General features: G+C 40.8%; 3 protein-coding genes across 5 annotated transcripts in view; 1 reads left to right on the top strand and 2 right to left on the bottom strand.

Moving 5' to 3' along the window:
- Positions 1 to 10,659, top strand: part of LOC140205882 (AP-1 complex subunit mu-1-like) — a 28,852-nt gene extending 18,193 nt beyond the window's left edge. For both annotated transcript variants that reach the window (XM_072273722.1, XM_072273721.1), the window contains exons 6-12: positions 868 to 994; positions 3,825 to 3,964; positions 4,461 to 4,532; positions 6,227 to 6,385; positions 8,625 to 8,750; positions 9,728 to 9,803; positions 10,337 to 10,659. In XM_072273722.1, the coding sequence (XP_072129823.1) occupies positions 868 to 994; positions 3,825 to 3,964; positions 4,461 to 4,532; positions 6,227 to 6,385; positions 8,625 to 8,750; positions 9,728 to 9,803; positions 10,337 to 10,356 (720 nt within the window). In that variant the 3' untranslated portion in view covers positions 10,357 to 10,659. The remainder of the gene's footprint in view (positions 1 to 867; positions 995 to 3,824; positions 3,965 to 4,460; positions 4,533 to 6,226; positions 6,386 to 8,624; positions 8,751 to 9,727; positions 9,804 to 10,336) is intronic.
- Positions 10,660 to 14,304: 3,645 nt separating this feature from the next.
- Positions 14,305 to 62,062, bottom strand: LOC140205881 (fizzy-related protein homolog). Of its 2 annotated transcripts, XM_072273720.1 has the most exons (15): positions 61,901 to 62,062; positions 58,221 to 58,277; positions 49,887 to 50,094; positions 41,953 to 42,075; positions 40,907 to 40,970; positions 34,746 to 34,873; positions 33,523 to 33,605; positions 32,286 to 32,469; positions 30,275 to 30,340; positions 29,089 to 29,191; positions 26,646 to 26,830; positions 26,114 to 26,347; positions 24,131 to 24,235; positions 19,663 to 19,755; positions 14,305 to 14,944 (listed from the first exon to the last, which is right to left on the bottom strand). In XM_072273720.1, the coding sequence occupies exons 3-15, from the start codon at positions 49,959 to 49,961 to the stop codon at positions 14,903 to 14,905; spliced, it is 1,485 nt and encodes a 494-aa protein (XP_072129821.1). In that variant the 5' UTR covers positions 49,962 to 50,094; positions 58,221 to 58,277; positions 61,901 to 62,062; the 3' UTR covers positions 14,305 to 14,902. The 2 variants fall into 2 exon arrangements, with proteins under 2 accessions (XP_072129821.1, XP_072129820.1); XM_072273719.1 differs by lacking the exon at positions 58,221 to 58,277.
- A 9,534-nt stretch (positions 62,063 to 71,596) lies between these two features.
- The window catches only part of ebna1bp2 (EBNA1 binding protein 2), an 18,640-nt gene continuing 18,147 nt past the window's right edge, over positions 71,597 to 72,089 (bottom strand). Inside the window, exon 9 of the mRNA XM_072273718.1 lies at positions 71,597 to 71,813. Coding sequence (XP_072129819.1) covers positions 71,760 to 71,813 — 54 coding nt within the window. The 3' untranslated portion in view covers positions 71,597 to 71,759. The remainder of the gene's footprint in view (positions 71,814 to 72,089) is intronic.

Genomic DNA, 72,089 nt, shown 5'->3' with positions numbered 1-72,089 from the left:
GTCCTTAATAATGGATGCTGCCTGAGACACTGCTCCTTGAAGATGCCTTGGGTACTTTATAGGCTAGTACCCAAGATGGAGCAAACTAAATGTGTGACCCTCTACAGCTTCTTTCGGTCCTCTGCAGCTTCTTTCGGTCCTCTGCAGTAGCCCCTCCATACAAGACAGTGATGGGTGTATTTGTTGACATACCAAATCTCTTCAAACTCCTAATGAAGTATAGTTGCTGTCTTGCCTTCTTTATAGCTACAGGTTAGATCCTCAGAGATCTTAACACCCAGGAACTTGAAACTGCTCACTTCTGATCTCTCTATGAAGATTAAAAGGAGGAAGAGTGATAGTATTATTGAAGTGTGTGACAGAATACCTATTGACCATTTAATATAGTGTCTGGTGTCATGCATGGGAATATTTAATAAGGTTAAAGGCTGAGAATTATGAAGATAATATCAAATTGGAAACAAAATGGGTCAGAGTGAGAAACTGAGTTCAGGACAGTTTCTTGTACGGGTTTCCACAAACAGCTGCTTTGGGACTGGCTCTGCTCATTTTATGTATCTCAGTTGAGATGGTTCTCTGTGCGATGATGGTTCTCAAAAGAGCTGTTCATGGAAACCTGTACACGAAACTATTCCACAAACTGTTTGTGGAAACCTATAGAAGAAACTGAGTTCTTGTAATGCTACATCATGTACTAGGAAAGGTGGTTGCCCTCTTTACATTTCCTAAAGTCATATGCTTGGAGAAGTGGAATCTGTCGGATGCTGCATTATTAGGAAATGCAGTACCAATGAAACCAAAGCTGTGGATTAAATGGTAGAACTTTTGTGAAGAACTTGACAATTCTGAAATTGTGAATTCTTGCAGGTGAATACACGTGGCTGTATCGTCCACAGTGAGATTCTGGGACAAATTCTGATTAATTGCTGCCTGAGTGGGATGCCTGAAGTCAGCTTAGGCTTCAATGACAATGCTCTTTTCAATCAGAATTCAAGTAAGTACATGAGCTGCGAATGGAGGAAAATGACCGGAGTTCTGATGATCACTGAATGATCAGGCCAGGTTCACTTTGAACCTATCTATCTGACCTTGGCAATTCTATTAACAAATAGCAAAGGCCATTTTACCACTTTTGGCAGAGTAACTGCAAACACTTATGTTAGTTTTCCAAACAAAGAAAAGAGCACCGATAGAAGCTTTTCATACCAATGTGTTTCTGAACGACCTGGTGTTGTTTCGCTGTCCTAATTATTGCTATAGCACTGCATCTATTTTTTTGTCTTATTCTGTTACATAGCTCGGTCCTTTTTAAAAGTTACCATTGACTCTGCTTCTACCTCCATTTCAGCTACTACAGTGAAGATTCAAACAAGTCTCTGTTATCAAGCAATAAATAATGCTCTTGGGCATCATTTCAGAGATTACCTAATTACCTTTTTAAAATGTGTCATTTTGGAAAGATCATTAATGTGTTTGTGATTTTACACTGTGGTTTATATGGCAGCATTCTTGAACCTGTAGACCTCTTTAGTATCTTGGTTTGCTGTTGTCAAAGTATTGAATTTGCACGTTGATGGTATGGAGTGTTAGGCACTTTTCTTCAAGAGTGATAGTGCTGAGAAATGTTTTCTCTAACCTAAATTGCATCTGTATTCAATGACTAGTATTTGCAATCAATCTGTTCTCTGCAACTAAGAATGAATTCAGAATCAGAATTACATAAGAACATGAGAAATAGGAGCAGGAGCAGGCCATCCGGCCCATCGAGCCTGCCCCGCCATTCAATAAGATCATGGCTGATCTGTCCGTAAACTCAGCTCCATCTACCTGCCTTTTCCCCATAACCCTTAATTCCCTTACTATGTAAAAACCTATCTAACTGTATCTTAAATATATTTAGTGAAGAAGTCACAACTGCTTCCCTGGGCAGAGAATTCCACAGATTCACCACTGTCTGGGAAAAACAGTTTCTCTTCATCTCCATCCTAAATCTTCTCCCCTGAATCTTGAGGCAATGTCCCCTAGTTCTTGTCTCACCCACCAATGGAAATAACTTTCCTACTTCTATCTTATCTATCCCTTTCAAAATTTTGTATATTTCTATAAGATCCCCTCTCATTCTTCTGAACTCCAGAGAGTATAGTCCCAGGTGACTCAATCTCTCCTCATGGGTTAACCTCTTCATCCCTGGAATCAACCTGGTGAACCTCGTCTACACTGCCTCCAAAGCCAGTATATCCTTCCTCAAGTATGGAGACCAGAACCGCACACAGTACTCCAGGTGTGGCCTCACCAGTACCCTGTATAGTTGCAGCATGACCTCCCTGCTTCTGAATTCAATCCCTCTAGCAATGAAGGCCAACACTCCATTTGCCTTCTTAATAACCTGTTGCACATGCAAACCAACTTTTTGCAACTCATGAACAAGCACTCCCAAGTCCCTCTGCACAACAGCATGCTGCAATCTTTCACCATTTAAATAATAATCTGTTCTTCTAATATTCCTTCCAAAGTGCATGATCTTGCATTTACCAACGTTGTATTCCATCTGCTAGACTTTGGCCCACTCACTTAACCTATCCATATCCCTCTGCAGACTCTCCATATCCTCTGTACAATTTGCTTTTCCACTCAGTTTAGTGTCATCAGCAAATTTTGCTATGCTACACCCAGTCCCCTCTTCCAAGTCATCAATGTAAATGGTAAACAGCTACGGGCCCAGCATCAACCCCTGTGGCACCCCACTCACCACAGATTGCCAACTGGAGAAACACCCATTTATATCAACTCTCTGCCTTCTATCAGTTAACCAATCCACTATCCATGCCAATACGTTTCCTCCGACTCCATGCATCCATATCTTATTTATAAGTCTCTTGTGTGGCATCTTACAATCAGATTTAATATCCCTATCATGAAATTTGTTGTTTCCTAGCAGCAGTACATAATAATCAGAAAAAAACTGTAAATAACAATAATATATATATCTGCTGTTGGAGGGGAAGAAGCTGTTCCTGAAACATTGATTGTGTGTCTTGCACCATCTCCTTGCTGGTAGCATAAGAGGACACGTCTTGGGTGATGGAGGTCCTTAATGATGGATGCCACATTCTTGAGGTATCTCCTTTTGAAGGGATCCTTGATATTGGGGAGGCTACTGTCCATGATGGAACTGGCTGACTTTACATCTTCCTGCAGCTTTTTCTGATCCTGTGCAGTGACCCCTCCACACCAGATGGTGATGCAACCAGTTAGAATGCTCTCCACGGTACATCTGTAGAAATATGCCAGAGTCTCTGCTCACTTGCCAGGTCTCCTCAAGCTCCTAAAGATATATAGCTGCAGTCGTGTCTTCTTTGTAATTGTATCAATATGTTGGGCCCGGGATAGATCTTCCGTGATGTTAACACCCAGGAAACAGCAGAGAGCAGAGCCTGCTATAATAATGTATCAAACCTTATACCACATAGTACATTTTGTACACATGCCTAAATACAGTAACACAATCAGATACAAATACTGTATCAGTGCTTCAAGTTATAACATCAAACCTGAATTTTATATTATTCAGAAAATAAATAAATCTTCCCTTTCTCATGCATTCATGGTGAAATCAACATACAAGGGTATGTTTCCAAACTTGAATTGAAGATAAATGTGCATTCTCAGGATCAAAGTCAAGAATGTATTCCTGCCAGAGTAGTTTAACATCTCATTAAATTCATTTTTATTAAAACAAATTAAGCTGACTTGCATTTCATTTAAAGGTAAAATAGATGAGTGTCTGAAACCTAGTTAATATTAACTTTCTTGTTCCAATGCAGCAAATGCTAACATGGTGGACTTTGAAGATATAAAATTCCATTCGTCTGTTCGGCTATCTCGCTTTGAGAATGAACGTGTCATCTCCTTCATCCCACCAGACAAGGAGTTTGAACTGATGTCCTATCGAGTTACCAACCGAGTAGGATATGACTACTTGTACTAACGTATTATTGTATTGGGACATTTCATAAAAACTTCTCAAGGAATATGAGTTGTAAATTGGCCACTTGAGTGAACTTATGGTATTATCCTTGAATCATTTAACAAGCTAAGTACATAATTCAATCAGATCTATAAACTATATAAATGTATTATTCTAATTTCAATCTATTTCAGATGATTGATCACTCTTTGAATCCATTATTTCAATAACATGTTGCTGGGCCACTCTCGCATGATAGTTAAAGATAAGACTAAAAAGGACTGATTTCTAATTATGGATTACTGTTTGAAGAGCCTTAGTTTTTCAGTAATTTCCAGTTAGAACAATATTCATTTTTTTGTTGCAAATTTAAATTGGAAGGAATGTCAACTATGAAAATAATGTTCTAGATTTTATTACTCATAACAAGTAGTGCAAAAAATCTTATAAATTGAATTATGAAATAAATGACTATGGGTGCATGTCTATTCAGGTCAGACCATATATAGTGGTTGAAGCAACTCTACAGAAATACTCGCATAGCAGAATGGAGATCACAACAAAGGTAAGAAAATGAGTAGGAAGATGAGGGTGCAATGTTCCCTCTGAGGTGAGTGCATGCACACATCTTGCGCTACTAGCACACAAAGGGATTTAAACTGCACACAAAAGGTTGTCACCCTCTACCCCGTTGGCATGATAAGTGTATTTTATGATCGTACACAATCACATTTCCTTTTCCGGTCCTGATGCGGGTGGTGTTGGCAGTGTTGAATTTGTGATGATCTGTCTGCAGATTTTAGGACTGGTTTATTTTTACTGTTTTTATTTAAGAAATTATCGATTCACTATGTCGAATTCTAAAGAAGCAAAGTGCAAAAGAACCACTAGTTCATTTAAAGCAGAATGGCTTATTATCCTTAGAATAGCTTCAGCGTTACTTCCACTTAAAAATTCAGTGTTTACACGTTGTCGTCACTGAGCAAAACATTGCACAGCACAAGTCTTTTGTGCAAAGTAGTCATTACAAGTTAGAGGAAAATAGCAAGGGTGGTTATCTGTATGAAAATAGATTGAATGATTTAGCGTTTCTTATGAATAGGTAATCACAGTGTCAACGACCCTGTTTGGATAACAACTATCAAGCATCTCTTCTGATAAATTATTTTAATTTCCCCTTACTCTTAATCCACTACCATTGTGCCATTTTGTATTAATCCCTGGGTATTTGAGTATCTCAACCAATCTCCTTCATGGAAAGAGGCAAGACAGGAGGCTAAGGGAATTATCCTCCAGTCTTTGGCTTCAAACCTTCTGATGCTGTGAAAAGAAGTTCACTTAAATGCCATTTATTTCTCCTCCTTAGTGAATTTGATGGTTAAATAGAAATATGTCTCAAAGATGCTTCCAATAAATTATTTTGGAGATCTTTTATTTCCTCCAAACATAGAAAAGTGTAGGCATCAAGGCATTGCATTTTGCTATTTTATAACTTATTTCTTCATTGGGTAGTTAGAGGACAAACAGAAGTGGCTAGAATTTTTTTTAGTCTTCCCTAGCTTGGTAGATTGACTGGTCCAATTGTGCACTAGGCTAGGATAGACAATCATAGAACACTTGTGTCACAGGAGGCCATTCTTTCCATTTCACCCATGATAGATGACAAAGAGTTATCAAACCTAATTTATATTTCTAATAATCGGCCTGTACCCCTACAAACTCAGCTTTTCAAAAGCATGTCAGTGTACTGTTTTGCTTTGAAGGCTCTTACCCCTGTGTTTCTTTCCAGCAGTGACCTTCAGTCTCCACTGTCCTCTATGTGATTCATTGTTCTTCTTGTCTCCCCACTAATCCCTTACCATTTACTTTAAAATTATGCCTCAAGGTTTTTGACCCCTCTGCTAAGGCAAATGGGCTTTTTCTTACTTACTCTGTGGTAACACACAATTTTATACAGTTCAGCTCAACCTTCCCTTGATGCTGTCTATTGCCAAGAAAACATTGCCAGCTTGTTCTATCTTTCCTCATCACTAATGATTTCCTAGCCCTGCACCATCCCCCTAAACCTCTTTTGTACCCAGCACAGAACAAGCACAACTAAGAAAAATTGGTTCAAAGCAAGTACCTTACTGCTGTATGGGTTAGTATCATTCCAGACAGTGAATTGTACTGTATGTGAAGCCATAACATTATGTCTATATACATTGGTAAAAAATAACTATAGAAATAGATATTCTCTGCAACTCTGTGATGTCGCAGGTTAAAGGACAATTCAAGAAGCAGATTATGGCTACAGACATTGAGATTATTATCCCTGTTCCCAGTGATGCTTCCTCCCCAAGATTCAGCACTATTAAAGGTTCTGTAGAATGGGCACCTGAGGACAATGCTATCATCTGGACCATGAATTCAATTAAAGTAAGTTAATGTAAAATATGAAAATCTGGGATGTCCACAAATGATCTATTACAGCAGAAAATTTTACTCTGTTAGGTTTGTACTTGTATTTTTTGATATTTGCAGAATTAAAGTGGTTCATTTGGGCTTAAACTGCCGCAGAAATGGTGCTTCAGGTCTTCATGTGGATAATTTCAACGCATCAATTAATGACAGATGAGAGACCAATCAAATATGCCTTTGATACTTTTACAATAAGACCATAAGGCATAGGAACAGCCACCAGGCCAGAGTTTTGCATTCAGAAATCCTTTATTTGTCACTAAGTCACTATTTGTCCCTACTGAACTGTAACATGTTCATTAGCTAGAAGAAATCAACTATGGTAACGATTCAATATTGAATTCCCTGATAAGCTATTGGTTTCATGATTCTTTACCAATTCTAAAGGAAAACGTGTATATAGAACATAGAAACTTACAGCACAGTACAGGCCCTTTGGCCCACAATGTTGTGCCGACCCTTTAACTTACTCCAACATCAATCTAACCCTTCCATCCCAAATAACCCTCCATTTTTCTACAACCCACGTGCCTATCTAAGAGTCTCTTAAATGACCTCGGCATTAAATTGCATTAAACTACAGTGCATCACCCACAGTCCAATGGTCTGCGCGAGTGGTTTCACCGTTCATTAAAGGCTGCTCTGAGGGCCTCTTGATGGACAATGTTGGCACGGTTATCTTCCATGGGTCCTGTTGGGGCTTAGAATGGCTCCAAAAGAGGAACCTGCAGTCCTCTGCCGATGAGTTGGTGTACAGGCAGCTGCTACAGGTGCCAGGTGATTGTATTCCTGGTGCCATGTCTGCCTTGTCAGTGTCTCAGTAAACTCAATTCTTTCACACCTATTCCTACTGCACATCAGGTGGTACAGCACTCCTGGGTTCCACTTAACCTGCATTCTACCTCCTCCTCCCTTCTCCGCCATCGTGCATATCAATGTCCCTTTTAAGCCCCATTACGATGGTCCATTCCGTGTTCTGGAACAGGATGCAATGACTCTTATTGTAGATAGGAAGGGTAAAGCTGAATGTATTTCTGCAGATCGCATTAAACTGGCTCACCATACCTGAATGGCACCACGACCATACCCCCTGCATCGTGACATGACCATGTCCGTGTCAGCACACAACTGGACAAGCCAGTGGCACCTGCTGTTACTCCAACCAAGGTTCACAGGACCTGAGCCGGGGGGCTCTTACAAGCTCCTTCAGACTCACACTGCCGGTTTTGGTGAATTCTGGGGGGGGGTGGGGGGTGGTATCTGTTTAAGATAATGTAAATGGGTGACAGATGACGCATATTGTCTATAATAGAAACTCATTCATCATTCACAAACACCGTCATTGAATTATTGTGTTCACTTTAAGAGATGGTGTCTGATGTGATGACATCAGTGTCATTAAGCTTAATTTAAAAGCCTTATCATTGTTTCAAATCCAGTTGTGGTTGTAACTTTCTACTTCATCCTTCTTCAGTACTCTATCCATTGAGACTTAGTCACATTGTGCACTATTGACCTTAGTCACTGAACCACTGACAGCCATGCTTTAGCTGGCTCTGTTCTATATTCTGTAAATCTCTTCACTATACCCCACCCCCTCTTGTTTATTTCTCCTTTAGAATACTCCTTAAAATTTCTCCATCAGCCAAACTATTTACATCTTGGTAACGTAGCTTCTTTAAAATACCCTTTAGCTCCTTTTGATATGTTAAATTTCCCTAAAAATTACCATATTGTTCTTCAGCTAACAAAAGCTATAATTAGCAGTCATTCATCTTGTGAAAAGGACAGCTTATTTGAAACATTGAGAATCACAATTTTCTCACTACTGAATTCCATTACATTAGCTTTGGTCTGATGAGTAAATGGAACAATCAATAATTATCGATGAAGTAAAATGGCCTAAAAATTGTCTGTGATTCCCAAGTACTGTCTATTCGTCATACTAATGTGCAGGAACATAGTCAGACTGAGAATTATTAAGTCATAAATGGTTGGAAGAATCTTCCAACATAGCGATCACTCCACAAGATACCAACAGCTTCCCTCAATAACTTGAACACAATCTCTTTTGCCTGTAGTTATACATCAGTGCAGAGAATAGCTATCCAAAAGTTTATGGTTTTATTTTAAAGATAAAAACCTTTCTAGTATATTTGATTGCTGATGATGTTATATCATTGCTCAATTGTTTAAGGGAGGGAAAGAATTTGTAATGAAGGCACATCTGGGACTACCGAGTGTAGAGGCCGAGGAACCTGAATCTAAACCTCCAGTCAGAGTGAAGTTCAAAATCCAGTACCTAGCCGCATCAGGTCTACAGGTACAGTTCATTCATCCTTAACAAAACACCTTTAGATGGCATGTATTTAATTAATATTTGTATCTTTACAAAGGTGAATAGCACTGCTAGACCTAGAACAGAAAGCTCAATTATTGCAGTTTAATGATTTACCCTTGCTTGTAAAGGCAATTATTATACAAACGTATTTCATATTGGGTTAAGTGTAATGTCTCTTTCTGTGTTTGATAACCATTTATTTCAAGTATCTTATAGACAAATCTTTGACTTTGAAACTGTGATCTTATAATGACCTAACAATGAGGAACCCTTGAGTCCAATCTGTGCACATTTAAGGTATAAAACAGTTAAGAGATAAATCCAAATTTTAATCAAATCTATTGTTGTTTCGCTTTGAGTTTGTGACTGGAATCCCTGTGAGATTGATGTAATGAAAATATTTCTCCTTATTTTCTCTATTGCTGTTAAATGTGTCTCTCTGCGCCCCCCACCCCAGTGCCATTCTCCCATTCTTGTGTTTTCTCCCCCTGCACTTCAACCTATCCATAACATTCTTAGTGAACTGAGCTTGGTTAGCCTTGCTCCATTATAAATATGGTTCCCTCAAATTAGCAGTTTTCTTTAATAAATCCTGATCGATGAAAGAAGTCTTGCTGGTTAAGTAGGTGTACCATTAATTAAGTTATAATGTTTTATATTGAATGAATGTTACAACAAGCTCCAGGCAACCACTATTTTTCTTACACTGCTGCCCAGTACCAATCGCAAACAAGAGAAAATCTGCAGGTGCTGGAAATCTGAGCAACACGCACTTCACTATGCTGGAGGAACTCAGCAGGCCAGGCAGCATCAAAAGAAGATTCTTTCCTAGATGCTGCCTGGCCTGCTGAGTTCCTCCAACATTTTGTGTGTGTTGGCCAGTACCAATAGAATTTTCTTTGATAAAATATTAGATATTATGTCAAACAAGCACCTGAATAACAGTTTCATTTTTATAGATCAAATATGTGCGAATAATAGAGAAGGGACGCTATGAGGCAACTTCCTGGGTTCGATGCCTAACAAAAAGTGGAGGTAATGCTTCATTGAAAAATTGCAGACATTATTTTATGAAATAAATTTGTGGAGTTTAGTGGTGTACAAGATGAAATTTTGTTGCACGTGGAGAACTCCTGTTTTAATTGTGTTACAGTGAGGGGGTACCAAATAAAAATCACCAAATCCAACAGGAATCCAATTGACCAGGTAGTTATACAGACCGAGACTGTATAGTTTGTGCATGGTGATGAAGTTGAAAATAAATCCACAACGAGTTCTCACCCTGAGGAGAAACAGGATTCAAATCATTAGCCACTTATTAGATTGTCAAGTGTGGACACTGGACAGTTTCAGAAGAATAAATCTGTCAGTGCACGTGACTGTCTTGATTCCACATGGGGCAACAGTAACATTGCTGTACTTTGGGATGACCACGGGTGATGTAATAACAAATCTATTGCTTTTCTTTGTTTTTTGGTGGCTGCCTGCAAGAAAATGAACCTCAAAGTTGTATATGGCACATATACTTTAATAATAAATCTAATTTGAAATCTCTCATTTGCCCCTAGATTTTCAGATTCGCATTTAAAATACACAATTGACAAGTTTCTGAAGAAGATTGGGAGGATTCCAAGTTTGGACATCATTCATAAGAAGTTCATTGTTGTCTGAAACTCAGAAACAAAGGTCCTTGGTACATGGTTCATTTCAGATAAAATACAAAACAGTACAGATTAAAAAAACTTCAATAATTTTATTACAGAGAAAGGACAGTTACTTCAACCAGTTCTGAAATTACATGTCTATAGGCCACCAGGATCTGAATACGGCCTCAGGTTTGTGTTACTTTGACAGTATGAAAATACTTGTTCATTAAACAAGTACGCATGCACATGGCTATCGCTATCTGATGGTGTTTTTTATGTTAGTTGTCCTGGTACAATGTTGCTTTACCACTTCCAATTTGTGCTTGTTCTTCCATTAATAATTATGGTGCTCTGAAAACGTGTGTTATGCCTTCTGGGTATGTACAAAAGGCAACAGTGGGAGCGGCACTTGTTTTGAAGAGGAACCTGTTTAGATCTTGCTGCAGCAGTGCAAGGTAGTAGCTCGTTTTCAAAGTGAAATCAGGGATGGGGCTTAGTAGTGACACCAACATGCTATTGTATAGTGCAGCATTGTAAAATAGTACAATTCCCTGCCATAACTACACCACCTTTGAAACATACGGGTGAAACTGTTAACAGATATGGTCAATTGTGATTATAATGCACTGAAACTACATGCAGGAAATTGTGGAACAACACAGCTGGTGGGAAAAATTGGATCATCTACAGGACTGATGAATGGGATTGCAATTCCCAGATCGACATCTGGTGAGTGGCAATTTGAAGCAGCTTATTATGTTGCAGATATTATCAGTGGCCCTATTGTCTTCATTGTGCAGGGGTAAAGTTTTAGCATTTGTTACAGGAGAGAATGGGACCCACCTCGAATGCAATTGCATTTCTGTTAGGGAGTGCAAAACTTTCCACCTTCCTCATGAATCAGCGATGGTTTAGATTTCCTGCTATTGCTTTGGACTTCTCTCTTACTTTGGCTGCTACCCAGTAGATTCCTTGGTCTCTTTCAACATTGGTGCACAGTGTGTGGACTAACTGCAATATTCAATAATTGCATGTACACAGGGCATGAGAACTAGATCACAAAGACCTACATGCATCTGCTGCTTGTCATTGAGGTTAACAACCCCTTAGCACAGGAAGAAGCAATACACACAAACTATTGAAGGAACTCACAGGTCAGGCAGCACCGATGGAAAAGAGTAAACAGTCAACATTTCGGGCGAGACCCTTCATCATGACTGGGGAGAAAATACGGTCAGATAAAGAAGGTGGGGTTAGGGGAGGAAGAAGTGTAAGGTAGTAGGTGATAGGTGAAACCAGGAGAGGGGGAGGGGTGAAGTAGAGAGCTGGGAAGTCGATTGGTGAAAGAGATAAAGGGCTGGAGAAGGGGTATCTGATAGGAGAGGACCGAAGGCCAGGGAAGAAAGGGAAGGGGGAGGAGCACCAGAGGGAGGTGATGCGTGGTGAGGACAAAAGGTGAGGGGGAAATGGGAAATGGGAGGGCGGCAATTACTGGAAGTTTGAGAAATCGATGTTCATGCCATCAGGCTGGAGACTACCCAGATGGAATACAAATCCACCTTCTTTTTGCTTCATCTTAGCATACCTTTTCTACTCCTTTCACTGTGGCCTCATCGTGATAGTAGAGGAGGCGACGGTGAAAGGAATAGAAAAGGTATGCTAAGATGAAGCGGTAAGGGGGTGGATTTGTGCGGAGGGCAGGGGAGAACAGATAATCTTACTGTGCTGTAAACTGGGGTCTTGGCCGAGAGTACCTCCTATGTCAATCTTTAAATTTTCCCTGAATCGTTCAGCTTTTCTAACAGAAGAATCAGATCTTGCAGGATTAGCACCAACAGACACATAGAAAGTCTGTCAGGTTTAATAACAATTGACGAGGTGTTACACTCAAACTTGTACACTCCAAATATTTCAGCTCAGTTTCAATTCTACCAGGGCTAACCGAAAGAAATACTCACTGTAACTCATAATACTGTACCCCCTGTTGTCATTCAACCACGTAGAGTGCAGCTTCTGTTCGAAGCGGGTGCAATTCCCCCTGCTGTTTTCTGCATCGTCATCTTCTTTGGCTGTTACCCAGAAGTGAAACTGGCTTGTTTCAACTCTAGTTTTATGGCTGAGGGGAAGCACATGCTCTTTCATTGAGGAAGCACGGAGGGTAGTTTGAGGGGTGATGAGGTGTGGTACCTCTTTCACTGTTTACATGGACCTGAGATTCTTGATACTATCCAAATTCTGCTTCTCCACTGGGCCAGGGTAAAAGTTGGGTACTTGTTTTTAAAAGGAGGCTTTAAAAAGGAGTGTTATTGAACCTTTTCCTCTGTCCACCTGGTAATTTCTCCCCTTGCCTGAACTTGGAATAGAGCAGTTTCAGGTGCTTGATTATGCAAACAAATCGGTCTCCCAAAAGGCAGCGGCTGAGTGTAACAACAGACTCGATGGTGGTGGGATGCTGGCCTGGCATCAATTTTTTTCTCACCAGTAAATTTGGAGGATTTTACAGCGCCAGAATTGGTGGCATCCTGAGGGTCTGCTGTGTGTAGATAGTCCCGGTGTCATGCGTATAGAGGAAGGTGAGGATCACTCCTGCTCTGTAGCCACACAAGTTTGTGCCAGGTCTGAAGTCTTTATCTACAAGTACTATTCTCTCAATTGACCAAAGTCTGGGCTGGTGTTTTGAATTTTGCCAATGACATATGCCTTTGCTGAGAGATGACTCCCACACAATAAGTGGTCCACATTTTTCATGATCTTAAACATTTAATGCCAGAAAGCAGTGTTTTACAGCACGAGCAAGTTTGCAGAGGAACTCAGCCCGGCAGACGTTGTGGAAGGTCCAACTTCATTTTGCTAACTGTACTGCAGCTGCAGCTCAAACATATTTCAATAATCGTATTTTTTAAATTTATTGAGATACAGTGCAGAATAGGCCCTTCAAGCCGCACCCTAGCTTAATCATGGGAGAATTTACAGTGACCAAATAACCCACCAACTGGTACATCTTTGAACTGTGAGAGGAAACCAGAGAACCCCGAGGAAACCCACACGGTCACAGAGAGAGAACGTACAAACTCCTTACAGGCAGCGGTGGGGATTGAACCTGGGTCGCCTGTACTGTAAGGTGCTGTGCTAACCACTACACTACCATGCCACCCAATAACAGACATCCCACCCTGCAAAAACTCATTTCAGGGAGGTAGCATCATCAATTTGCGGGAGACTTCCGGGAGAGGTGGGATATCTGCAATAGAGTAGCTCGTTAGCAGCTAGCCAGCTAGTTTAAATAATGTTGGCTATGCTAATGAACGAATGACACCTGTTAAACTCACCTCAACACGTCTTTTACAGTCTTAACCCACCATGGGCAATAGAAAAGTCACCGTTGCAAACAGTGCAGTGAGCAAAACTGTCATTATTTTTGACCCCTATTAGGCAGGGGTACACTTTAGTGTAGTCTGGGGTGATGAATGTTTTATATTTTCTTTTTTTGGAACACTCTGCCATGGAGCTCTCTCTCTCTCTCAAAAAAAATTGACTTCCGGGATATTGTATATAATTTGCGGACATCAGGGAGTCACTATCAATATGTGGGAGACTCCTGGAACTTCCAGGAGAGGTGGGAATGTCTGCAATAATGACTGGTAGTTAGCCAACTTGCTCCAATAGGGTAAGAGGTAGGTAGACTGTAATGGCACATTTTAAACAAGCTAGCTCAAATCACCAAACACTGCAATTAAATCTGGAACACAAAAGTAAAAAATCACCCATGACGAGGTTGAGTTGAAGCTTTCTAGAGTAATGATGCTAGGATGGCATATATAGAGTGTTAACTCAGAGCAGGTCTCAAACTGTTGGCTCTCTTCAATAAAGACACATTATAAAATAAACAATTTAAACTTACATGTTAAATATTTTAATTATGGATCCCATTCATAGCAACTTTACTCCAACAGAACAAGATTCATAAGTGCAATGTAAATTACAGAAAATGAAATTCCTCAGCTCTAGAAGCAGATACTGTTAAATAATCACATAGAATGGAGTGATTAATTTAAAGCAATAAAAAAAATATACCTTCCTTTCAATTTTTTGAAGATACACCTCAGGTATGTGTTTTTTCATGCTTTCTCTATACAAAAGAACTGAACAAATCTGGATCCATCTCTACACTCCCATTTTCATGCAAACATTAATACAGCATCAAAATGTCATCCTTAGTCCAATAAATAGTTTCTGTACACATTGTACAAAGATACATATAAAGTGAACCTTTTCCCTTAACATCAAACTCCTTCTCAATTCTTTCACCATCCATGTTGAGATACGTCCCAACATTCTCCTGTCCAATCAGCTTCAAATCTCTGCAAGTTAAAGTGCATTGACCACTCGAACAAAAACAGTGAAGAGGGGGTGATGTTTGCTCTGATAAACTTTACTGCTGCTTACGTCTGGGGATAACGGAGTCTGTTTTATCAGTGTTCTTCAGTTTTACCGTATCCTTGTAAAAAGGTTAAGGACAGATTTGGATTCCTGAAAAAAAAAAGAGAAGTCAAACAATTAACTGTTTCAAGAAACATCTAATGCATGCACAAACTTCACATTCATATACTAAGGTTGGATACAAGGCAGCAATTCAATAAAGCTACAGATAAAATCTAACATAATTAAAAATTAAATTCAAGTGTATCAACTTTATTGATTTGCTGTGTATCGCTCCAACAACTTCTATTAAGCCAGCATGAAAAAGATTCAATTTACAGAACTGGCAAAATAAAAGACAGGTGGAGGAGAGGAATTTTAACAATTGGTCAAAAAAAAAGGGATGAATGGAAGAAACTGAGGGGGAAAATTAGAAAGGGAATCTATTTAGTGTAAAGATGATGGTAAGCATGATCACCAGTTCTGGGATTAGCAGGTGTTCAGGAATCTGGAGTTAGGCGTATAAATACCAACACCTGAACAAATCCCATTAATTTTTTAAAGATCAGAGAACCAAGAGAGTCATGAAAGTACGTCTGAAATGGCCAGGAAACATTTACACTGTCAGCTTATAGCGGGGCAAGAACGTAGTTCAGTATTCAATAGTTTAGTGGGTGCAGAGTGGGAGGGGAATAAATCTCAGGCGAAGAACAAAGGGTCAGGGGGTAGGGCTGAAGCTGTTGGGTAGATCGAGTCCATGTGTTGCCCATGTTCTGCTCTGAGAATGGGACGTTCAAGGAGAAAGGCAATTGCTGATGTATAAAGCAGCTAATTCCTTTAACTAATTTCAAAGGAAGTATATTATGTCCAACTAATCTTTCTTTTAGCCTACTAGGAAAATTTAACACTAATACTGTATCTGTAAAGGCCTAGCACGTATTCTTGAAACATTTCTACGGTTCTGTGAAGTTGTTGTAGTTTTATGCATTTGGCTTCATCTAAAACTATCCTTAGCTTTCACAGAGTGTTAACAAAACAGCAGTACTTGGCTGCACAAGGGCAGTTTACATGTGGAATGTGTACTGCAGTACACATGGCCTCACTGACAATCAGTATATGCAATAGGTTACTAGGGAATATATAACAAAAGCACTGCTTCAGAAAATTCTGGATTTTGAGAAATGGCTGATGTCAGACCTTAGTACAAGCAGTTTTGCAAAAAGGCTTCCTCTATTAGATAACCAGACTTCTAAAAATTGCTCCATTTAGTGTGAAGCCATGTGGCAAATGGAGGTTGAGAAAGGTGCAATATAAGTGTTAGTGTCTCTCAAAAAATAGCTCAGCCGGAGAAGCAATCAGTCATTGGGCATCTAATAACGACCTTCAACTACCATGTGACTCTAAAGATAAAGACACATTCTTTTCAGCTAGATGGCAACAAAATTACACACCAAACTTGTTTTGTAACAACAAACAGTCAACTTGAACATGTACCAGCTACTCAAGAAATCCTTGGTGATTTTCCTCAAAGCACAGACCTGTGCTAATAATGGACGGATCCCAAATACCCACTCAACTTTCTTGCCCAAAACCCAGATGGAACTTCAGGAAAGCAAACTGGGAAAAATTCACCTCGCGAGTCGACAATTTGTGCAGCAGAATATCGCCCACCACCAAACCTTTCCACCCATTTCATAGACTCACGCTGAACTGCGCGAAAGAGGCAATAGTGAGAGGCCATCAACAAGAATACATTCCTTGTTGGTCTAAAAAAAATGAAGAACTATTTCAAGGGTTTAAAACAACAGACAATATGACTACAGCTAATGATCTCCTCAAATCACTCCGTAACGACAGACAAAATAGATGGATGGAAACTGTTGAAAACATGGAGCCCACTCACTCCTACATGAACCCTCCTCAAAAAAACACAGCACCAAAGCAACAAACTAATTATCCAGTCGGTGCAGACACAGTAGCAAAATACATCAGACCAAGAAGAACACACACTCCTAATCACAAGTTCAAAACATAAGTCAGATCCGAATACCAAAAACTTTGCATTAGCTCACTAGATGACGCACCTACACTTCCAATAACACCAGCTGATGTAAAATCTGCCCTGCAAAACACTAAATCAGCAAAAGCTGCCGGCATCAACGATATCTATCCAGAAATGCTGAAACATCACCGAGAAGGGAGTAACAAGTGGCTAACTAGTGCTTTCACTGATGTCATAACAAAAGGAAAATACCCTGACACCTGGAAGTGTGCAAAGTCATTGCAATACCTAAACCAGGAAAGCCTGCGGATGATCCAGCAAGTTACCGGCCAAGTTCTCTCCTCTGTTGTACTTACAAACTTCTTTGGTGTGTTATTTTATCCAGAATATTATCTCTGATAGATCCTGACATAGATATTGAACAAGCTGGCTTCAGACATCACCACAATATAAGTGAACAAGGTCTCGCACTCACATCGTACATCAAATCAGGCTTTGAACTCAAAAATAAAACTGGAGCAATTTTCAATCACTTTAACTGCTGCATATTACACCGTTTGGAACCAAGGGTTAATGTTAAAGCTAGTTTTAATGTAAAAACATCCTACATCTCCTCCACCGAATGACAGGCACCCAGTCTTTCATCACTGGGCACCCAGCCTAGGAAGTGACACCAGTCGTATTACGTAATTCCACAATGGCATTGCCCAAGGGTCAGTTCTTGCTCCAACCTTGTTCAAACTGTACCTCAGTGATCTCCCTGAAACCAAATCTGCTAATGTTAGATACATTGATGACTGGGCTATAGCCTTCCTATTGAATGATGTCAAATCCATTGAGAAAATTCTTAGCCAAGATAACAACTCCCTATCCAACTACTTCACAAAGTACTACCTGATATGAATGACAACAAAATAGCAACTTCTATATTTCAACTGGACAACCAACTTACCAAACTTAAACTTAATATCAAACTAAATGACAGTTACTCAACAATCCACACCCAAAGTACTTAGGAGTCACACTAGACTGAACTCTCTCATACAAGATCCACCTTCAAAATGTTGCAAGAAACTAAAATCCAGAATGGTCACAATCAGGAAGATAGCAGGCACTAAATGGGGTGCTAAAGTCAGTCCTACGAACATCTAGCCTAGCACCATGTCTCTCAGCCGCCGAATATTGCACACCCACCTGGGAGAGAAGTGCCCATGCAAACATCATCCATACACAGCTGATTAGTTCTATGAAAATAATCCCAGGAGCCCTAAAATCCACACTGGTCTAACAGCTCCCAACAATGAGCGGAATAGCACCCCTGGAGATCCGCAGGAGAGCAGCTTCAGCAAAATTCTACAAACGTATCCAACATTCCAGTTTGTAAACCCATCGAAAGTGCTCCTCCAACTTTCCGATTCGAATCCTGAAAACCTTTCTACAACTTGAAAAACCTCAACTCCTATGGTGATCACAATGAATGGCACCAATCCTGGCACACCAATGTGCACCCCCCCCCCCCCCCCCCAAGATCTGATCGGTAACCCCACCTCACTCCTCCCGGCATTTACTACTGCTACCAGGAAAAACTGGACAGCTGCAAACAGATTCAGAAGTTGACATGCCAAAACAGTACAAGCACTACACTGATGGAGTGCTCGACAAATCCCAGCTTGCCCCTGTGGTGCTCCAACCCAGGACATCCTCCACCTGGACTAAACATGCCCTCACCAAGATCCAAGACAGCTTTGCCGTGGTCCATGGCTGGGGCCATGAGCTGGAGGAGCGGCTTGACAAAAAACAATTAGAAGTATGAAGAGAAAAGCACCTGCCATATGAAACAACAAATGTCTCCTTACGGCAGAAATCACAAGTACACAGAGATAGTTTGAAATGGGGAGGAGTTAATTCATTTCAAAATATTGGGAACGGAGTAATGACTTCCCAGGATTATTTTTTTTCCCCTTTAATAACTTATCCCAAATTAGACTGAAGTGCTATTATAGAAACAAGTTATAATCATATTGATGCAAAAATAAATGACAAGTTGAAGAATTCGTTAGTCTTGCGAGACCATGGATCTGTGCCTGGAAAGTCTTCACTCTCCAGGGTGCAGGCCTGGGCAAGGTTGTATGGAAGACCAGCAGTTGCCCATGCTGCAAGTCTCCCCTCTCCACGACACCAATGTTGTCCAAGGGAAGGGCATTAGGACCCATACAGCTTGGCACCAGTGTCGTCGCAGAGCAATGTGTGATTAAGTGCCTTGTTCAAGGACACAACACATTGCCTCGGCTGGGGCTCAAACTCACGACCTTCAGGTCGCTAGTCCAATGCCTTAACCACTTGGCCACATGCCCACAAGTTGAAGAATATGCAATGGGAAATTAAAAACATCTTTTCAATAACTAGTTACCAAAGTGTATGCTTTTCCCTAAAAACACGTTTATTTATAAATCAATCAAGTTGGGTGCCACGGTAACATAGTGGTTAGCACGATGCTATTACAGCTCGGGGCAATACGGAGTTCAGAGTTCAATTCCGGCACCATTCTGTAAGGAGTCTCTGTACGTCCTCCTGTGGAATGGGTGGGTTTTCGCCAGGTGCTCCGGTTTCCTTTCACAGCTCAAAGATGTACCGGGAAGGTTAATTCATCATTGTAAGTTGTCCTGTGATTAGGTTAGGTTAATCGGGTTTGTTGGGGGTTGCTGGGGCACCTTGGTTCAAAGGGTCATAAAGCACTGCTCCGCACTGTACAGCTAAATTAAAATAAAATTTAAAAAAATGTTTACAACACAACTCTGCTAGCAAATAACACTAAAGTGCTTGATACCTTTGTAGAACGGGTTTTACTGAAAACGTTCCAAAACCGCAAAGTTTCATCTCCAGCACCTGTCACGATTGCCTCGCCATCTGGTGATATGGCCTAAAGATCAATGAAAGGGAAATTTATTACCAACACTAAGTGGAAAATGCGAATCCACAGATATTATGTCCCACCGTGACTCTAACTCAGAAAAACAACTTGATCTCCTGAAGTTTAGATCTGTAAGTTGCCTCATAAAGTTGGATAGGTACAGTATATACAAGACTGATATATACCTGCATAAGGATATGCAAGACGGGTTTATGCCTCAGGGATGCTGTTTTATTACCTGCTTTCTGTAGCAATAGGAAACCAACCTTATGGCAGATTTTCTCAAATTATTTATCTGTTTCTTCTAATTTCAATATAGCATGAATTGCTTATTTATGTTGATCAATTTTGGAAATATAAAATTAATTAATATTTTAAGTTTCTGCCATGCCGATAGATGTGACTGGAGTCTGCATCAGTTCTGGGAGAACACCATTTCCAATACTTCTCTAAATGAAGCAATGCTCGTTCACCCACTGTTTAAACAAAATTGTTCAGGCTGTGTGAGAAGGAAGAATCTCACATCAGATTACCAACTGGAATGTGAAAAGGAAAATATATTCTTTTCAGTCCTTGAGACAAATAAACATCAGTTAAGCGTAAGTGGGGAAAAAGAAGATTTTAAAAGTAAAAACATTAACGTAAGTGCTATTGTGACTCAGTCTCACTGTCAAACAGCCTGTTGCTCACTGATAGAGTGCCCTCTGCTGGTTGTTTTCAGAATCCATGCCTGGACACCAACTGCTTTGAAAATCATTCATTCAGAATTAATTTTAGGGATGGATTGCTCTCTGCCTATAAACAAGGCAGGGAAACAAAGCTGCTACAGGAGTTTGAAAAGACAACTGTGAAGTCAACTGTTTTCCTCATTTATCTTTTCATGGGGGGGGGTGGTCTCATTGAAATCTTTCGAATGTTGAAAGGCCTAGACAGAGTAGATGTGGAAAGGATGTTTCCCATGGTGGGGGAGTCTAGGACAAGAGGGCACAGCCTCAGGATAGAGGGGCACCCTTTCAAAACAGAGATACGGAGAAATTTCTTTAGTCAAAGGGTGGTGAATTTGTGGACTGTGTCACATGCAGCTGTGGAGGCCAGCTCGTTGGGTGTATTTGAGGCAGAGATTGATAGGTTCTTGATTGGACATGACATCAAAGGTTACGGGGAGAAGGCTGGGAAATGGGGTTGAGGAGGAGAAAATAAAACTAACAGCCATGATTGAATGGCAGAGCAGATTCGATGGGCCAGATGGCCTAGTTCTGCTCCTCTGTCTTATATTAAAAAAATGCAATAGAGAAAGGGCCAGGGAGTGAGAGAAATAAAATTTACAATGACATGATTTACTTTTGTGCCAAGTAACCTTTTACATAAAACTACATGTAACAGATGAAAGCTTATGACAGCAAATATCCCTCCTACAACAGATATTCATTTCACACATAATATCTAACATTTTCAATCAAAATACACATCAATGAACATTAAGCAACTTAGAATAGAAATCACTTTGCGAATAGGCACACAAGTTTAAGAACTGAACACCACAATGTGTTATTACAAGTCAATTAAGCCAAGTACCATTTTGGATTGCCTGGAAATAACTTAAGCCTTTTATGTTGAAAATAATCATAACTGAGAAGCAGAGTCAGTCTTTTAGATCACAAACAAGAGAAAATCTGCAGATGCTGGAAATCAAAGCAACACACACAAAACGCTGGAGGAACTCAGCAGGCCAGGCAGCATCAATGGAAAAGACTTCCAATGTCAATGCTTCAGGCTGAGACCCTTCATCAGAACGGGAGAAAAAAGATGAGGATTTGGTGTAAGAAGGTGGGGGGGGGGAGGAGGAAACACAAGGTGAAACTGGAATGGGGAGGGGTGAAGTAAGGAGCTGGAAGGTTGATTGGTGAAAGAGATTCAAGGGCTGGAGAAAGGGGAATCTGATAAGAGAGGACAGAAGGCCATGGAAGAAAGAACATGGGGAGAAGCACCAGAGGGAGGTGAGGTGAAAAGGAGAGAGAGGGGAATGGGAATGAGGAATGGTGAAGGGGTATGGGGGCATTACCAGAAGTTCAAGTTGTCAATGTTCATGCCATCAGGTTGGAGGCTACCCAGATGGAATACAATGTGTTGTTCCTCCAACATGAGTGTGGCCTCATCGCGACAGTAGAGAAGGCCATGGATGAACATTTCGGAATGGGAATGGAAAGTGAAATTACAGTAGGTGGCCACGAAGAGATTGTGCTTTTACTGGTGGATGGAGCAGGGGCGTAGGTGCTCAGCGAAGTGGTCTCCCAATCTACATTGGGTCTCTCAGATACACAGGAGGCCACACTGGGAGCACTGGATACAGTACATGACTCCAAAAGACTCACAGGTGAAGTGTCGCTTCACCTGGAAGAACTGTTTGGGACCCTGAATGGTAGTGAGAAAGTAGGTGCAGGTGTAGCACTTGTTCTGCTTGCAAGGGTAAGTGCCAGGAGGGAGATCAGTGGGGAGGGACGAATGGACAAGGGAGTTGTATAGGGAGCAATCCCTGTGGGAAGCAGAAAGTGGGTGGGGGGGTGGGAGGGAAAGATGTGCTTGGTGGTGGGATCCTGTTGGAGATGGCGGAAGTTATGGAGAATTACATGCTGGACGCCGAGGCTGGCGGGGTGGTAGGCGAGGACAAGAGGAACCCTATTCCTGGTGGTGGTGGTGGGAGGATGGGGTGAGGGCAAATGTGTGTGAAATGGAAGAGATGCAGTTGAGGGCAGTGTTAATGGTGGAGGAAGAGAATCCCCTTTCTTTGGAGGAGGAGGACATCTCCTTCGTTCTGGAATGAAAAGCCTCATCCTGAGAGCAGATGCGGCGGAGATGGAGGAATTGAGAGAAGAGAGTGGCAGTTTTACAAGTAACAGGGTGGGAAGAGGTATAGTCCAGGTAGCTGTGAGAGTCAGTGGGTTTATGATAGACATCAGTAAACAAGCTGTCTCCAGAGATAGAGACAGTGAGATCAAGAAAGGCAAGGGAGATGTCGGAAATGGACCAGGTAACTCTGAGGGCAGGGTGGAAGTTGGAGGCAAAGTTGATGAAGTCGACGAGCTCTGCATGGGTGCAGGAAGCAGCACAAATGCAGTTCTCGATGCAGCGTAGGAAAAGTTGGGGAGTGATACCAATGTAGGTGTGGAACATCGATTGTTCCACTTAGTCAACAAAAAGACAGGCTTAGCTGGGCCCATGCGAATGCTACACCTTTTGTTTGAAGGAAGTGGGAAGAGCCGAAGGAGAAACTATTGAGAGTGAGGACCAGTTCCACCAGACGGAGGAGAGTGGTGGTGGTGGGGAACTGGTTGGGTCTGGTGTCCAGAAAGAAACGGGGAGCTTTGAGGCTTTCCTAGTGGGGGATGGAGGTGTGTAGGGACTGGACATCCATTGTGAAAATAACATGTTTGGGGCCAGGGAACTTGTAATCATTGAAAAGATCAAGGGCATGTGAAGTGTCACGGATGTAGATAGGAAGGGACCAAACCAGGCTGGAAAAACTGAGTCAAGGTATGCAGATACGAGTTCAGTGGGGCAGGAGCAAACTGAGACAATGTGTCTACCTGGACAGGCAAGTTTGTGGACCTTGGGTAGGAGGTAGAAACAGAAGGTGTGGGGTGAGGGAACTATGAGGTTGGTGACAGAGGATGGGAGATCCCCACAGTGTGGGAGACAAAGGCCTGATGCTCCTTAGTGGGATCCTGTTCAAGGCACAAGTAAGAGCAGGTGTCTGACAGTTGTCGCTGGACCTCAGCAAGGTAGAGATCAGTCTGCCAGATTACTAAGCAGCCTCCTATCTGTGGGTTTTGATGGTGAGGTTAGAATTAGTGTGAACAGCATGGAGGACATCCGGAGGGAGTGAGGTTGGAATTGGAGAGAGGAGTGGTGAAGTTGAGACTGTTGATGTTCCATCGGCAGTTGGCAATAAAAAGATCCAGAGCAGGGTGTCCAGCAAGAGGAGGAGGGTTGAAGACAGGAGAAGGGGTCATCTGTGGGGGTGGAGAGTCCTCGCCAAAGAAGTAGGCTTGGAGACAGAGCCAGCGGAAGGAGAGCTCAGTATCACGGCGGGTATGGAACTCACTGAGGTGTGCGTGCAGTGGGACAAAGGTGAGACCTTTACTGAGGACAGAATGTTCTGCATCAGAGAGGGGAAGGTCAGAGGGAATGGAGAAGATCACACAGTTTTATAGATTGTGATAAATTCAACTGAGAAGTTACAGCATAGTCTCCGAATACTGCACTTTCTTTGCACCGTAATTAATATTACAGTTACCCTTATTTACACACTGTGCTTACAGTTGTTATACTTTTTGTCAGTAACAATTGATTAGTGGAGAACCATTCAGAACGTTAAAACACTTACCAGGTACAGCACTCTATATGAATGTCCTGTCAGTTTGGCAACTTGTGTTAAGGATGGATATTTCCACACTAAGATTTGATTCTGGGAATAGCCGTGTGTACTAACCTGGAAAGTAAAGCAGAGTTACAACAAACTTGAACAGAAGTGAAACAATTATAGACTTTAATTAGAAATAACCTTGCTTCAAAAGAGACTGATTCAAGTAAAAGTCAACTGAAAGCTGGCAAGCCACACGACACTTTTATTGGCTATATAAACATATTCATCACCTGATGCCCTTCAACCATAAGCTCCTTGAAGCCATACAATTTGGCTCCAATACTCTATCCTTGACTGTACAATTATCTTTTATTTTGCTATAAACATCACAATGCAAGCTTTTCAAAAGAGCAGTTCAGCTGTAAAGCAGGCATTGCAATCCCAGATCATGCCTTTAATGGGCACCACATGCAAAAACAAGAATTAAACAAAAGGTTTTGCAGCTTTTTTACAAGGTTACTGGAGAAAGCTCCAGAATTTCAAAAATATTGGTGTTAACTTTAGTTTGCTTGCTAAATGCAATAAGCTTCAGAACAGAGTAAGCTGGGACTCATTGTAACTGCTTGAAGACTACCAAGTTTCGCCTTGAAATCATGAACACTTGTACTCTATTAGCTATTATTATATCTAGAACCAAACAATTATGAGCAGAGAAGATGCAGGAGGGATGGATAGAAGAATGAGAAAGATCTTTGATAGGACAGGGTCAGAAGACCACGTGCTCTGCTGCCCAAAATGAACATTTCTTCTTTTTTTGTCCCCCAGTTCCAATGAAGGGTCCTAAACCTGAAACATTAACTGTTTCTCTCTTCCCAGATGCTGAAAGTTTCCTGAACTTTTTGTATTTATTCAGACTTTCAGCATCTGCAGTTTAAAATTTTTTTTCCACCTTATCTTATGGACACTGCCATCTGCTGCTACAAAGGTTCTATGTAATTTCACAGGGAGCAAGGAAAATAGGAAAATAGATTGTTAAAATCCCAAGTCCGATATTCAAGGATAAACTGTGAAACCTCTTGAACTCTACCATCTCGAGTCAGAGAGCACTACAGCACAGAAACAGGCCTGGCCCTTTGGCTCACCTGGTCTATGCTGAACTCTTATTCTGCCTTGTCCCATCCATCTGCACCTGGACCATAGCCCTCCGTACCCCTCTCAACCATACACTTACCCAAGTTTCTCTTAAATGTTGCAATCAAAGCCACATCTACCACTTCCACAGGCAGCTCACCCTCAGGTTCCCCTTCCACACTTAATGGATGAACCATGAGTTCTTGTCTCACCCAACCTCAATGTAAAACGACTGCTTGCATTAACCCTATCTATGCCACTTATAATTTTATATACCTCTGTCAAATCTCCCCTCATGCTCCAGGGAATAATTTCCCTAATCTCTTCAACCTTTCCCTATCGTTCAAGTCCCAGCAAAATCCTTTGAGTGCCAAGTCCACAATGATGAGATCTCTCATCACAGTGGCAGAGCTGACAGCATTGCTGCTGCACAGGTATGGTCCAGATCAGATTCTGTCTGTGTGCATATTCTCGCTATGGATTACCCTTGTACTCTGCATGTCAGAAAGAACAGGTTGTGGGGGGGGGAGGGGGAAAAACTGGTTGGAAAATTCAGAGCTGGCACAGGCTCAATGGGCTGAACAGCCTCATCTGATTTGAAGAAAATGTGAAGTCTACCACAAGTGTAAAGGACACAGACTGTGCTTCCCAGAGAGTTAAAGTGCTTGGTATTCTGAAGACATAATAGAATAAATAAATCCAATCTAAGATCATCGTCAATATGAATGACATGTGCAGAAGAAAACAAATCTTTATTCCATCATTTCCTGTCCAGGCTAACCAAATATGTGCATGCACATACGTTGCTCATTGGATTTATTACTAATATACTGCAGATTTAATTTGTCATAGCTTTCAATGTCAGAAGCTTACCAGTTCATTTGCGTGCTTTGACCACGCAAGATTGCAGACTTGGGAGCCGGTGTCAACGCACTGCAGTGGCTGACAGGTTAGTGTGTTCCAGAAACGGATGCAGCGATCCGCAGTGCCCCCTCCCGAAGCCAGGAGTCCGTGTTGATGAGGGGACCACGCGATGGCTTTTACAGCTGCTAAGTGTTCTGTGTACTGTTGGACTGGGCTCAGACTGGAATTGTTCCACACAAACAGCTGAAAAAAGAAAATATGTTGCAGCCGTAATACAAATATAATCAACAACTTTAACCTCACAGAACTTTACATTATAACACAACTTGACAAGTTCCCAATGAACTTTCATCCACTCCTCACTCAAACTGGTAGTCATCTAGCTAATTGAACAGAAGTACACCATTTCACCTCTCGGCAATTTGCCAACCATTCATTTAATTCCTTCATTATATGGGTGCAAGACCATGCCACTAAATTCCGTTTTACAGCTCTCGCAATAGTACCAACTCTAGACATCAGTGGAATGCGTGTGAGGTACCTTGTTGTCGTTGCCGCCGGAAGCCAGGTGCTGGTGGTCAGGGGACCACTTTAACCCACAAACTTCCTGCCTGTGACCTTGTAACCGGCGCTCTGTCTGAAGTGGGGGTGTTCGTACGTCTCGCTGCAGAATCAGACGGTCCCGACTACCTGATGAAAGTTGATCAGCATTCCAGGCCAAAGCCCCTGCACATCAAGCAACACTGCATTAAAAAAACATTAGCAGTTGTATAACTAATCATTTAGTCCCCTAATACTTTCATTTCAGAAGCATTTAAGCAACAATAACCTCATTTACTCAAAGGCAACATGTTGTTAAAAGCTGTGATGGTAGCAATAACAGACAACTGAAGATCAAAATACATCAGCACTGAACACAGATCTTAAACTCTCCTTTGTAATGTGTTCATGGATTTAACAGTGTCATAAGAATTTCTATTTTAAGCTGTTGTTGCTAACCCTGTCCTCCTGAAAACACAGACCTTCAATAAAAAAGCGTAGCAACTAAAATCAAATAGCCCTGCTCTTCCTAGACAATATACATTTTGTTGGATTCCTAAATCTCCATGATTAACAATGCCATTTTAGTCCACATGAAAACCTAATATCATTAGATCACCTTTCCACATCTGTACACTTTTATAACAACACGTCTTAAAGCCCTGGTACAATCTCAGAAGGACACAAAGGATTCCTTGGACCTTTTGCAGAGAGAGGTAGTAGCATCACACCACCTCTCCTTATCATATTTACCTCAATCGATAACACCAAAAAAACAAATCAGAGCAGGATCCAACTGCTGCTCATCACAAAATGCCTGCCCCACTTCCTATGGCAATGAATCAGAATCACATTTAATATCACCGGCATGTGTCATGAAATTTGCACTTCACTGCACTTCAGTGGTTTAAAATTGCTTGAAGATACTCAGATAGCGTGGAGACACAAGCCCCTCTCTCCATTTCTTTAATCCTGATTGAGAAGTTACAGAACCTGGGCCTCTGTACCTCCCTCTGCAATTGGATGCTCAACTTCTTAACTGGAAGATTACAATCTGTGTGGATTGGTGATAACATCTCCTCCTCACTGACGATCAACACTGGCGCACCTCAGAGGTGTGTGCTTAGCCCACTGCTCTATTTTCTACATACACATGACTGTGTGGCTAGGAATAGCTCAAATACCATCTATAAATTTGCTGATGATACAACCATTGTTGGTAGAATCTCAGGTGGTGACAAGAGAGCGTACAGGAGTGAGATATGCCAACTAGTTGAGTGATACCGCAGCAATAACGTCAGTAAGACAAAAGAGCTGATTGTGGACTTCAGGAAGGGTAAGATGAAGGAACACATATGAATCCTCATAGGGGGCTCAGAAGTGGAGGGAGTGAGCAGTTTCAAATTCCTGGGTGTCAAGATCTCTGAGGATCTAACCTGGTCCCAACATATCGATGTAGTTATAAAGAAGGCAGGACAGTGACGATAATCAAGGAGTTTGAAGAGATTTAGCATGCCAACAAATACACTCAAAAACTTCTATAGGTGTACCGTGAAGAGCATTCTGACAGGCTGCATCACTGTCTGGGTGGGGGTGGGGGGGGGCTACTACACAGGACCCATAGAAGCTGCAGAGGATTATAAATTTAGCTGGCTCCATCTTGGGTACTAGCCTGCAAAGTAAAGTGTCTCAGAAAGGCAGTTTCCATCATTAAAGACTTCCAGCACCCAGGACATGCCCTTTTCTCACTGTTACCATCAGGTAGGAGGTACAGAAGCATATATATTGCATTGAACTGCTGCTGCTAACTAGTTTCATGACACACGCTGGTGATACTAAACCTGATCCTTATTCTGCCGATTTGTCCAATCTCACTCAATCACCCAAAATGGATCTCAGGAGATGGTACAAAGCTAACATTATTTGTACAATATACAGTTACTTAGCTGTTCATCTTTCTTCCAAGGTTACACAAGACATACAGTTAAAAAACAAAATCCCACAGTGGAGGGTTATCTACAATTCTACAAGGACAGTTACATTACAGCAGTTCACTTAGCTCCTTAAATCAGTTTTATAATTTTAGCTAAATCAAAGATTGTTATTTGTAAACCTTGCCTAACTAAAATCTATCAGACGTCACGTTGAAACTTTTAATTGACCCTCAGGGAGGGGGGATGAAAGAGAGGAAAGGAAACTCCAGATTTTCATTTCCCTTCTGAGGAGGAATTTCTTGTCATCACTAATAAATATTCCAGATCCCTTAAAGATACATGGCAGAATTGCAGAACAGAAAATGCAAATTAAGGACACGTTCAAACTACAAATATTCAGGAAGACAGCGTAATTCACCTTGGATGCTGACTGTACCATACGATAATTATCTATACTCCCACACATCCATCTGCCAATTTAATCGCAACCAACAACTCATTAGTACTCACCAACCCTAGCGGAATGTCCATCGAGAGAGGTTAGTTTCTTCCCAGCTGCTGCATCCCAGATCTGCACGTATCCTTTATGGGTGCCCACAGCTACAAAGTTCCCCTGAGCATATTAAAAATGTATTATTATCTCCATAATAATACAGCACTTAAAGAGGTCCTTTGAACACACAGAACATATTCTTATTCTCCCATATTCCCATTCACTCTACAACTCACCTATGTGCAAGAGGCAAATTGCAGTGGCCGGTTCACCCACCAACTGGCACGACGTTGGGATGTTTGGGAGGAAAGTGGAGCATATGTAAATTTTACACACAAAGCACCGGGTGTCAGAGTCGAAGCAAGATCACAGAAACGGTGAGGCTGCAGCTCTACCAGTGAGGGCTTTGCTTGTAAGACAGCAGGTTGGTGACTTGCTCCCATAGTTCACCTCACACGCAAAGTGAATAAGAGTAGCACTGGTAACAAGGGTTGAACACTGAGACAGAGGGAAATTCTGAAGCAGTGTCCAAAACCTATCTCCAAAGAATGGATCAGGCACACTGCTGGAATGGAGGGAGGGGAAGAACAGAAGTGTGTACCTGTAATGTATAGGACCTCTCAGTGCTCCCATGCCCATCTACTGACCTGAAGTGCTTACAGATCATTCTTTATTTTATTGAAAATAATCCCTCAGCCTTTGCATTGAAGTTGGTCAAAAATAATTGCACAAGGCAGGGAGGAAATCATTCCCTAAAAATGTCATCTTCATTTTAATGCTATCTTACAGGGCTTCTCAAATACTTCCATGTTTTAACTTCATAGAATTCGTAGATCTGTTTTTTTTAATAGAAACTCAAAGCTCTATTTAAATATATACCAAATTTTCTAATTAAAAATTACAGGCCATTTTCTATCTATTCATTTGCTCAGTTAACCCAGTGTCGGTAGTTAAGTAACTGCGTAGCAATTAACCTTTTGCACAGAGTAGAAATTATCCATGACACACCAATTGACTAAAAGGTAATTAGCAATACAGTATTTCACAATATTTTAGTATTAATTCATCTGTGAATAATAGCCTCATGAAAGAAAAAAATCATTAATATTTGTAAATAAATGTACAATAAAATCTAACGAATTTGACTGGACATTTAATCAGTGAGAACAGGAATTGAATTCAGTAAAGAGTGATTACACGCACTCTCTCATTCCAACAAACTGATGTAACAGAGTCCCCATCTATGGAGAGGTCACATAGCCTTGTTACCTAGGAAACAAAAAGACCAAGCACAATTAGCATGGCTCTCTATTTAAAAACAAGATCCAATCCCTCGATAAATCAGAGCTCACCCCTCATCGACCCCCAATTTAACACTCTTACTCAGGTGGCTTTGCAGAATAATTGTCCCAAAGGACCAGAATCCTTTGTTAAATAGAGACCACATGATTCATCGAAACAATCGTGTACTCAGGCAAACGCAAGGTTCCTTATTAAGCTCTCTCTCATGTTGCAAGAACAAAAGCAATTCATTGTTTGCCCAGCACTGAGAGATTGTGGTTGTAAATAATTAAACGATAAAACGCGCTTATGAAACAAAATTTTAAAATTCATTGTATCAGATTTCCTTACGATATAAAGAGGCAAATATTTGATTCATTTAGTTCTGCAGGCTCTCATAGCAATTCCCACATTCCATTCCACTATAACCTATTCCCTCTAAAATGCACACTAACTTCACCCTGATTCTCAGCCCCCCCGCCCCGCCCCATTACTAGAGGTAATTTACAGTAACTAATTTCCCTCCCAACAAGCAGGTCTTTAGGACATTGGAGCACCTGGGAGATCAAATGTAGGTCACAGCAGTTCTATCTGTGCCACACTTTTAACAATAAATGGGGCAAGAAAGTCCTTGATCTCAAATTGCAAGTGATCACTGTCCATTCAGCTCTAAATGAAAGTAAGTCACTAAATATATTGAAAGAACAGAAAAAGGAAGCAAATAAAAAGAAATCTATCAAAACAAAACCGTATTCGCAGTGGGACCCCCTGTAGTTTCCGGAGATGAAAAGGTAGTTCAGTTGCCTCTGGAAAGCTGAGTGGGCAGACTGGCCTTTGTTCTTCCCTAGGCTCCAGCTAATAAACACTTGTAAATTGTGAATATCAAACTCCAAAGAACTGGCATTAATTTACCCTCACTTCTCCCAAAAGTTGTTAGACTGTGAGCCAGACCGGAATCCTCCATACATGAGCAAGACAAAAGCCTAGATGTTACCAAGGCATGACAATGTATAATAACAAAGGCCCGTCAGGAGACAAAACCGTCACTGACCCACTATGCGCAAAGAGTGTCGGAGACACCAAGGGCATGTCTCTTCCAACCATCAGCGCCATCTACATGATGCACTGCTTCAGAAAGGCAACATTTATCAATAAAGACCTTCACCAGCCAGGCCATGCCATCTTACTGCTACCACTGGGTAGAAGGTACAGAAGCCTCAAGTCCCACATCACCAGGTCAAGAACAACTACTTCTCTTCAACCATTTGGTTCTTATACAAACCTGCACAACCCTAATCACTTCCTCAGTATAGAAACATTATGTCTATTTTACATTACAATATACTGTCCTTCCCCCCCCCCCACATTTTAAATGTGTTCTTCATTGTATAATTTGCTCTGCTTGCGATTGTTGTGTCTCTGATGCTATGCACCTGGTGATGCTGCTGAAAGTAAGTTTTCCATTGTACTTATGCACGTGATGATATGTTCAACTTTGCCACTAATGAAGACATTTGAAATACTTCTAAATGTTTCTGATTATCAAAGACATTTTAGGAAGTTCAAAATAATTTAGATCATTAAAATGATCAGAAACATAAAACAATAAACCTATTTTAAAACTGACAGTATTAGAAAATAATATTAAAAATTAAGTTTCCATTTCTATACATCTGCCTGATCTGCTGTTTGCAGTATTCTCTGTTTTTATTTCAGATTTATAGTACTCCCACATTCCTTTTTAATCAATGCCAGTGATCACATAAAATACTGGTCTTGCGCTACGTCCACCAGTCACCTGGGCATTGAAGTGTTGACATCTGACCTGCTGCAGCAATGCAGGCTGGGAACAGAACTGTTGCCAAGGAAATATTGGCTGAACAATAACACATGTTGCCATGTCATGTAACAAAGTAAGCAAGTTGCACCTTACCTGACTGGTACATGCACTCCACAGGTAAACACACGCACCAAGACCAACACTTAAGACATTTGCTGCTGACCAATCCACCAGATTGAGGTAAAAGTCATCTTGCAATTCTGGAGCATCCAGGACTTTAAATGGAATCTTTGAAATCTTCCTTGTTGGTTTCCGTGGTGACCGCAACAACTTTTGACTGTTCAAAATAAGTTGAAAGCAGGTTAAATTTATGGTCAGTTAGAGATATTGCTTGCTTATTCTATCCTGGGCAAATAAGGAAATTCTGCCTAGAACAGAATTTTTAAATCATTGATAAGACCTTCAGCTTTAAAATGTAACACAAAAGGTTCAACTTATGTTGTGACATTTTCCAGAACTAGTCCCCTGTAATGAGCCAAAGAGTGCCATTTACAAATACAAATGTTGAATGAACCTGGCAATTAAACACTTCAGAAATAAGTAAACAGCTAAAAAAGCAGAGCAAGAGAAATATTCTTCCACGTAACAAACTCATAGCTTTTCTTTCATTTGGTTCTTTAAAATATAACTGATTGATCCCTTTTTTAAAATCATTACTTCTAATACATTTCTGCCAAGCCTGTGTTCTAACCATTCAATTCCAATTGAAATATTGGAGAATGCGAACCACAGGATATATAAATGCCAAGAACACCATCAGTTTCTTCTTTCTACATTGGTTCATTCCTGGAGCCACTTTAAATCCACTGCTCTACATCTTATTCTGTTTTCTTTAAAGCATATACACTTTAAAATGCTGAGAGTGCCAAGAAAATAATTCGATTCTAACACTGAGATCCTTCACTGAATGTATCATGCATGTATAATTATCAAACAATACAAGTTGCATCATAACTGTTCATATTCAGATGAAATTTGAGAATGAACAGAAATAGTTAAAACTACATCTGAAAAAGATTAATTTTCATGAATAGGCTACAAATATTTGTCTCAATTGTTCATGTTGGAAGCAGCAAAAAGGAATTTAAGGAATTAAGTTCTCAGCAATTCGACTAAGAGCAGTTCACCAACGAAGAGAACTCATAAAACCTAATACTTTGTTTTACGAAATCAGTGGAAAACACTCAGTGAAGTTTGGGGCAGACTGTTGGCTGAAAGAGCACACGTCTAATACTCATTTTCAAAATCAATCTACAATTATGGTTCTTCATTCTTCTTTAAAAAGAGAGAAACAAATTGAACAATGAGTTAACAGTCCTCCTTTACCCACCTTTTATTACTAACAGGAGATAGTGAATACGGTGAAATCTCATTCCCACTTTCAGTAGTAGATCTCTTTGTACTCAAAGCATACTGAAAGAAGATGAAACACACCAAGTAAAAGTTAAAGCTTGAAAGAAAACCTCATTTTATTGCAATGAGCAACACACAGTGAAGCAGTTACTACCATGTAAAATCCTTGTAGAAAGTAAACCTTTCAGAAACAGAATAAATTTGTCATTTTTAGATTTATGCTATGTTAATGAACAATCTGTTCAATAATATCTAATTAAAATATTTCACTACTCTTTCTTTGCTTATGCTTATCTGAAATACACAGGCGTAAATTAACATTTCGTTCAAAAAATGGTACCTATCGTCCATATTACAGTTCAAGATCGAAACATACTGAAGATTTTCAAAAACAAAATAAAAGTACACAAGAATGTGGGTTAAGTCAGCGTGGAGCTTACAGAGCTCACTGTTACTGATCTGAGTCAAAAAATTAACATTATGGTACCTCCTAAGTGTATCAGCCTCCTTTGGAAGATTAAAGACATCACAACGTCAACTAACGTATGGGGAATTTTTTTGCTATCAATGTTATCTTGTTGTGCACAAAACAATGAGAAGAGTTGATTAATCCATTTTTAATATCTTAAAACGGGGGGAGGGTGTTTCCTGGACATAGGACAGATCTTGGGCAATGAGACGTTAATCAATTATGGAGCAACACACACAAAATGCTGGAGGAATTTGGCAGGTCAGACCGAAATAAACAGCTGACATTTCAGGCTGAGACCCTTCATCGGTACTAGGTTAACTAGCTAACGTAGGTTTATTTATTCATCTGGAACCTGTTGTCACGGAACAAAGCAGAAACATGCAGTGGAATATAGCTATTTGTAGGTGCTACATCTATAATTATTAGACTGTGGGGCTATCAACCTGGGGGCAGTTATATTGAAATCCAAGCAAAAAATACGCCACTTTCAGTACAGGCACAACAGAAATGACTGGGGTGGCGAGGCAGAGAATTAATCAACGTGGTGACTCTTTAGAAATCAGGGGCAGCTTTCTGATTCAGCTCCAGTTATTATGCTGTCAAGTTTAGTGTTACAACACAGGAGACACCATCTGACTGTGCGTAGGACAATATGGCTGACCAGAGATAAAGGCACTAGTTTAGCCAGTCTATAAATAATGGCGTCATTGATCACGTTGTTCGCTTACTCTGAATAGATTGCGTCGCTCCTGCATCGGCATCTGGAATCTCCGATCTTCTGTCTGTGGATCACTCACTTTTTCAATGCCTGCTCCCAGTAACTCATTTTTTAGCAAGGCAGCATATGCCACACCATCTGCCAATGGACAAGAAATTCCCATTACGGCAATACCACCATCCCATTATTACCACGGAAAACAGCAACTTCTTTTATTTTAGATCATCTGAAATCCATACCCAAACACAATGGGGCACCTTTCCGCCAACAACTACACACCACGACTGGAAGAAAATCAGGAGTACATTCTTCTCCAGTAGGGATAAGCAGAAGATCAAACAAATAGCAGTAAACAGCAAGGGTTATCAATTTCCAGTTATTTTCAAATTTACTGTCATTCAACAGTATACTTACTGCCAAATGAAACAATGTTTCTCTGGACCAAGGTGCACAGCAGAGTATATCTAACTCCCACCCAACACTAAGTAAATAAGCTGCATTTACTACACCATTTCAAAAGTAAGTGGTCTAACACTACTGACACTTCATATGTGGTGAGACCTGAGCGGCTGCAGGGAGTTCAGTAATCCTACGGTCTGGGCGAGGCGAAGAAGCTGTTTCTCATCCTAACAGTCATTGTCCTAATACTACAGTACTTCCTGCCCAATGGTAGGGGGTCGAAGAGATTGTTGTACAGATGGGAGGGATTTGTACACACAACTCTCATGATAAATATCTCAGATGGGTGGAAGACAGACTCCGACAATCCTCTCAGCAGACCTCGCAATCCTTTGTAGGGCTTTGTGGTCAGATGACTTGCTATTCCTGTACCAGACAGGACACCCTCAATGGCGCTCCTGTAAAAATTTGGTCAGAATGCTGGCAGCGGGGAATCCTCGCTCTCCTCAATATCTTCAGGAAGTGGAGATGGTGATGTGCTTTCTTGACGAAGAGGTGCGATTGTCTATTATGTGCACTCCCAGAAACGTGGTGCTTCTGGCTCTCTCCATGGAGGAGCTGTTTATGTTCAGTGAGGAGTGGTCAGCCTGCACCTTCCTAAAGTCTTTATTCTTGTCCACGTTGACCATCAAGTTGTGCTTGCACCATTCTACCAGCCATTCACCTTGCTCTCTGTATGCTGTATTGGCATCGTTGTTGATAAGGCCATCCACTGCTGTGTCACCAAATGAACCTTACGACACGGACTGACTGGCCTTTCTGTCTCGAAACCCAAGATCCAGTTACAGAGAGGGGTGCTGAGACCCAAGGAGTACAGTTAACCCACAAGGATCTGAGGGATGAACTTATTAAAATGCCGCGATGGAGTCGATAAACAGCACACTGGCGTATGAGGCACAGAAACTGATGGGGTCAACAGTGTTCAGGTCATTAGGTCACCCAAAATTCCTTGATCTTGCCTTGGATCTTTTAACAGGCAGTATGGAACCCTAGATTGACATTCATCCAAAAGATGGTATCCATGATAGTGGTGGGATTCCCTCAGCAGTGCCCGACTTCTTAGCCTTCCTTGAATAGACAACCTGCTCAACCCAAGTGTCTTACATCTGTATTTTGTATAGCTAAATCATGTTACAGATGCAACTCTCCAAGCTCAGGAACCCTAATACAGCAAGTCAAGATTCCTTGAGAACTCACCCAAGTCCATTTTAATTGTATGAAGGATCCTGCCTCGAGCACCTTTTGAGGTAATGAGTTCTAAATCCTGACGGTCCTGGATGGATATCACATCCTCCTCTGCCCTCCCTCCAACTCTTTTCTAAGCCTTTCCACCATTAACTACTTACTCAGAGATACAGCACTGTCACGTGCCCTCTGGCGCAACAAACTCGTACCACCCAACCCCACCCATGTGACCAAGTAATCTACTAGCCCATACATCTCTGAAACGTGGGAGGAAACAAGAGTGCCCAGTCAGAGGGAGGACGTACAAACTCCTTACAGAGAGGTGGGAATTGAACCAGGATCACTGGGGTGTGATGGCGTTAGTCTAACCACTACACTACCATGCTACTGATGCCACTCATCGACAGAGAATATTGGTTCTGCAAATATCCCAAATACAAATTACAAAAAAAAAACAAATACTATATTACGTAAGAACAAAATTAGGCCATTTGGCCCATCAAGTCTGCTCCACCTTCCCATCATGGCTGATTTATTAACCCTCTTAACTCCGTTCTCCTGCCTTCTCCCCATAACCTTTGAACTTCCTGATTAATCAAGAACCTGACAACCTCTGCTTTAAATATACTCAATGACTTGGCCTCCAAAGCCATCTGTGGCAATCAGCTCCACAGATTCACTACTCTCTGGCGAAAGAATTTCCTGCTCTTCTCTGTTCTAAGTGGACGTCCCTCTATTCTGAGGCTCTTCCTCCAGTCCTAGACTCACCCACTACAGTGAACATCCTCTCCACATCCATTTATCCAGGCCTTTCAATATTCGATAGGTTTCAGTCAGATTCCCTCACCCCCCTCATTCTTCTAAATTCCAGCAAGTACAGGCCCAGAGCCATCAAACACTCCTCACACATTAACCCTTTCTTTCCCAGAATCATCCTTGTGAACCTCCTCTGCACCCTCTCCAATACCAGCAATTTTTTTCCTCAGGTAAGAGGACCAAAACTACCCACAATACTCCAAATGCAGCCTGACCACTGTCTTAAAGCTTGAGCATCACATCCTTGCTCTTACATTCAAGTGCTCTTGAAATTAATAGTGACATTACATTTGCCTTCTTAAACACTGACTTAACCTACAAGGTAACCTTTAGGGAATCCTGCATGAACACTCCCAAGTCCTTTTGCACATCTGATTTTTTTGAATTTTCTCCCCATTTAGAAAAGAGTCTACACCTTTATTCCTTCTACCAAAGTGCATGACCATACATTTCCCTACACTATATTCCACTTGTCACTGCTTTGTCCATTCTCACAATCTCAGCACATCCCTGGTTCCACAACACTACCTGCTCCTCCAGCAGTCTTCGTATCATCTGCAAACTTGGCCACAAAGCCATCAATTCCGTCATCCAAATAACATATATAATGTGAAAAGAGATGGTCCTAACACCGACCCCTGTGGAACACCACTAGTCACCAGCAGCCAACCAGAAAAGCCCCTTTTTATTTCCACCCTTTGCCTCCTGCCTGCCAGTCAGCCAAGCATTCTGGAAACTTTCCTGTAATACCATGTACTCTTATCTTGTTAAGCAGCCTCATGTGCCGCACCTTGTCAGAGGCCTTCTGAAAATCCAAGTAAACAACATCCACTAACTCCTTTGTCTATCCTGTTTGTTTTTCCCTCAAAGAATTCCAACAGATTTGTCAGGCAAGATTTCCTCTTAAGGAAACCATGTGGACTTTGACCTAGTGCATTTGATCTTGTGTCTCCATGTACCCCGAGACCTCATACTTCATATAATGGACTCCAAAATCTTCCCGACACTAAAGTCAAGCTAACTGGTCTATAATGTTCTTTCTTCTGCCCCTCTCACTTCTTAAAGAGTAGGGTGACATTTGCAATTTTCCAGTCCACTGGAACCATTCCAGAATCTAATGATTATTGAAAGATCATTACTAAGACCTCTGCAATCTCTTTGTCTACCTCTTTAAGAACCCTGAGCGTAAGCCCATCTGGTCCTGGTGACTTATGGTGACTTACCATCAGACCTTTCAGCTTGCTAAGCACCTTCTCCTTCGCAACAGCAACTACCCTCACTTCTGTCCCTGACACCCTTGAATTTCTGGCATTCTGTTAATGCATTCCACAGTGAAGACTGACCCAAAATATGTACTAAGTTCATTTGCTATTTCTTCGTCCCCAATTGCTACCTCTTCAGCATCATCTTCCAGTATAATCTTGGCTCATTTGTGATCAGAAGCAAAACCAATAAACAGAACAATCAGAGTGTCACATTCACAACTGCCACATCCTGAAATCAACACAAAAGCATAACTTCACAAGTACTCAGTGTAACACACATGAGGCTGCGACAAATGTCTTAAGAGCTCTACTTGCCAGATACAGAATATCTAATGGAATTTTTACCTACAATGATTTATAAATGCTGAGTGGGGTGTGATTTAACAAAAAAATATATCACAAGAAAATCAGGGCATAAAAGGACTGGTAGACAAAGCATTCTGCCAAAGGACAAGTTATGATTCATGGGAAGGGAAATGAGAAGCCACTTCCATCAAATTACCAATTGCTGGTAGGTCAGAGTTGGTACAGAATAGAAAGCTTATGTACAAGTACTATTTTGACAGCAATGACATTTGCTGATTAAACTGGATTTAGAAATTACATCACTAGTGTGGAACGTTACCGCATGGCAAGCAGCAAATCCAAGACCACAACCACAAGGTACAATGCATAAGTGTAGAAACAATGAGGAATGGACTTCTCATCAACTATCAAGGAACCAGTCATACCAAGTCCACTGTTTTGACTCATCCAGAGAAAGGTGACCTAACTGGTAGACTGAATGTCTGTAAAACTTATGATAGTATTTGTAACGAAGCCACGTTTAATAAGAGCACAGTCCTGAAACAAAGCTGTGATAATGCTTGTGTTTGCCTCTCCAGCAGGCTTAGCTTGCCACTGGCACTAACATGCTTCACAGTGCATTGGCCGAGAGGCCTAGTTCTTGAGGGATCTCAGCCACACCCATAATGCACACGACTGGGTTCCCCTGCAAACCGTGAGCTTCAAGGGGTTATCAGGAGAATGACTACAGGATGAAGGACACATCCTTCATTATCTGGCCATCAGGTGGACAACTTAATTGCTCTGGTCACAATGTATTTAGATGGTTAAGGAATAGTGACCCTTTCAACTTATAAAAGTAACAGTATTGGACCAGATGGCATCCTGGGAAGATAACATTAATTATTTTCAAATTGTTTCTCTTAAACAAGAAATTACATGTATTTCCTTAACCAAAGGTAGTTAGAAATTGTAAGTTTCTACCACACATAGTCAGCTTGGACTTGATGAGCCTGAGTGCCAGAGTCTGTAGTATGCAAATTCATCGCAACATTATAGATAAAAATCCCCAAATTTCCTAAAGTAAGGAAGTTAGACACAAACTGAGAAGTCCTAAAGAGTATTCGAACAGTACCCTTCTCTATTCAACCTTGGTTTTATGTCTGGGATTAGGATGTTAATTTAAATATAATTACATTTATTTATGAATGTAGAGCCAATGGAAAATGCATGAGGAAATTTTGTGTAGATATAAAATTTCCTCAAGTGTTAACTAGCTATACTGAAAACAGCAATGAGTTGGAACTTGCAGGCAATTCAAAACCAAACTACAGGCTCTTAATCTCACTGTAAATACCAGGGAGTTCAGGACCGACAGATGAATGAGGTGGTTCTGAACTTGCAGGCTGAGTTCTGCCAGCGTCTTCTCAGCTGGTTTCTTGTATGGCAGTTTACATTGAATCCAAATTCATTGTGAATGCAGTTGGCTACTCGCGCCTCCCCACTCTGTGCTGCTGGCTGCTAGGCTTCCAATCGATAACTATACCAATCACCAAGTTGGAAAATACTGCGTGGACCACAGGCATGTGGCTAGTGATCTTGGGGCAGTGATAGATCTGCCTCATTTTGTTACAACAAGAACATATTGTCTCCATTACTATATTACAAAAGAAAGATGATAATTGTATAATTCCGCAGTGAGAAAGGGAAATATACTGAGTTCATTATTGGATTTTATTCTTACTGTTAACAGCATAGAATGAGCTATAAACAAAATTAATCACCGTTACCACTCACATTGCAAAAATAATACACTGCAATCTATTATGCCAAAAACTCGCTGAGACCTGTTCTCATAAATAGGGGTTGAATGTGGATCAAAGGGGTCGTGATCATTCTATCTAGAGAGTTTATTTTCCATTTCACAGAGTGACCTTCCAAAGTTCAGGACATTAAGTTATGGTCTGTGATACGTTCAGATCAATAGTGATGGTTTCTCTACTGGTGCTGTTACAGCTACCACGTTGGGTAGTAGTATTGTACTCTAGGTCACAGGATCACAAAGCATTCTTACTTTCCAACAATGATCATACAGGGATAACCCAATGTAAAGAGACTTTTAATTTAACCATGCTGAAGATAATATAGACATAAACTGTACCTTTCCCACTGTCAGAATTTGTTTCCTTCGTTTTTCGATTCTGATTTGGGGACTTTCCATTTTCCTGTTAAAATACAACAAAGTCTTTATTAAAGGAACATTCTCTTTTCACATATAACACAGTAGGGTTAATACGATAATGTTATTACTGATTAGAGCATTTGTTACAAGGTTACAATAAATTTAAGAAATAATTTATGTACTTGTGAATGTCTTTTTTCATTGGTACGCTTCAGAATGAGAGACGCGGACAATGCGTTTTCCCAGTCATCATTACACTGAGGGATCAGAGTAACATTTGTGCATCTTGCCAGAAATATCTTCCCTCTCATTGAGCAAAAAGTAATTTTTTTTAGTGCGAAAAGGGGTGCAGGATAATTGCCACAAGCTATAAAGCAAGTGATAGATAAAAACTCCAATAAACTGTCATCACGTTGATTAGAAATCCTGAAGCTTTGACAATTGGGTGGCGATGCTTCCTGTGCTTCCTTTCAATGCACCAATACTTTATTACTCTCAAAAAACAAAATCTTCTGAAAAAAATTAGTAAGTTTTTTTTTACAAGACCTTGAATAATTTATGTCGTCTGAAACAAAAGACATTTAATTGCCAAATCCTGTATGTGCTGAGACTAATTTTCCAACTATTATTATAAATGAACAGAAGTTTTCTTACAGGTGTGTTGAAAGTACCATCTGCCCAATGTTCCAGCCAAACGTTTGCAGTTCAGTAGCGTTAAAGGCATTTTTCCTCAGTGCCGCAACAAGATACTTTGAGTTCCTCAGGAGATTTTCAGTACACCAGTGGAGTGAGGAGTTTAAAGTACCTTGTTGGAGCACTGAGGAATCCTGCCATTACTATATTAATCTCCTATAAGTATTCCAGCAATGTCATGCTCAGCATGCCCACATGCTTTGTGTCCCCACCAAAATGCTCAAATATCACTCTGTTTGACAGTAACCCTCATTATTATTTTACAAAGGATTTATAAGAAGCTAACAAGAGCCAATGTTAGTTCTTCACATAACTTGTCAATATTATCTTACATTTATGGTATGGAAGTTGATGCTCCAGTTAGAACTTGCCCTCGTTGGGATAAATCGGTCACCTGTCTTGCGAGGAAGGGTCGCTGGTGAGTTTGACGTTACATGTCGTGTACTCAAGGCAGACTGTTTCAAAAGAACGTTCACATCAGTAGCAGTTATTTAAAATAAATAACTTAAACTCAGAATCCATCTAATCTTGGGCATTATAAACAGAAGCTGTTCAGAAATAAAGATTGAGTGTATAGGGTACATTATCAGATAACAGTGTTGTGCAACTATTGAATTATTAACCAGCTTAAAGATATATTAAACCCTTCACATGTGTGACATCCTCCAAATCACACTTCAACACCATGTGGAAAAAAACATACGCATGGGTACATTTATGGAAATAATACATGCTTTCCCCTAGGGCAACATTAATTATGCATATTTATTTTCTATATTTTTGTCTACATTATTGTAACCATTTTTCTTGTAGAGCTCAAGTCTTCCATCTTTGTTACAAAACAGAAAAATAAAAAGAACTCTTGCTGGACATCTGCGATAATGCAAAATGTTGGAGATACTCAACAGGTCAGTGGGAAGAAAGTAAGTTAACATCTCGGGACCAAGTAATAAACTGATCTGTTCTGATGAAGCATCATTGATGTGAAACATTTAATTTTGTATCTCATCCACTGATCGCTTCCTGACCTGCTATGCCTTCACACCGTTCCCATGTATTGCTGTCTATAGTGTCTTGAGTTGTGCATTAATTGAATTGCATTGTTCGAGACCGAGATGACTTTGGTACAAATGGTCTTGAGAAGTTGAACGTCCAATAAAATGGATATTACAAGGAATACTCCTCTTGGCTATTAATTAAATCATAACCAATGAACACACCTCATGTTTATGGTATTCTCTCACAACTGAGTACTCATATCCTTGGCACCATCTCAGCATCGGAAGCAGAATCAGGTTTATTATCACTAAATTTGCTCTTTTACGGCAGCAGTATAGTGCAGGACACAAGATTTTTCAAAAATATATATTTCGAAAGAATGTTGCGATTGTATCATTATTCTTCCTACTTGACATTAAGCTGTCTAATCTCCAATTTATTGTTTTTGCTTTATCCTTTATCATCTCTCTTAAGCAGAAGTGTTAGTTATAGTTTCTTAAGTATAGCGTTAGCTTTGTGAACTTTTACCTGTTATCACCTTAGGCACTAAAGCAATACAAATTTATTAGAAAATAGAACCTATTCAATACAGAAATGGGCCTTTGTTCTATGATGTCTGTGCTGAACACAATGCTGCAATTAAACTAAATCTCTTCTGCCTGCTCATGATCCATATCCCACTATTTCTTGTATATTCATGTGCTCATCTTGAAGATTATTAAACACCATTACTGTTTCAGCTTTCACCACTATCCTTAGCAGCCCATTCCAGATGCCTATCATTCCCTGTGTGAAAAAAATCTTGCCCCACACATCTGTTAAACTTTGCCCTCTCACCTTAAATGCACCTCCTTTGGTGTATGACATTTCATGTACATGGGTTCACCATAAGCCTAACTGCTGAACTCAATTTAATTCCTTTAGGTGTTGCGATGCTGTGTTAGCATCGAAGAAAGTGAAAATTGCCTTTGTTAGTTATTCCCTCTCGATTGCAATCATTAAATTGCTTACTACTTCCTCCAAACAAACTTTTCCCTTCCTTTACCACCTACATTTCCAGCTCTGAGGGAAATGTTGCTACACAACTAAAGAAGTGATGTCAGTGGCAGGGATGAGCACAGGATTGTAGTAGAATGAAGGAGTTTGCAAAAGAATAATGTAAATCTATTGAAGAACTTGTTAAACTCTACAGCAGCAGACCAGTGTCTACAGTAATGGAGAAATTGGAGACAAGGACAATGGCAGGAATCAGATTTAGTGGGCTTTACTGAGATACAGCTGCTGAAAGGAAACAGTATTGGAAATTAAATGTTTCATGGCATAATAGAATCATGAGAGACAAGAGAGGTGGTACAGCTAAATGTTCGCATGACAGTTGGATAAAACTATCATTAAGACATGTAAAATTCATACAGATGCAGGCAAATTATATACAGGATCAGACATACTACTGGGGCAGCTGACTGGCTAGAAGTGGCAATAAGACCATAGCAGTAGAATTAGGTCATTTGGCCCATCAAATCTGCTCTGCCATTTCATCATGGCTGATTCAATTTTCCTCTCAAACCCAGTCTCCTGCCTTCTCTCCGTACCCTTTCATGCCCCAACCAACCAACAATCTATCAACCTCTGCCTTAAATATACATAAAGACTTGCCCTCCACAGCAGCCTGTGGCAAAGAAATCCACAGATTCACCACTAAAACAGACAATATAATGAAACTCCCATTACATGCAGTATATTCTTTCAATTAATTAACTATGCAAGATAGGTAATAAGGGAACTAGATCTAGCAGTAATGAATGAACTTGAGCAGGTAAGGATGCTAACGAGAAAGGGTTGAGATGGTACTTGGGGACAGTACAATGAACAGAACTGGTAAATAATGATACAGAAGAGCACTGTAAACCATTTTTGAAATGTGCTGAAAAACAAGAACCAATGAAAAAATTAACGAGACACAAAGATGACCCCAGAAGGGAAATGTTGAGGACTCTGCAGACAGTGGTGCGGACTGCCCAGCGCATCTGTAGATGTGAACTTCCCACTATTCAGGACATTTACAGTGACAGGTGCGTAAAAAGGGCCCAAAGGATCATTGGGGACCCAAGTCACCCCAACCACAAACTGTTCCAGCTGCTACTATCCGGGAAACAGTACTGCAGCATAAAAGCCAGGACCAACAAACTCCAGGACAGCTTCTTCCACCAGGCCATCAGACTGATTAATTCCCGCTGATACAATTGTATTTCTATGCTATATTGACTGTCCTGTTGAACATACTATTTATTACAATTTACTATAAATTGCACATAGACAGATTTTTACTCCTCATGTATGTGAAAGACGTAAGAAATAAAGTCAATTTAGTTAATTCAAAGTGACAGCAAGTACTGTAAGACAGATGAGAATAGACACAACAAGATGAGAGGCCGAAAAGAGAATTAGGAAGATGGAGGAAAAATGAAATTAAATGTTTAAGGAACACAAAATATTTTACATAGAGTATATAATTAGCAGGATAGGAAAAGAAATATTGACTGAAATACTCGATATAATCTCAGAAAGTAGGACATGAAATCACACAAACACACTTAAAAATATTAAATAGACAAATCAAACTTGGAGGATAAACTGTTTTACAAGAAATTGTGAAGTCACAGAAATATTCAACAATTTGCTTAAAAATGGTGGAGCCCAAATGAGTGGTAGATAACTAACACCTATACTTAAGGCAGACGATAAAACACAAGAGGTAAATTAGAGGAGTGCCTGATGTCAGTGGGAAGAACAAAATGATACAACCCACACTAAAGGGAGAAAAAAATGAAATATCCAGAAAGTAAAGACATAGAAATAAGTACTTAGCACATCAGATGCCAGAAGTGGCAAGAGTGATGTAGCCAATCCTCTTCTACCTCAGTTCCCTACCCTCCTCTCAGCTGCTGCATCCCACAAAGCCTAAGTCAGCATTCCCTTCTGTTCCCGAAAACTGTGCCTCTTTACTTCCAACCTTCTCCCAAATTGCTTCCAGTCAACTGAAAATCACATTCCCTCTACAGATTCCACAATCAGCCTACTGCTCAGCACAGCAGAGGCCTGGAGACTACAGTACAACCACCCAAATTTTCATCCAGAAAACCTCAGTTAAAGTATTGGTTGTCCACCGGATGCTGTCTGCTGTCGGCACATCACAGTAACTGGTGGGTTGATGGGTTCCTCCATGTTTGTCAACTGAGGGAAATGGGTTCCCGGAACCTTAACTGGTCAGTGCCACACACTGGGATGTGAGAGGCACTACATCAGGACCTCTTTCAGCGAGGGAGATAAGTTGGACAGGGGTTATTACGGAGGGTTTTCCTGCCGTCTGCTGATGGTGAGGTCATCTCTAAGATCCTCCCAGGGGCAGCAGAGTTGACCCCAAATAATAATGAGGCTTTTCCCATCAAGAGATAGCATCAACATAATCTTCCTCATGTGACAAATGGAAAAGATATTGTAGTGGTAGCATTGACCACAGTGTTACCTCAGTGTCCATTCAGTGAGGTAGTGTTCACGGGTTTAATGTCCAGCAGACTTTGCCTGCTGTGTTTGCAGCATTTTCTGTGTGCACATCTTGCATTTCTGGTATCAGACTTGTAGATCTTCTGAATTTAGTCCGATGCCTCCCTATTTTTTTGTGATATGGAGATCAGTCTGCATACAATATTCTAAATGTGGTTTAAGCAAGGTCTGACAAGCCAAGGCCCAATCAGGTCTCGCATAGTGTTTTTACCTTTCATTTATATACTACTGGTGCTTGGTTTGCTTTCTTAATGGGCTCCTGTTGTGCAGCACCCATTGTGAGTCTGGTGGGACAGCTGACATGCTCCAATGATCTCCAGAACAGGCATCGGATGTTGGTGGACTGGTCCGAGAAGGAGGCTGAACACAGCAGCCCCCACTGGACCTCCAGGCTGGGGGCCAGGCACAGGGCTAACAACCCTGCCCATTATGAAAACAAAGCATATTACAGATAAGTGGTAGAGAAACTGACCAGCAGTGTGTGACAGATTAGTATGGTTGCCAATGGTGAAAGCTACAAGGACATGACTGCCACAAAGAACAATGTGCTCAACATCAGAATCAGGCATGCATTGTGAAATGTGTTAGCTTAGCAGCTGCAGTTCAATGCAATATATGATAATATAGAAAGAAAAAAACAAATAAATCAAATATAGTAAGTTTATACACATATATTAAATAGATTAAATACAGAAATAATATATATATTAAAAATGTGAGGTAGTGTTCATGGGTTCAAAGTCCATTCAGAAATTGGATGGCAGAGGGGAAGAAGCTGTTCCTGAAACACTGAGTGTGTGTGCCTTTAGGCTTCTGTACTTCCTTCCTGATGGTAACAATGAGAAGAGGCATGTCTTGGGTGATGGGCGTCCTCAATAATGGATGTTGCCTTTCTGAGGCAACCTTCCTGGAAGATGTCTTGGTTACTACAGAGACTAGTACTCAAGATGGAGCTGACTAATTTTACAACTTTCTGTATCTTCTTTCGGCCTGTGCAGTAGTTTCCCAGATAGTAATGCAGCCTGTCAGAATGCTCTCAACGGTACATCTATAGAAGTTTCGAGTGTTTAGTTGACAAACCAAATCTCTTCAAACTTCTCATGAAATTTCACCACTGCATCACTATGTTGGGATCAGATTAGATCCTCAGAGGTCTTGACTCCCAAGAACATGAAAATGCTCACTCCCTCCACTCCTGATCCCTCTACGAGGATTGGTTTATGTTCCCTTGTCTTACCCTACCTGAGGTCCAAAATCCACCTGTACTAAATCACTCATCTTCTTGGTTCATAGAGACAATGTTTAAAGCCACGAAAGGAAGCTTGGTCACAGCAGATGTGAAATACAACATCTACATAAAGCAGCAAAATAACCATCATGGAAGCTGTAAAGAGGAGCACCTTTCACCCTCAAATGCGATATAACAGGTAGAAAGTGGCCACTAACCTGAGGCGCAACCTTAAGCACTGACCATGTTTGTATTTCAAGACCCGCTTTGCTCCTCTGTCCCACCCAGACTTGCACCCACCCAGTGAAAGAGTCACTTCCCTGCTCTTCCTTCCAAAGCGCATCTCCTTGCACAGACTGATAAAGAACCACATCAGCTAATTATCTGTGCAATCTGTTGGCTTAACAATATCTTTAGCTAAGGAAGTGAACCAGGAAATGGCTTTATTTAGTTAGTTTCGATGTCATACAGATGCTGCATCAGTCCAGATGACACACAACACCAGTCATCTGATCAGACACGGAACTTTAGAAACTTGATCACGTGGCATAAGTCCAGGCTTCCTCCCCTCACCACCTACGACCAACTTAGGCTTGGTGTCTACCTATAGTGCACAAGTCTTTTAGATCCTTCCCTGAGTTTACAGCAGATTGTAATGACTGGAAGCTTAAACTTGCCTCTATCTGCTAACCAGCCTTACCTCAAACAATGGGATTAGCAGCCACACTCACAGACATTCCCAAGGGGCAGAGAGGGTAGCACACATAATTCCCAAAACAAGTCCTAGTATAACAGTGAACAAGAAAATGTAAAGTGCATACTACCAAATTAAAAGCCTTCTGTAAAAATCTCCAATATCGACAGGGAATAAACATCATTTTAAGGCAGAAGATGAAAACTATAAGTCTCTCCTCCACTCTTCCCAGTGCACAGGAAGATTAAGAATCAAAGTGCTTGAAAAGATGGGTGCTGTCAGAAATGTCTAAATTGAAACAGAATATCCTCATTCACGTCATTTACAAACACAACTTATTGATGACATGCAACATGTAACCACATGCCACTGCTCAAAGCAGTCAGACGTGAGAGAGCAGCAGGAAATGAGGTCAGCATTTATGTTTTCACAAAAGCCTTGGAACAGATGCCACATTTTGGAAACAGAAATAAAGAAAGTATTCCCTCATTTGTATTTCCAGTGTCAGTCTTGAAATATCCCATCATTCTGTTTTGGTTCAAGTGCGTAGAGGCAATACAATGAGCGATCAATGCAAGGACGTTCAAAGCAGAGGGGAGGCAGTGCTGGTAAATGCCAGCACAAGATGGTGGGGTGCCAGTGGGCACGCTGAACAAAGCTGAGAGGGGATTAGTGTAGAGATTATATTGAAGCAAAAGACAAAAAAATGACCATTATTTACCTTCTAAAATAAAGCAAAACCTACATTTCAAAGATAAATTGATTGTAGAAAGCATTTATGCTTTCTTCTAAAGAAAATAATCGTTCAAGTATTTTTTTCTTTTTTCAACTGACATTACAGGATTATACTTCCAAATTAAAACAACAAACCTGATCAAATTTGCACCTAGCACTTGTCAGGATATCATTTCCATTTTCATTCCTATGGTACTTTTATCTTCCTGGACCACAACAGGTCAAGACGCGGGAGCAGAATTAGGCATTTGGCCCGTCGTGACTGTTCTGCAATTTGATCATGGCTGATTTATTTTCCCTCTCAACCCCATTATCCTGCTTTCTCCGCATAACCTTCACTGTCCTTACTAAGTACTATTACTTCTGCTTTAAATGTACCCAATGACTTGAATGCCACAACCATCTGTGGTAATGAATTCCACAAATTCACCACCCTCTGGCTAAAGAGGTTCCTTCTAATCTCTATTCTAAAGGGATTTTCTTCTTTTCTGACACTGTCCTAGACTCTCCTGCTATTGGAAACATTCTCTCTATATCTACTCCATCAAGGCCTTTCAATAATCGGTAGGTTTCAATGAGACCACCTCCCCCCCCCACCATTTTTCTAAACTCCAGTAAGTACAGGCACAGAGCCATCAAACACTCCTCATACATTAACCCTTTCATTCCTGGGATCAATCTCGTAAACATCCTCTGGTGTACCCTCTCCAAAGCCAGGACATCCGTCCTTGGATATGGAGCTCAAAAGTGCTCACACTACACCAAATGTGGTCCAACCAACGCCTTATAAAGCCTCAGTGTTACACTCTTGATTTTATATTCTCATCCTTTTGAAATGAATGCTAACATTGCATTTGCCTTCCCCATTACCGACTCAACCTGCAAGTTAACCTTTAGGACTGATTGGCTCTGTTAGCATGTTCAGTGATGTACCAGAAACCCACTTATTAACTTTCAATCCATGAGCATTCAAGGTTCATCAGTCAAGCAGTGGAATATTAATCTATAACTTCACCACTCCCGGCAGAACAAGCCCATTTGCTTACCGGAGAAAGCATATTTTCAGAGACATTTTGGAAATGTGTTTGCCGAAGAAGCCTCCGCTCATATTCTTGGTCCATAATTCTCTAGGATACACACAACTGCAGGAGTTGAGTAGGGAAGCGGTAGCAACGCAGTAGTTAACTCCGTCAGCCAGAGCCAGTTAAGGATATAAACTCCCATTCACCCCGCTGCCTTTGCTAATTTGCATTCCTGAAGGAAAGAAAAACATTTATGCATCTAAAATATTAAGATCTTCAGATACAAAGATATTGATACTGACATAAAACTGTTACCCTTCACAATGTCCAGCTTGTCTGAAAATCAGAGATCCTGCTCTTTATGAGGTAGCGTGTGTGAAAACAAGGTGATGTAATAGAACAACACAGAAAGCTTTATCATTGATACTCAACATAACATTGTGTGCTTTGATACAAAAAGCTTTGGGACTAGTGTAGAGCTCCAGTTGCTACACAATTGATGTTACGTGGTTGTATCCAGGGCGTGACCCTGTAATTCTGCAAAATCGGTTACAATTACATGCCTCAAAATGCTTTTCTGCCTCACCTAGTTTCCTTAGCTCATTTCCTTCACCAGCAATTTTCTCAGCCTCAAGGGAATCGTTTGTGCAACAATGGCAAAGGTAAAAGGTAGGATTGTTAAGAAGATGTATGGTGTGTTGGCCGTGGTTAGTGAAGGGACTGAGTTCGAGAGATAATGATGCAGATCTGTAAAACTCTGGTTAGGCCACACTTGAAACACTGTGTCCAGTTCTGGTTGCCTCTTTATAGGAAAGGTTGTGGAAACCGGCAGGTCCTGCTGAAGTGTCTCGGCCCGAAATGTCGACTGTACTCTTTTCCATAGATGCTGCCTGAGTTCTGCCAGCATTTTGTGCGTGTCCTTCAGTACTACACTGAGGATGCCTATTCAATAGAAACCAGTTGCCTGCTTTCAAACCCCAAGTATCTGAACTTCTGTTTACTATAAATGTATTATTTATTTAGCATCCTTTACACCCATAGAAAATCCTTAAAATAACTTCATGGCCAATGAACGACAACAAGAGTCCATGAAAAGCAAATGGATCCATGACTTGATGGCCTACTGTGGTGGCACTTATTGAAGGCAAATGTCGCCAAGGCACAGAAAATTCTGGGAACCTTTTACATCCACCTCAGCAATAAACTAGAATGTCACCTCAACTGGTAGACAACATCATTAAGAAACCTGCCTTCTATGCTCCACTGATGTTGGCCTCGAATCCAGGTACAAACCCAACAAGTGCGACAGGGTAGTGCAGTAGTCGTTGTAATACTTTACAGTGCCAGCGACCCCGGTTCAGTTTTGCCACTGTCTGTAAGGGGATTGTGTGTTCTCTCTGTGACCACGTGCGTTTCCTTTGGGTGTAACAGTTCTCTCCCACATTCCAAAGGTTAGGGTTAGTAAGTTGTGGGGATGCTGTGTCAGCGCTGGAAGCAAGGCAACAGGGGCAGGATGCCCCCAGCACATCCTCCATGTTGGTCATTGACACAGATTATGTATTTTACAGCATCATTGACAAATAAAACCGATATTCAATGCCGCTTGAGGACTTAACCTCTGACCCAACCGGAACCTGTCAGGGGGAATTAAGTGGTTTCTGTATTAGTGCCGCAAACCTCAAGGTCCAGTCTTTCACAAGTGCGAAACTAAACTTCCTAATTGACTACTAAAGCACAGAAGCCTGTGGGCAAAGTGGTGGTAAATGGGCTTTGTATAAATAAGTCCACAATAGCTGGTATGGACAGGCTGGGTCAAAGGGCATGGTTCTGTGTGAAAGGTTTAAAAAACATGCATTAAATGCAGACAAATGGGACTAGCTTGAATGGGCATCTTGTTCAACATTGCCCTTCTGAATATATTCAGAAAACAGCACACATGGAACAGCTACATAGCGAAAGCCCAAACACCAGCTCATAGTTTCAATGTGAAGAACCACAACGGCCACAGATTGCATGCAGCTTGTAAGGACTAATTTTTGTACTTTGTTACAAGCTTTGCCCATAAATAGAGCAGTAGATCCACCACTCTTCAGCAAACACTGGCTTCAGTTTTGCTGAAATGAGGTATGTACAAATGCCATGTACGTACATATACATACACCAGATGAAACTACATTCAAAAGAAATTTGTGATACTCAGTCTCATTTGGTTTGAGGTGTTTCTTCCTGGTGTACCTGGATCTTCACCCTCGAGATGGAAATCATGACTCATGCTCAGGCCACTCCTGTGTTGGTATTTACCTTCTGTACAAGAAAAACCCATGATCTTATAAACTTGCCTTTATCCCCTTCTGTTCAACCTATTTGACTTGATAATAGCCAAGGCCTCTACCTCAATTCACAAATTTCACTATGTTGCAATTCCAGGCCTCACCACTCTGGGAGCTTCCCTAATCCTCGGATCCTCAAGACTAGACAGGATCATGTGCTCTATTCTGCGCATTCTTCTTGCAAAGTTAAAAGATTTTACCTAATTACATCTTATTCCTCTTTTCAACTGGAATGCAATCCTAATTTTTCTGCCTTTTTAGCTCTTCGAACAAGACAGCCTCGTTGAGCCTATGTTACTTGCTCAACATTATTCTGATGATCTAGAGCCCATTTCTCCATAATTAAACTATGTCCCATCAAAGAGTGCATAATATTACAGATGCCATTTAACCAAAGTACCAACAATTATACGAAGCATCTATTTCAGATTTTGTTCTTATGGATTTCCTTTCCTTTCACCACCTTTCCCTTGCAAGGTTAACCTTGCTCCATCAGGAATAATTTGGTCAGCTGACTATTCTTGGTAAAGAAGTCCCATTAATGACAAGAGGGAATTCCTGAAGCCAAGACAAATACGGGAACAAGCTAATATGCTGGAACATGCTGATGTTAAAAAAGACTATGCACAGGAACTTTTGAAAAATATTAGGATAGGTAGGTCCTCAGGGCCAGACAGGATATACCTCAGTTACTATGATAAGTGAGGGAACAGATCGCTGTGCCTTCAGCAATGATCTTTGCATCCTAACTGGACGTGGGAGTATCACAGGAAGATTGGAGGGTGGCAAATGTTATTTCTTTGTTCAAGAATGGTAATAGGCATAACTCTTGGAATTGTAGACCAGTGAGCCCCACATCAGTGGTGGGCAAACTACTGGAGAGGATTCTTAGAGATAGGATTTACGAGCAACACACACAAAATGTTGGAGAACTCAGCAGGTCGGGCAGCATCTATGGAAAGGTATAAACAGTCAATGTTTCAGGCCAATACTCTTCATCTGGACTGGAAAGGAAAGGGGGAAGATACCAGAATAAGAAGGTGGGGGAAGGGGAAGGAGGACAAGCTAGAACTGGATAGGTAAGGCCAGGTGCGTGTGGGAGGGGGAGGGATGAGGTAAGAAGCTGGGAGGTGATAGGTGGAAAAGGTAAAGGGCTGGAGAAGAAGGAATCTGATAGGAGAGGAGAGTGGACCATGGGAAAAAGGGAAGGAGGAGCACAAGGGGGAGGTGATAGGCAAGTGAGGAAAAGCGGTAACAGGTGAGAGTGGGAAACTGAAGAAGCTAGAAGGGGATAGGTGAAATACTGCTCATGCCATCAAGTTGGAGGTTACCTTGGTGGAATATGAGGTTTGCTCCTCCAACCTGAAGGTGGCAGAAGAGGCGGCCATGGATTGACATGTCAGAACAGGAGACGTGATCCCTGTAGAAAGCAGAGAGTTGGGGTGGGGGGCTCTCTCTGTAATTTCCTTGCCCATTCATCCTTCCTGGCATTTATCACTGCAAGTGGAAGAAGGGCTACAACTACCCATTCACTTCCTCCCTCACCTCTATTCAGGGCCCCAAACAGTCCTTCCAGGTGAGGCAGCACTTTGCCTGCAAATCTGTTGTGGTTGTCTACCGTATCCAGTGCTCCTGATGCAGCCCCCTCTACATTGTTGAGACCCAACATAGATTGAGGTCTGCTCTGTTGATCACTTCCTGCAAAAAGTGGGATTTCCCAATGGCCAACCGTTTTAATTTCAATCCCCATTTCTGTTCTGACATGTCAGTCAACGGCCTCCTCTTCTGCCACAATGAGGCCACTCTCAGGTTGGAGGAGCAAAACCTCATATTCCGTCTGGATAGCCTCCAAGCTGATGCATGAATATTGATTTCTCAACTTTTGGTAATTTTTTTCCCTTCCCACTTCTACCTTCTTCAATTCTTCATTTTTACCTCTTCTCCTATCACCTCCCTCTGGTGTCCCTCCTCTTTTCTTTTCTCCCACAGTCCATTCTCCTCTCCTATCAGATGCCTTCTTCTCCAGTCTTCACCCAACACCTTCCAGCTTGTCCTTCTCCCCTTCTCCCACCTTACTCTAGCATCTTCCCCCTTCCTTTTCAGTCCTAATGCACAATCTCTGTCTGAAATGTCAACTGTTTATCCATTTCCACAGATGCTGTTGGACCTACTGAGTTCCTCCAGCATTTTGTGCATGTGGCTCTGGATTTCTAGCATGTACAGAATCTCGTCTTTTTAGGATTTATGAGCATCTGGATAAGCACAGTCTGATGAGGGACAGTTTGCATGTCTTTGTGTGGGGCAGGTCATGTCTCAGGAGCCCAAATGAATTCCTTGAGGAAATAAGAAAACAACTTGAAGGTGGAGCAGTGGATGTGGGGTATATGGATTTTAGTAAGATGCTTGGTAAGATTCCCCATGGTAAGCTAATTCAGAAAATCAGGACTCATGGAATCCTTGGTTGCGTGGAATTCAGAATTGCCTTGTCCACAGAAGGCAGAGGGACGGAGTGTATTCTGCCTAGAGATCAATGGCCAGTGGTGTTTCACAGGGATCAGTTCTGGGACCCATGCTCTTTGTGATTTTTATGAATGACTTGGATGAGGAAATGGAAGGGTAGGTTAGAAAGTTTGTAGATGACAAGACTGGTGATGTTGTGGATAGTTTTGAAGTTATAACTTTCTACAAGTTTCAACAGGACATCGATAGGATGCAGAGCTGGACTGAGAAATGGCAGATGGAGTTCAATGCGGAAAATGGTGAAGTAATAAACTTTGGAAGGTCAGACTTGAAGGCAGAGTACAAGGTTAATGGTAGGATTCTTAGCAGTATGGATGAACAAAGGGATCTTGGGGTGCATGTCACAAAGTTGCTGCACAAGTTGATAGGGGGTTAAGAAAGTATATGATGTGTTGCCCCTCTTTAGTTGGAGGACTGAGATTAAAACCTGTGAGGTAACGTTACAGCTCCATAAAACCGGTTATATCACATTTGGAATACAGGTGTCCCCCGCTTTTCGAACGTTCACTTTACGAAACCTCACTGTTATGAAAGACCTACATTAGTACCCTGACAACACGCTGGAGGAACTCAGCAGGTCGGGCAGCATCCATGGAAACGTCGACTCATCGTTTCCACGGATTCTGCCTGACCTGCTGAGTTCCTCCAGCGTGTTGTGAGTGTTGCTTTGACCCCAGCATCTGCAGATTGTTTTGTGTTTACATTAGTACACTGTTTTCACTTTCAGAAGGTGTTTTCACTGTTACGAAAAAAAATTCAGCGCGTGATAATAGGCAGCGCGCCCCGAGCAGCCGCTCTCCCCCGGATTCGGAACGGCTTTGCTTTAACACGTGCCCGTGAGCAGCCGTTTGCAAGATGAGTTCTATGGTATCGGAAAAGCCTGAAAAGCTCGTAAGAGTGTTACACTTACGGTAAAACTAGACATAATTAAGCGTTTTGATCATGGTGAATGAAGTAAGGACAACGTGAGTTTGGCTTGTGGAAGCTGACGAACATAATGTTGAAGAGGTTTTGGCATCCCGTCACCGAGAACTGACAGATGAAGAGCTGATGCAATTGGAAGAAAAAAGGATAACAATCGAAACCGAATGAGTAATGATAAAGTACGACTTTAATCTTGAAAGGGTACGATGGTTTAGGGGATATTTGCAGGATGGTTTGAGTCCTTATTAAAGAACTGTGTGATAGAAAAATGCGCGAGGCTTAGCAGTCAAGCAAGCCTTCCACATCAGCCACAGCAGACGACGATCCTCGACCTTCGACATCGAGGCGGGCAGAGATAGAAGATGATCAGCTGCCTGCTCTAATGGAAACAGGCGACGAGATGACACCCAAGTGTCCCACCACCCCATCCCCCAGGCCACGGACAGATACCGATTTGTGGAGAATGCAAAGGTAGCTGGGAGGCACACAGCACATCTTTAAGAAAAAAGCCAAAATAAAAATGCTAATTAATTAGGTGCCGCCAACACGTAATTGTCGGCCCAGATCAGAGACGACGCAATCGGAAATCGGCACTGATCTGGGCCGACAATTACGGACGGCACCTAATTAATTAGCATGTTTGTTTTGGCTTTTTTCTTAAAGATGTGCTGTGTACCTCCCGGCTACCGCTGGACCCCTGCGTTCTTTGCGGCAATGTATCGCTCAGCGGCCTGGAGGGTGGGGGCTACTGCACCATCCCAGCCTACGACGACTCAGTCTAACACACCACCATCAGTGTGCTCTGCGCTGTCTTCCCAATTCCAGTAAGTGATACTACACTGTACATACATTATTTCTCCTTTATATCGGCTGTGTATTTTTACATGTTATTTGGTATGATTTGGCAGCTTCATAGCTTAAAGGTTACTGGAGAGTGCTTGCACATGTTTCTGCTGAGAGCGCTTGCATGAGATTTTCTGCTGACGGCACTTGCGTGCGATTTTCGCTACGGAGAGCAGTGCAGTAATGATTGTGGAAAAGTATTTCTACTTTATATAGGCTGTGTATTTATCATATCATTCCTGGTTTTACTATGTGTTACTGTTATTTTAGGTTTTATGTGTTGTTTGGCATGATTTGGTAGGTTATTTTTGGGTCTGCGAACGCTCACAAAATTTTCCCATATAAATAAATGGTAATTGTTTTTTCGCTTTACGACATTTTGGCTTGCGAACCGTTTCATAGGAACGCTCTACCTTCGGATGGCGGGGGAAACCTGTATCGGGTTCAGTTTAGGTCACCTCATCACAGGAAGGACATAGAAGCTTTAGGGAGTGTGCAGGGGAGATTTACCATGCTGCCTGGATTAGAGATTACATATTTTAAGGGGAGGTTGAGTGAGCTAGGGCTATTCTCTTTCGAGGAAGGATGATGTGAGGAGACTTGATAGAGGTGTACAAGATGATAAAAGGCATAAATAGAGTGGGCAGCCTGAGATTTTTACCCAGAATGGAAATGGCTAATATGAGGAGGCATGACTTTATGGTGATTGGAGGAAAGTATAGAGGGGGCAAGTCAGAAGTACATGGAGTGTGGCAGAGGCATGGAATGCAATGCTGGGGGTGGTGGTAGAGGCAGACAGATTAGGGACACTTAAGAGGCTTTTAGATAGGCACATGGATGAAAGGGCTACGATGGAGGACAGGGTTAGGTTGATTTTAAGAGTATGTTAAAAGGTTGGCACAACATTGTGGGCCAGAAGGCCTGTATTGTGCTGTTCTGTTCTGTACAAATCAAGCTTACAACAATTTAAATAAGCTTTACTCATTAAAAGAATAATGTAATCAGCTGGATCTTGTCAGAGCAAAATCACTGTAGATTAACAAATCTCTCATTTAGCAAATTGTAAATTTACTGCAACTTTGATCATGAATTGCATGTCAAGAAGACAATCCATAACCTGTACCAGACATAATCTTCACCTGTCCTGCAGTAGGTAAGTGATGAGAGACTGGGTAACTTAGTCACAAGGCCAGATACATACATGTGAAAGATATGATGAATCAGTAAATTAAATTTTATTAAAAAATGTTTGGCATTGACCCTGTGGCCAAACAAAGCTCATAATCTAGAAAAAATCCAAATTGCTGGATTATAGAAAGGAAAGAAGTGCTTTTATTGCTAAAGAAAATAACATGAATAGTGTCGTAAAACCTGAATTACTAGATCTTTAGGAGAACAGAATCAATTTAAATGAAGGGAAGACGATGACTAGTTATGCATACTTATAATGCCGATTATACAATTGTAGTTAAGCACAAAGTGATATAAAATCTAATTCAATTTTCAATAGCAATTTCAAATTTTTATTCCCAGTCTTTTTCTTGTCACATTACTTGGATTAATTTGCTAAAACATCAACACTTAGAGTGGAGTACAAGCGGCTTGTTTGAATGTTGCCACCAGAATAAAGGTTAACCAGAGTATTAGCATCAAATTCAGCATCTACAAATAATGTATAAAACAACAGTCATAAACCTGCTCTAGAAATACCCAATATTCTCATCATAAAATTATTACTTACTATAAAAGGCAATGGTACCTCTATCCTCTTGTATGTAGCTGGCTTCTCAATCCTGATCTATTGTATACAATGGGATGCACAATTCAAATCAATATGGCAAGGATGAAATTCCATTGTCTTACTATAACATTTCATATCTAGCAATTAAACATCAATCAGAAATGGGAAAGAACCATTTAGATTACCAGGCCTACTTCCACACCATATGTACAGTATACTCTTGATTCCAATTCTCTGCCATGAATACAATTTAAATCCTTTTTTTAAAAAATTTGACATTACCATAAGTATATCTCCAATATATTTCTATTTTTAGAATTAAATCATGAGCAACTACAGGATAGTGTTCCAATTTTAAAATATACTACATTGCAAATCTATGAAAAAACTTAGCACCTTGTACTGATTTCCCCATAAAACCTTACTATAAACTTCAATACCATTCCTAAATGGGCAGTAATCTTGCTTTTTCTGTACATAGTCAGTTGAAGAAACGGGTTTGATGGCATAAATACTTGCATTCTACATTTATTTTTACAGATGTAACAAAAAGGCAAATAAGGTATATTACTTTAGTATTTATGTATTGAGACACAGTATGGAATAGGCCCACTGAGCCACGCTGTCCAGCACCCCCCGATTTAACCCTTGCCTAATTGTGCGACAATTTACAATGACCAATTAACCTACCAGCTGGTCTTTGGACTGTGAGAGGAAACCAGAGCACCCGGAGGAAATCATGTGATCAAGGGGAGAATGTACAAATTCTTTACCGACTGGTGAGAATTGAACCTGGGTCACTGGTACTGTAAAGTGTTCTGCTAGCCACTATGCCACCATGCTATTTAGGGAGGGGGTAATCTTTTTAAAGTCAGCATCATTTGTCATTTTAAAATTGGGCCCACATGTCAAATCTTTGTAAATCAAAGTAACAACGAATATAATGGTAATCTTTTTAAAGTCAGCATCATTTGTCATTTTAAAATTGGGCCCACATGTCAAATCTTTGTAAATCAAAGTAACAACAAATATAATATTCTATTGTCTCACTAGTTGTTGAGCTTGGATGATGCAATGGACTTCCACTCTGACTGGTTGCCATTCATTATCTAAGCAGTTGCATATAATTTGTTATTTATGTACATGATTTGGTTGTAAATACATGAGGCTCGATCAGTAAATTTGCAGATGACACACAATTAGGTGGTGGTGTTGACGGTGAAGAAGGTTATCGTGGATTGCAAGGGGATCTTGATCAATTAGTGAAGTGAGCCAGGGAAGTGGCAAATGGATTTCAACACAGGTAATTGTGAGGTGATGCACTTTGGAAAGACAAACCATATAGGTCTTATACTATGATTGGTAGGGCAAGAGGGAGTGTAATGGAACAGAGGGATCTAAGAGTACAAGTGCACAGTTTGTTGAAAAAGAGGTGAAAGAGACATTTAATATGTGGACCTATCAGTCTGGGCGTCGAGTATAGGAGACTGAACATCATATTGCAGTCATACGAGTCACTAGTGAGGCTGCGCTTGGGAGTACTGTGTACAGTTTTGCTCACTCTGTTATTGAAAAGACGTGGTTAAACTGGATTGAGTGCAGAAAGGTCTTGAGTACGTAGGCAGGACTAGAGGGCCTGAGTTCTAGGGAGAAGGTTGACACACTAGGTCTTTATTCTGTCGAAGGCAGACTTAAAGCAGACCTGAGAGGCAACCTTTTCACGCAGAGGGTGATAAGCTGCTACAGCAAGTGTTTGAGGCAGTATCACTTAGGAAGCACTTGGATAGGGATGTGCAGGGATGGTCCTTGGAGGGATTTGGACCAAAAACAGAAAATTAGGAATCGCTGAGTGGGTACGGTGGTTGGGTCAGCAGGCTTGCATCCGTGCTCTACGACTCTCTACAGAGGAAATCTGGTATACAAGGGCAATGCAGCACCAAGGATTGTTTTAAACTGAATTAATAATAGCAACACCAGAGCAAAATAACATTGAGTGATGTGGATGGGGAGGAAGGTAAAAATCACATCAAAGCCCCATTTGAAGTAATCAAAGATACTCTATTATTCTTCTGGCAATCCTCTCTGCCCCCTAAATGAGACCATTGGCTGAGCCTACAGGCCTACAAGTGCCTTAGCTCAGAGGCAGCAATTCACGCAATGTATTAGGAGCCACAAAGGTGGCAGAACTGTTCAATACAGGTCCATACCCAACCCCACCTCATACTCCAATGATGCCACAATATATTGAACAGGAGCAGGAGCCAAAACAAGCTTTGCCTACCCAGCTGTTGTATGCAAAGGCCAGCTATATTGTTTCTAATATTGTGACTGTTGTATTAAGTCTTCCTTCTGCTGTCTAGTAATAACAACATAAAGTCAAACAGTAAGACAAGCTCGAGTCTAATGCAATCTATTAGACAAATAAATGCTCTGGAGTTTACTGGGCTCACATGCCACTAGGGCAACTCTTCTCTATAATCTAACCAGTCTAAAGAAAACTCTCAGCTCCTCACTCTTTCACTACATTCTGCCCTTTTCTCATCTCACCTTTATGTTCTTATCAGTTTTATTTCCTGATTCTCACTATTTTTATGTTATTGAAATTTGAGTAATTAATAGTGTAAGCTCTCACCAATCATCTCCAACAAATGTTTGAAATGGAAAACATTTTACAATTGGGACTTCCATAATATTAAAAACAACTCTATTTGCAAACGTATCCGGTATACCATTTCCATTCAAAGTTTCTATTTCTATCTTTATAATGGAAATTTCTGTCATAAACAATGGTAAACAATAAATAATTTTAATCCTGTATTCAGCAGTACAGTTACCTTAAAGTTAAAATGAACTCTAAGGACTCATCAATATTTCACAATTCAATTAAATACCCACAGAATAATAATATAAAAAGATGAAATACAACAGGTCGACGTCAAAGATTGAACGGAAATCCGGACATAAATGGAATTGAAAATATCAATAAATGACAGCCAGTGTCCCAAACGCGAGACGTAATCATCTTATTTTCTAAACTCCAAGATATCTCGCATAAAACACGAATATCTCCTTCTGAAATACCAGCAAATCAAACACCCGATGGTAAACGATGTTCATTATTAGCTCAAAGCTCACACAGATGATTCCCGAGTCTTCAACTAGCCGGTCCAAACCATTCGAAAAAGTTCCCAGCGCTCACGAAAAGTGTTGTGTTACGACTATTAACTATACACACCAATTTAAAGGACCGCAAGTACGCACACATATTCGAAAATAGATTCGGAAGACAAGTCTACCTTGCCAGAGAATAAAACGATTACAAGTCAAATATGTTGCGAGGTTTTAATTGAAGTTGTTTTGGGGGAATGAACATCACAAGTATAATTTTCGAGTACATGGTGCGAGAAGGCCGCTCTGCTAGCAACAAACCTGGTAACCAGGCAATTGTGTCAATTTCACACCACAACAAAATCCAAAACATTCTAAATTGGAACGTTTTGTCTCATAAATGACCGACACGAATTCTCCGGGAGCAAAATGGAAACATTACAACGAAATGTATCAACATTCAGCAGCTAAAAATCCCGATCATGTCTCTCGACTTTTGTTGCCCCGAAGCGCCGATTACTATTAATGCAGAGTTGTCACGGAAGACTTCCCTGCATTCGAGGCTCGATTACCTTTTCATCGTACTGGCAAAATCATATGCTTCTTCGTTGCGGAATGCTTAAAGAGATCCGTAGCAGATAACCTCATTCAAGATGACAGAACTGAAAAAAAAACCCTTCGCGTCCCATTCAGCCTGTTTATATAGAATCCCTACTCAATATGGCTCCGTGGCAAGGAAGTGCGCGGCACTATGGGAATGGCTACCATAAAAGGGGGTGCTGTATTTCATTACAGACTCACGCTCTATGAGCAAGATATATCCCATTGTGTATGGACTATTTTTGTAATCACCTGCACCAATTTAGAGGATATATTTACCGTCTCATATGCACACCGTTTCTCAACGGTATGCTTAATCTCCCTGCTGGTAATGACGAGTAGTGTAGTCAGGAATAAGGAGGCAAGTTCAGTCAATTAAAGGCTCGAGAATACAGAATTATGTAACGTCACCCAAACTCTGATGTTTGTGAATTCTCAATAAACAAGATTGTCCGAAAACACGAAATCACAGCTAAACTTTCACAGTTATCAGGCCACCGTTGATTTAAGGGGAGCAGTAGGATTGTGTGTGATTCTCGTTATGATGTCATGCACAGGCCGTAAGGTGTTTTAAAATATTGCAAACCAGTAAGGATTTTCTGATTTTTCTTGTTGAAAATAAAATAATTTCAAATCTATTTTAATAATTTTATTTAAAATAAGTAATTGTATTTTATCTGCCAAATCAATTCAATGGTGGTAATAATCACTGAATTGTATTATAATACAAACGTATTGGTTGGGTTCGTGGAATTATGTCGTAGGCAATGGAAAAGGTGAATGCCACGGTTTTAGTGGATAGGTGTGGGTGGTACTGACAGTAGGCCCCAGCAAGAGTTCAAGCAAGATTGTGTGTGAGAGAGAATGGGCTTGGTAACAGAAGGAAGAGAATTAATGGGAAATGAGATGGGGCGAAGGAAGATTCATGGAAAGATGTGGGCAGGGAACCAAAGGATTGCAACAGAGTAAAGAAAAAGAGGAAAATGATAAAGAGGGTGAAAAGAAATAGTAAAAAGGTTCAGATTAAAACCGGTGTGGAGCAGAGGAAGAAAGGAAGTGGGTGGGTGAAGGGATGGGGAAGAGAAAGAAAGGGTTAAAGGCAGAGGCCGGGAAAAGGTTAGGAGAAAGGAAAAGAGAAGGTGATTGAGAAGAGGAAGTGGAGAGGACTAAGGGAAGATGAGAGAGCACTGAGCAGAAGTGAGAGGAAAGAGAAAAAGGCAGTATAAGGCAGAGGAAGGGAGATGGTTAAGGCAAAGAATGTTCAAAGATAAAAAGGGAGTGGCATTGAGGAGTGAAATGGCAAGAACTGAGAAGCAGAGTTAAATGGGGAAATGAGGAAGGGGTGAGGTGGGGAAATGAGGAAGGGGTGAGGTGGGGAAATGAGGAAGGGGTGAGGTGGGGAAATGAGGAAGGGGTGAGGTGGGGGAATGAGGGGGTGAGGAAGGGGTAAGGAGGGGTTGGGATGGGGAAATGAGGAAGGGGTGAGGACGGGTTGGGATGGGGAAATGAGGAAGGGGTAAGGGCGGGAAATGAGGAGGGGTTGCGATGGGGAAATGAGAGGGTAGGGAGGGGTTGCGATGGAGTGTTGTGTACAGAAGAGGGAAAAATAGAACTGCAGATGCTGACATTTGAAACAAGGAATTATGGAAGAACTCAGACAGTCAAGCAGCATGTTTCGAAACAGAAACTACGAAACATTTCTGGTTATTGACCCTTCCCCTAAGTTTACTTTAGCTGCAGGTCCTGATGAGATTAACTATTAGGCACTTGGAACCACTCACCAGTTTAAAGGTGCTATACAAATGTAAACTACTACTGATCTGCAACAAAGTTATAAGAAGATTATATACTGTATTGAGTTTGGTGATGCTCGTTGTTCTCCATGCTAATTCATTTACTGAACGCCAAAAGGATGACTGCAAACGTTGATTCCAGTTGTAGGAAGCACAAATGAAAGTCCCCACACACTTTATGCTCAATCTTCACTTGCAGCCTGTCCTTGCTGATCCCAGTGGCAATTGTTCTTTACTTCGACAGTGCATCCTGAGAATGTTATAAACACAAAAGCAGGAAACTCAGAGCTGACTGTCATTGCAATTTATGTCAACGACATCGATCAGAATTGAGTAGCTGCATTTCAGGAACCTGCAGAAAGCTTAAGAATATTCACACTGAGCAGTTTTGGATTAAAAAGAACAGGCATAACTGACTTCCCTTTCATCGTGGTGCCAAAATAGTCGCATGCCCTGATTAGATACCAAAATAGATAAAATCAAAAAATGTAGAAACTCAGTAAAACAATTAACCAGTCAATATGCTTGAAAGTCTTTCTGAGATATTTATGATAAAGTTATTAGCAGTTTAAATAAAACACATGCTATCTTTGTAAGTACTAATAAATCCAATAACAATATGAAGGCACTGCTTCTGACTACTTCCATTGAAAACTGTAAAAGGAACCATTTAACCAATACACCAGTTCAGTTATTCAGTGAAGTCGTGGCTGATCTGTAACCTAATTTCATCCATCCAACATAGTCACATATGCCTTGCTGCAAGCTATGACATCGTCCATGGATTTGCCCAAAAGTTGAACAGCATTCATTCCAGAATTCAGCATTAACAACATTCTTCAGTCTTCACCTATTCAAATACTCGGCTTTGCAAATTATTCTTATGTCAGCTACTTCCTTAATGTTATACACACATACAGGCTTGGTGTGTCTTCACAAAAAGAGTGTTAGATCAGTCAGTTTATTTTCTTTTTAGACATACAGCGTGGAATAGGCCCTTCAAGCTGCACCACCCAGCAATCCCGATTTCATCCCAGCCTAATCATGGGACAATTTACAACGACCAATTAACCTACTAACTGGTATGTCCTTGGACTGTGGGAGCAAACTGGAAGGGCCAGAGAAAAGGCACGCTTTGCAGGGGAAGGATGTAAAAACTCCTTACAGATTTCGCCAGAAGTGAACTCCAAACTCCAAATGCTACAGTGTTGTGCTAACCACTGCACTACCGTGGTGCCCAGTTTTCTCCGATGTTTTTATTGTGAAAACACATGCTGCAATTGAATAAGTGGCTTGGCCTATGCAGTATCAGAATCAGCTGACCCAGATCTGGGCCGTGCCCTCCACATATCCGGACCTGCCTCTCGGTTTTTTGCACTACCTTACTTTCCTTTTCTATGTTCTATTTATGATTTATAATTTAAATTTTTACTATTTACTATTGATTTGTAGTCCAGGGTGTGCGAAGCGCAGAATCAAATATCGCTGTGATGTTTGTACGCTCTAGTATCAATTGTTTGGCGACAATAAAGTAAATTAAAGCTTAAATATCGCTGGCATATGTAATGAAATTTGTTTTGTGGTAGCAGTACATAATAATAAAAATATAAATTACAATAAGTATATATACTAAAAACATTAAATTAAATAAGTCCGAATCAGAATCAGATTTATTATCACCGGCATATGTCATGAAATTTGTTAACTTTACAGCAGCAGTAGAATGAAATACATGATAAATAAATATACAGAAAAAAAGATTAATAAATAATGAAGTTAAAATAAGTAATGCAAAAAAAACACGGAAATAAAAAAAAAGTAGTGAGGTGGTGTTCATGGGTCCAATGTCCATTTAGAAATTGAATGGCAGAGGGCTAGAAACTGTTCCTGAATCACTGAGTATGTGCCTTCAGGCTTCTGTACTTCTTTCCCAGTGGTAACAATGTGAAGAGGGTGTGTTTTGGGTGGTGGGGATGATTAATGATGGATACTGCCTTCCTTAGATACCGCTCTTTGAGGACGTCTATGGAGGCTAGTAGCCATGATGGAGCTGACTAATTGTACAAGTTTCTGCAACTTATTTTGATCTTGTGCAGTAGCCCCCCCTCTCCCCCCCACCCCCGTAATACCAGACAGAGATACAGCTAGTCAAAATGCTCTCCATGGTACCCTTGTAGAAGTTTTCAAGTGTTTTAGTTGACAAACTAAATCTCAAATCCCATTCTTTATAACTGCATCAATATGTTGCGTCCATGATTGTTGGCTAGGCATAGCTCAAATGCCATCTATAAATTTGCTGATGATACAACCATTGTTGGCAGAAGTTCAGATGGTGGTGGAAGGGTGCACAGGATTGAGATATACCAGTTAGTTTTGTGGGGTCGCAGCAACAACCTTGCACTCTATGTCAGCAAGTCCAAAGAGCTGATTGTGAACTTTAGGAAGGGTAGGATGAGGATGCACAAACCAATCCTCTTAGAGGGATCAGAAGTGGAGAGAATGAGCAATTTCAAGTTCCTGGGTGTCAATATCTGAGAACTGCAAAAAGAGGAAATATAGTGAGGTAGTGTTCATGGGTTCACTGTCCGTTCAGGAATCTGATGGTGGAGGGGAAGACGCTGCTCCTGACATGTTAAGCATTTGATTTAAGGCTCCTGTACCTCCTCCTTGATGGTAGCAATGAGAAGAGGGCACGTCCTGGCTGATGGGGGTTCTTAATGATGTACGTATGCCACCTTTTTCAGGCATTGCCTTTTGAAGGTGTCCTTGGTGCTGGGGAAGCCTTTGCCCATGATGGATCTGGCTGAGTTTACACCTCTCTGCAGCTCTTTCTGATCCTATGCAGTGGCCCTTTCATACCAGACAGAGACACAACCAGTTGGAATGCTCTGCACAGCAGACATTTGCGAGAGTCCTTGGTGACATACCAAGTCACCTTAAACTCCTCGTGAAACATAACCACCATTATGCCTTCTTTGAAATTGCATCAGTATGTTGGGCCCAGGATAGATCTTCAGAGATATTGACACCCAGGAACTTGAAACTGCTCTCCTTTTCCACTCTGATCCCTTGATGAGGACTGATGCCCATTCCTTTCACTTCGCCTCCCTGAAGTCCACAATCAATTCCTTGATCTTACTGAAGTTAAGTGCAAGGTTGTTTATAATGTAATTTGAACAGAAAGGGCTGTTTTCTTTGTACAGCTGGCTACATAAACAAATTCTTCTTATACTTGGGAAACATGGGAAGAAAACAGAAAATCTGTTCCATAAATCATAGAAATATTACTATAGTTATATTTAACCAACAATTCAAGTTCATCCAACACACATCAAAGTTGCTGGTGAACGAAGCAGGCCAGGCAGCATCTCTAGGAAGAGGTACAGTCGACGTTTCAGGCCGACACCAGAATTGGTCCAAAATGTTGTATGTAACCCTATCTAACTTCCATCGTAGGTGTTTAACTGAGAGGTATCTCAATGAAGAGGAGGGTATGAGACACTGAACAGCACAGAGGAAAGTACTACATATCCCACAGGCATCACTGGGATATGTATGGCAAAACATAGGACAGGGTGGTTGACACGGAAGAAAGCAGAAACCTCACAGATTCATAGGAACCAGAGTTCAATCACAAACAAGAAAAATTCTGCAGATGCTGGAAATCCGAGCAACACACACAAAATGCTGGAGGAACTCAGCAGGTCAGCCAGCACCTATGGAAGAGTACAGATGATGCTTTGGGCTGAGAACCTTCAGCAGAACCCTACTAAAGGGTTTCAGCCCGAAACGTTGACTGTACTCTTTTTCATAGATGCTGCCTGGACTACTGAGTTCCTCCAGCATTTTGTGTGTAAACTGAATTCAAGGTGGCAAGGCAGAAGCAGGTGCCTGGAGACCACAATAAACAGGACTAATCTCTCCTCTACTGAAGACTTGCATGGACGAAAACACCCCTGCAATGTGTATATCATGGATCTGCAGTGCATAGAGGGTATTGAATCTCTGCCTCCAAGGTGGTGTTGGTGAGAGCATTAGAAATGTTGAAGGTGAAGATAGAACAATATTTGAAAGATCAAGGAATTGAGCTTTATGGGGAATTAGCATGGAGCAGAGGCCAGCACAAGTGAGCCATGATCATATCAAACTGAAGGACTGGCTTGAGGGGCCAAGTGGCTTCCTCCTGCTTCAGTTTTCTTGTGTCCTTGTGCAACACAGCCCAGATCCACGACATGTGGGATATTGGTCTCCTTTAGTCAGAACATCATCTACAATAGAAAGGAAATAATGTTGATAGTTTAAAACCTTGGTTGGACTTCAGCAGGAAAGCTGCCTGCAGTTCTGGTCACTTGGTATGGCATCTGTATACTGACGAGGGTACAGAAGAGATTTGCCAGGATATTGCCTTGGATGGAGCATTTTATTAGAAGGCTACTGGAGAATCTAAGTCTGTTCTCCCTGGATGTACTGTGAACCCAGAAGCTAAAGAAAATTATCTGGTCAAGTCCATGCAGATCAGTTCATTCCAGGATAAACTAACTACCCTTTGAGATCCAATCACTCAGGATCAATCCACTGATATCACACTAGTGTTCTCTGATCATCGTTGGCTCAAGTTATCTGCAGGAAGACTAGAAGGCCATCAGGGGAAAATGGAAGTTGAACATGAAACAAGTGAAACTGGGGAATTTGATGAGTGGTTACTTAGATTGAAGAATTGTGAAACTCTGCTTTAATTTCCCAATCTATTACTGAGATGCATTAGAATGAACATCACAATTCTTCACTCTCAAATGCGTTTAGAAAGGGAAATCGAGAAGGAAATGTGCCTACTGCAGATTGAGGCATAATCTTACTTCTTCCAAAAGGTTTTCACAGGAATCCTTCAGACAGCGCAAGGTAATTTTATAACACAGCCTTTCAGAATTTACATTTCTCGGAGTCAAGGTTTTAGTTGAACAAAAATTGAACAATCTGCCTAGCAACTCGGCAGGTTGTCTAGGTTGGTGTGTTCTTTCCAGATGAATATCCTTGGAAGACATGGCATGTGTTTAAGGCCCAAATCTGCTGAACTGCACACTACTTTGCTTCTAATGGGAAACATCGCCTTTTTCTACATGCAGTAAACAGTGGGAGGAAATCCTACCCACTGGAAACGCATCTCACTTAATACAGATCACAGGATTCTGTCCACAAGCAAAGACTGCCCTGGTGATTCACTGGGATCAAATATCTGCTTCCATGTGGGACAATGGAGTAGACACTTGCTTGGTCAGCTTGACCAGAGGACCTTTGACAGAATATTGTCCAAGAAAGTAATGGACATGCTTTCCAAAATGAGCTTGGTAGGAAATTCATAATTGAATATGACAGCTCTATGCAGACATCAGGAGCACAGTTGTACCTAATAAATGGGAAATAAAGCTTCCCAAATCAAATGTCCCATTGGTTGTCTAGACTCTCAGGTAGGATATTGAATATAAAAGCGGTGATGAACCCAGGAAGTTAAACCCCATTGCCATCTTTCTGTCAGGTTCACAATTGGTCTGCAACTGCTGAGCAACTATGGCCATTGCAAACTGGTCACTGGCTCCAGAAGAGTTAATTGCAGCAAAAGCAAGGCTATGCTCTATGCCATCTGGTCTAATTGGTATTTCACCTCTTTCTGCTGTTCTGTCCAATTATTTAAAGTGCCAAGGAACATGATTAAGGTTGGAGTGTTTGGCCAGGATGAAGCAGGAAATGGCACCGTGGGAACGGTACTCCCTCCCAGTTGGGAAAAGGAACTGGTCATGTTTTTATTGTGTTCTTTATGCTTATTGTGTTTTCTACTGCTGCATGCATCCACAATAACAATCATTTCATTCTCTTTTATAATCAGGTACAGAAGGATGACAATAAACAATCTTGAATGTTGAGATGCAAGATGCTCGCACTGTTTCTAAATATTGAGTAGCTGTACTTCATTCCTGGCTCCCATGCTGCAGCAGTAATCAGTCTTTTTCTTTCGAGAAAGAAGATAGATTTTGTTTATGGAGATGCAATGAAATTCCTGCAAATGACTGAGAAATCCACTCAACATGGTCTTCGACCTTTGCGTGTGGCTGTGTCAAACTATGTAAAGATCATTGGTAATCCAAGTCCAATTATCACTGGATGCTTTAGTACTATTACTGTTCTTAAGGATGGGACTGGAACATTCCACTCAGTTGGACCATATTACACTTCCTTCCCCTTATTGAAAGGCCAATATAAAAGTGGTTTTTTTTTAAATATACTGAATGTTTTCATGATCCTGCGAGATGATGGTCAAAACTGATGGGAAATAAACAGCAGGACCTTGTTTGATTGGTGGTAGTAGGACTCTGCTTGTCAGATTATTCATGCACTGTGAGAGTATTTTTGCCATATGGTACACTCAGGTCAACTTTGCTTGTGGGAGATTGAGACTTGTATCCAAACTGGAAATGTTCACGTTCCAGGATCTGGAAGGAAATACAGTGGCTTTTGTCAAGGTTCATCCCAAAAAAGCTATGGAACATAGGGATTTGCTCCATCAGACCCACTCTGCTTCCAGTACCAATGAGTTGATAACTGTTACAGATTGACATTTCAAAGTCCAGAACTGCATGCTAATTTACACACAAAGTCTGTGTAGGTAACACAAATGCTCTAAGGGGAAAGACCAGTTTAAGGCCCCTCACCACTGCACACAGGGGTCTGAATAAGTATAACAGCACATGTAAAGAAATGTAATGTAAATAGCATAAGTGGAATGTCTTCTAGAGTATGGGGCTATACTGTATTATATTTGCAAATTCAGAAAAATTATTTTTGGGGAAACATCTTTGCTTAGAGATCCAGATTCAAACAAACTTTGGTACTTTCACAACTCTCAAATTCACCACACTTGACAAAAAGACATGATCTTCTAAAATTAACAGTGAATAAGTCGTTGGCTAAACCAAATTTCCTTTCCATTTAGATTAACTGACCTAACACATGACGTTTTCCCCCATGTGATTAACAGTTGGGAGAGTTTTAATGGAGTTAATAATCAGCAAGCTGATTTTGCCACAGCATCACAAAAACCCCTCTAAAAATTAATAGAACAGCAAAGCATAATTTACATGCACTCCTGTTTAAGAGTATTACCTTCTGTGGCAGGAGAAATGTTTCAATATTATTTTTTCCTGCATGGCAAATTCTTACCTTTCTAATAGCACTTCCAGAACTTTTAGTAATTAGCACAAAGACTTAGCCTTCTGTCAGGACCTTCATTAGCAAAAGGGTTTCTTCCAAACAGTCTTGAGGAGAATAGAAATTAAAGCCACTAATATCCTATGACTTGAACAGTCACCCCAAGATGACAGCATCATGGATACTGTTCTTGTTCAACCAAATTGATGCACAAATTGTGGAAATGTGGCATCAATTGCAATAGAGTAAAAACAATACTATTGCAATATTTTCTAGTTACCTTACAGTCAACCAGAATAGTATTTGATTTTATACAAAAGTGTTGAGTGAGATTTAAATTTGCCAAATATAAATTGTCGTAGTAACAGTGTTTCACGATTCAAGCATAAATCATTAAATACATCTAATAAGGTTGAAATGCGTTGTTGTGCAAGACAAATTGAATTGATTTAATTTTCTATTGTTCAAATGCTCCATGGCTATAGACATACAGGATCAAATATTAGTAAATCATTAATCTTTCATTTATTAAATTTTGGAAATTAATCAAATTAATCTAGCAATAAGTAACTAAATGGTGCAATTTACCTTTAAGCTAAAAGTCATCTCATCACAATTTACAGTTATTATAAACGTATTTTGGTTTGTAGTTAATAATGATTTTCAGGACCTTGATTCTAACCAAATCCAAAGTCTTTTTATTCAAAAGTAGAAATTATTTCTGTTGGTGTCAATGTCCTTAGGTAAGCATCAATGTACATATACAAATGTAAAAAGCCAAGTTCATTAAATCCCACACTGCGGGAAAACTAGACACGAAAATATATCCATTTTCAGTTTACTTTCGTGACCTGTTTTTCATCTTCTGTCGATTCCTCTTGCCAGGCCGCTTCTGTGAACAAATAGCAGAAATTAGCATTTTAAATCATTAAGTTTTGAACATTCTTCTCTTTCTCCCAAAAGAGAAAAAAATACAAGGACATAAATTAAACAAAAGCACTGAAGATGATGAAGATCTTACAAATACACCTTTGTAGACTATTTTTCTGTTCCTCCATTGGAGGGCAAACATTTGGGATTCAGATTGTTCCCATGGTGTGAACAATCAAGCATAAAGTACAGCCTCTTCCTCCTCCAACATTCAGGTCAGAGTTTGTTGCCATCTGCA

Source organism: Mobula birostris, chromosome 12, assembly GCF_030028105.1.
Source record: "Mobula birostris isolate sMobBir1 chromosome 12, sMobBir1.hap1, whole genome shotgun sequence".
Classification (NCBI taxonomy): domain Eukaryota; kingdom Metazoa; phylum Chordata; class Chondrichthyes; order Myliobatiformes; family Myliobatidae; genus Mobula; species Mobula birostris.
This window is presented reverse-complemented; position numbering and strand designations above follow the sequence as displayed.

Coding starts and splice junctions, on each gene's coding strand:
- LOC140205881 (XM_072273720.1), bottom strand. CDS start 49,961: ATGGACCAAGAATATGAGCGGAGGCTTCTTCGGCAAACACATTTCCAA. Junction 29,192..30,274: donor CAGTTTGTTGGAATGAGAGA/GTGCGTGTAATC, acceptor TAATATGCTCAG/GGGAACTTTGTAGCTGTGGG. Junction 14,945..19,662: donor GTAAAACCCGTTCTACAAAG/GTATCAAGCACT, acceptor TTTTTTTTTCAG/GAATCCAAATCTGTCCTTAA.